We start from the raw sequence: 72,089 nt of genomic DNA, 5'->3' as shown, positions 1-72,089 counted from the left end.
CCAGTCAGCTTCTGACTAACTTCCTCCCCAACCCCTAGTTTTACCAGTGTGAGGAGTGGCCCAATAAATAAAGCCTTTTGCTCCCCCTAGTGGCCAGAGTGTGAAGTGCAATGTGTTCTGGTGATACCTGGTCAGGAGAACTCCTTTAGTGCCATCAGACGTACCATCACTCCCCTTAGTGGCAGAGTGTCATACTGCAACGACCAGATCTCTGGGGTGCTGCACACACACCAGGATGGGGAGAGCACACACCAGGATGGGGAGAGCATACACCAGGATGGGGAGAGCATACACCAGGATGGGGAGAGCATGTACCAGGAATGGGAGAATATACACCAGGATGGGGAGAGAACATACCAGGATGGGGAGAGCATATACCAGGATGGGGAGAGCACATACCAGGATGGGGAGAGCATACACCTGTATTGGGAGAGCATATACCAGGCTGAGGGTGCACATACCAGAATAGGAAGAGCATATACCAGGATGGGGAGAACATAAACCAGGATGGGGAGAGCATACACCAGGATGGGGAGAGCATATATCAGGATGGGTAGAGCATATACCAGGATGGGGAGAGCATACACCAGGATGGGGAGAGCATATAGCAGGATGGGGAGAGTATACACCAGGAAGGGGAGAGTACAGTATACACCAGGATGGGGAGAGCATATACCAGGATGGGGAGAGCATATATCAGGATGGGGAGAGCATACACCAGGATGGGGAGAGCATATACCAGGATGGGGAGAGCATATATCAGGATGGGGAGAGCATACACCAGGATGGGGAGAGCATATACCCGGATAGGGAGAGCATATACCAGGATGGGGAGAGTATACACCAGGATGGGGAGAGCATACACCAGGATGGGGAGAGCATATACCAGGATGGGGAGAGCATACACCAGGATGGGGAGAGCATATACCAGGATGGGGAGAGCATATATCAGGATGGGGAGAGCATATACCAGGATGGGGAGAGCATATACCAGGATGGGGAGAGTATATACCAGGATGGGGAGAGCATATACCAGTATGGGGAGAGCATATACCAGGATGGGGAGAGCATATACCAGGATGGGGAGAGCATATACCAGGAAGGGGAAAGTACAGTATACACCAGGATGGGGAGAGCATATACCAGGATGGGGAGAGCATATATCAGGATGGGGAGAGCATACACCAGGATGGGGAGAACATATACCAGGATGGGGAGAGCATATACCAGGATGGGGAGAGTATATACCAGGATGGGGAGAGCATATACCAGTATGGGGAGAGCATATATCAGGATGGGGAGAGCACATACCAGGATGGGGAGAGCACATACCAGGATGGGAGGAGCATATACCAGGATGGGGGGAGCATATACCAGGATGGGGAGAGCATATACCAGGATAGGGAGAGCATATAACAGGATGGGGAGAGTATATACCAGGATGGGGAGAGCATACACCAGGATGGGGAGAGCATATACCAGGATGGGGAGAGCATACACCAGGATGGGGAGAGCATATATCAGGATGGGGAGAGCATATATCAGGATGGGGAGAGCATATACCAGGATGGGGAGAGCATATACCAGGCTGGGGAGAGCATATATCAGGATGGGGAGAGCATATATCAGGATGGGGAGAGCATATACCAGGATGGGGAGAGTATATACCAGGATGGGGAGAGCATATACCAGGATGGGGAGAGCATATACCAGGATGGGGAGAGTACAGTAACCACCAGGATGGGGAGAGCATATACCAGGATGGGGAGAGCATATACCAGGATGGGGAGAGTACAGTATACACCAGGATGGGGAGAGCGTATACCAGGATTGGGAGAGCATATACCAGGATAGGGAGAGCATATACCAGGATGGGGAGAGTATATACCAGGATGGGGAGAGCATACACCAGGATGGGGAGAGCATATACCAGGATGGGGGGAGCATACACCAGGATGGGGAGAGCATATACCAGGATGGGGAGAGTATATACCAGGATGGGGAGAGCATATACCAGGATGGGGAGAGCATATACCAGGATGGGGAGAGCATATACCAGGATGGGGAGAGCATATATCAGGATGGGGAGAGCATATACCAGGATGGGGAGAGCATATACCAGGATGGGGAGAGTATATACCAGGATGGGGAGAGCATATACCAGGATGGGGAGAGCATATACCAGGATGGGGAGAGCATATACCAGGATGGGGAGAGCACATACCAGGATGGGGAGAGCATATACCAGGATGGGGAGAGCACATACCAGGATGGGGAGAGCATATACCAGGATGGGAAGATCATATACCAGGATGGGGAGAGCATATACCAGGATGGGGAGAGCATACACCAGGATGGGGAGAGCATATACCAGGATGGGGAGAGCATACACCAGGATGGGGAGAGCATATACCAGGATGGGGAGAGCATATATCAGGATGGGGAGAGCATATACCAGGATGGGGAGAGCATATACCAGGATGGGGAGAGTATATACCAGGATGGGGAGAGGATATAGCAGTATGGGGAGAGCATATACCAGGATGGGGAGAGCATATACCAGGGTGGGGAGAGCATATACCAGGAAGGGGAGAGTACAGTATACACCAGGATGGGGAGAGCATATACCAGGATGGGGAGAGCATATATCAGGATGGGGAGGGCATACACCAGGATGGGGAGAGCATATACCAGGATGGGGAGAGCATATACCAGGATGGGGAGAGTATATACCAGGATGGGGAGAGCATATACCAGTATGGGTAGAGCATATATCAGGATGGGGAGAGCACATACCAGGATGGGGAGAGCACATACCATAATGGGGGGAGCATATACCAGGATGGGGGGAGCATATACCAGGATGGGGAGAGCATATACCAGGATAGGGAGAGCATATACCAGGATGGGGAGAGTATATACCAGGATGGGGAGAGCATACACCAGGATGGGGAGAGCATATACCAGGATGGGGAGAGCATACACCAGGATGGGGAGAGCATAAACCACGATGGGGAGAGCATATACCAGGATGGGGAGAGCACATACCAGGATGGGGAGAGCATATATCAGGATGGGGAGAGCATATACCAGGATGGGGAGAGCATATACCAGGATGGGAAGAGCATATACCAGGTTGATGAGAGCATATACCAGGATGAGGAGAGCATATACCAGGATGAGGAGAGCATATACCAGGATGGGGAGAGCATATACCAGGATGGGGAGAGCACATACCAGGATGGGGAGAGCACATACCAGGATGGGGAGAGCCCATACCAGGATGGGGAGAGCACATACCAGGATGGGGAGAGCACATACCAGGATGGGGAGAGCACACACCAGGATGGGGAGAGCACACACTAGGATGGAGAGAGCACATGGATCGCCCCCAGACACAGGGCCACGAGTTCTGGGTACCGGGCCTCTCTGGTTCGGTTCTGAGGCTGTCACGGTGGATAGACCTGGTCCGCGACCCTGCTAAGGGGCATCCAATAAAGGTGGTGCAGTCTGTCAGGGGTTCGTGACGCCACCTGTGGTGTTCGGGCAGGGTGACCGACGCTGCTGTGGGGTCCGCTGGTGTGATGGAATGGCAGCTGGATGGTATACCTTCCCACAGGTGAAGTATGTCCCCAGGGCTTCCCAGTACGGTGGATGGTGATGGTGTGAGGTGCAGTCAATAACGAGGACACAGGTGTTGTGAATTCTGCTTTTGGGTTCCCTACAGTGGTTGAAGGTGGGAATGCAGTTATCTCTGAGTCACAGTCCTGGCCAGGTGTATCTGCTGATTGCAGTTCTGACTGGGATATTTAGGTGTGCAGAATTAATTAGTCCTTGCCAGTTGACAATGTTTCTTGTGAAGTGTTGGATCACTTTCTGGCTTCTCCTGCTTAGCTGCCAATTCAACAAAGATAAGTGTCTGTTTCATTTTCTGTGGCACACAAGCTGTGTGCTTATATTCTGTGCTATTCATTTGTTTTTTCTTATCCAGCTTAGACTGTGTCAGTGTTTTTTCAGTCTTGTTGGATTCTCTGGAGTTGCAGATATACGCTCCACATCTTTAGTTAGATGGTGGAATTTTAGTATTTTCTGCTGTGGATATTTTTGGAAGGATTTTAATACTGACCGCTTAGTATCCTGTCCTATACTTTCCTATTTTAGCTAGACTGGCCTCTTTTGCTAAATCCTGTTTCCTGCCTACGTGTCTTTTCCTCTACTGCTCACAGTCAATATTTGTGGGGGGGCTGCCTATCCTTTGGGGTTCTGCTCTGAGGCAAGGTAGATTTCCTATTTCCATCTATAGGGGTATTTAGTCCTCCGGCTGTGACGATGTGTCTAGGTTTTGTTAGGCACACCCCACGGCTACTTCTAGTTGCAGTGTTAAGATCAGGATTTGCGGTCAGTATAGTTACCACCTACTCCAGTAAAAATTTTCATGCTGCTCCAAGGTCACCTGATCATAACACACAGGGTTGCAGTCTCTTTACCTCTTTACTGCAGACTTCAGGATCCTCAATCCAGAGCACGTTTAACAGGGCTATCTGAGACCGGCCGGTCCGATGGGCACTTCCAGAGTTTCCGTCGCAGATGGAAATCGTTGCCTACCACTAGCGCTTGTGTGTTGTAGTCCTACCCTGCTGAGCATTCGGAATAGTCCTCACAACTGCTGCTCTCGTTCGTCGTTCTCTACAGCTCTCTTTCTTTAGTTCCAGATGTTGCTAGTTTCTCGTCCCCCAGTATGTTTTGGCCTGGACGCACCCGTATTACGGGAAGGCCTGGAGGTCTTCCGGGACCCTAGAGACGCCCCTCTCCCACTGTTGCCCCCTATGTCTTCTTAGGAAATTTAAGGTAGACAGCCAACCTATAATTAACTGTCCTGCGGAGTTCGAAGTAAGGCCTAGAGTCAGTTACTCCCGCGGTGTTCCGGCCACCGGCTACGCGCCACAGTAAGATGTTGCCTCGGTCTCACGGCACGACTCCTACTGGCTCTCCTTTGTGGCATTTTTGGTACCAGAGACTTGGTTGGTAGGTCCTTTTGGTGGCCTTCTTTGTCGCGTGATGTGCGTTCCTTTTTGCAATCCTGTGGGACTTGTGCGCGGGCCAAGCCTTGTTGTTTCCATGCTAGTGGGTTGCTTTTGCCATTGCCAGTCCCTGAGAGGCCCTGGACGCATATTTCGATGGATTTTATTTCTGATCTTCCGATCTCCCAGAATATGTCTGTTATCTGGGTTGTTTGTTACCGGTTTTCTAAGATGGTTCATTTGGTGCCTTTGCCTAAATTGCCTTCCTCTTCAGATTTGGTTCCGTTGTTTTTTCAGCATGTGGTTCGGTTGCATGGTATTCCGGAGAATATTGTGTCCGACAGAGGTTCCCAGTTTGTTTCTGGGTTTTGGCCGGGCATTTTGTGCTAGGCTGGGCATTGATTTGTCTTTTTCTTCTGCATTTCATCCTCAGACAAATGGCCAGACCGAGCGAACTAATCAGACTTTGGAGACTTATTTGAGATGCTTTGTGTCTGCTGATCAGGATGATTGGGTGGCTTTCGTGCCATTGGCCGAGTTTGCCCTTAATAATCGGGCTAGTTCGGCTACTTTGGTTTCGCCTTTCTTTCGTAATTTTGGTTTTCATCCTCCTTTTTTTTCTGGGCAGGTGGAGCCTTCTGACTGTCCTGGTGTGGATTCTGTGGTTGACAGGTTGCAGCAGATCTGGGCTCAAGTGGTGGACAATTTGGTGTTGTCTCAGGAGGAGGCTCAACGTTTTGCTAACCGTTGTCGGTGTGTTGGTTCCCGGCTTCGGGTTGGGGATCTGGTCTGGTTGTCTTCCCGTCATATTCCTATGAAGGTTTCTTCCCCTAAGTTTAAGCCTCGGTTTATTGGTCCTTATAAGATTTCGGAGATTATTAATCTGGTGTCTTTTCGTTTGGCGCTTCTGGCCTCTTTTGCTATTCATAATGTCTTCCATAGACCTTTATTGCGGAAATATGTGGTGCCCGTTGTTCCCTCAGTTGATCCTCCGGCCCCTGTGTTGGTTGATGGAGAGTTGGAGTATGTGGTTGAGAAGATTTTGGATTCTCGTTTTTCGAGGCGGAGGCTTCAGTACCTTGTCAAATGGAAGGGTTATGGCCAGGAGGATAAATCTTGGGTTTTTGCCTCTGATCTCCATGCTGCTGATTTGGTCCGTGCCTTTCATCTGGCTCATCCTGATCGTCCTGGGGGCCCTGGTGAGGGTTCGGTGACCCCTCCTCAAGGAAGGGGGGGGGGGGTACTGTTGTGAATTCTGCTTTTGGGTTCCCTCCTGCCACGGGATGTTGCCTGAATCCAACCCAGTCAGCTTCTGACTAACTTCCTCCCCAACCCCTAGTTTTACCAGTGTGAGGAGTGGCCAATAAATAAAGCCTTTTGCTCCCCCTAGTGGCCGGAGTGTGAAGTGTAATGTGTTCTGGTGATACCTGGTCAGGAGAACTCCTTTAGTGTCATCAGACGTACCATCACTTCGCTTAGTGGCAGAGTGTCATACTGCAACGACCAGATCTCTGGGGCGCTGCACACACACCAGGATGGGGAGAGCACACACCAGGATGGGGAGAGCATACACCAGGAAGGGGAGAGCATACACCAGGATGGGGAGAGCATGTACCAGGAATGGGAGAATATACACCAGGATGGGGAGAGAACATACCAGGATGGGGAGAGCATATACCAGGAAGGGGAGAGCACATACCAGGATGGGGAGAGCATACACCTGGATTGGGAGAGCATATACCAGGCTGAGGGTGCATATACCAGAATAGGAAGAGCATATACCAGGATGGGGAGAGCATAAACCAGGATGGGGAGAGCATACACCAGGATGGGGAGAGCATAAATCAGGATGGGGAGAGCATATACCAGGATGGGGAGAGCATACACCAGGATGGGGAGAGCATATAGCAGGATGGGGAGAGTATACACCAGGAAGGGGAGAGTACAGTATACACCAGGATGGGGAGAGCATATACCAGGATGGGGAGAGCATATATCAGGATGGGGAGAGCATACACCAGGATGGGGAGAGCATATACCAGGATGGGGAGAGCATATACCAGGATGGGGAGAGCATACACCAGGATGGGGAGAGCATATACCCGGATAGGGAGAGCATATACCAGGATGGGGAGAGTATACACCAGGATGGGGGGAGCATACACCAGGATGGGGAGAGCATATACCAGGATGGGGAGAGCATATACCAGGATGGGGAGAGCATATACCAGGATGGGGAGAGCATATATCAGGATGGGGAGAGCATATACCAGGATGGGGAGAGCATATACCAGGATGGGGAGAGTATATACCAGGATGGGGAGAGCATATACCAGTATGGGGAGAGCATATACCAGGATGGGGAGAGCATATACCAGGATGGGGAGAGCATATACCAGGAAGGGGAGAGTACAGTATACACCAGGATGGGGAGAGCATATACCAGGATGGGGAGAGCATATACCAGGATGGGGAGAGTATATACCAGGATGGGGAGAGCATATACCAGTATGGGGAGAGCATATATCAGGATGGGGAGAGCACATACCAGGATGGGGAGAGCACATACCAAGATGGGGGGAGCATATACCAGGATGGGGGGAGCATACACCAGGATGGGGAGAGCATATACCAGGATGGGGAGAGCATATATCAGGATGGGGAGAGCATATACCAGGATGGGGAGAGCATATACCAGGATGGGGAAAGCATATATCAGGATGGGGAGAGCATATGCCAGGATGGGGAGAGCATATACCAGGATGGGGAGAGTATATACCAGGATGGGGAGAGCATATACCAGGATGGGGAGAGCATATACCAGGATGGGGAGAGTACAGTATACACCAGGATGGGGAGAGCATATACCAGGATGCGGAGAGCATATACCAGGATGGGGAGAGTACAGTATACACCAGGATGGGGAGAGCATATACCAGGATTGGGAGAGCATATACCAGGATTGGGAGAGCATATACCAGGTTAGGGAGAGCATATACCAGGATGGGGAGAGTATATACCAGGATGGGGAGAGCATACACCAGGATGGGGAGAGCATATACCAGGATGGGGAGAGCATACACCAGGATGGGGAGAGCATATACCAGGATGGGGAGAGCATATATCAGGATGGGGAGAGCATATACCAGGAAGGGGAGAGCATATACCAGGATGGGGAGAGCACATACCAGGATGGGGAGAGCATATACCAGGATGGGGAGAGCACATACCAGGATGGGGAGAGCATATACCAGGATGGGAAGATCATATACCAGGATGGGGAGAGCATATACCAGGATGGGGAGAGCATACACCAGGATGGGGAGAGCATACACCAGGATGGGGAGAGCATATACCAGGATGGCGAGAGCATATATCAGGATGGGGAGAGCATATACCAGGATGGGGAGAGCATATACCAGGATGGGGAGAGTATATACCAGGATGGGGAGAGCATATACCAGTATGGGGAGAGCATATACCAGGATGGGGAGAGCATATACCAGGATGGGGAGAGCATATACCAGGAAGGGGAGAGTACAGCATACACCAGGATGGGGAGAGCATATACCAAGATGGGGAGAGCATATATCAGGATGGGGAGAGAATATACCAGGATGGGGAGAGCATATATCAGGATGGGGAGAGCATATACCAGGATGGGGAGAGCATATACCAGGATGGGGAGAGCATATACCAGGAAGGGGAGAGTACAGTATACACCAGGATGGGGAGAGCATATACCAGGATGGGGAGAGCATATATCAGGATGGGGAGAGCATATACCAGGATGGGGAGAGCATATACCAGGATGGGGAGAGCACATACCAGGATGGGGAGAGCATATACCAGGATGGGGAGAGCACATACCAGGATGGGGAGAGCATATACCAGGATGGGAAGATCATATACCAGGATGGGGAGAGCATATACCAGGATGGGGAGAGCATACACTAGGATGGGGAGAGCATATACCAGGATGGGGAGAGCATACACCAGGATGGGGAGAGCATATACCAGGATGGCGAGAGCATATATCAGGATGGGGAGAGCATATACCAGGATGGGGAGAGCATATACCAGGATGGGGAGAGTATATACCAGGATGGGGAGAGCATATACCAGTATGGGGAGAGCATATACCAGGATGGGGAGAGCATATACCAGGATGGGGAGAGCATATACCAGGAAGGGGAGAGTACAGTATACACCAGGATGGGGAGAGCATATACCAAGATGGGGAGAGCATATATCAGGATGGGGAGAGAATATACCAGGATGGGGAGAGCATATATCAGGATGGGGAGAGCATATACCAGGATGGGGAGAGCATATACCAGGATGGGGAGAGCATATACCAGGAAGGGGAGAGTACAGTATACACCAGGATGGGGAGAGCATATACCAGGATGCTGAGAGCATACACCAGGATGGGGAGAGCATATACCAGGATGGGGAGAGCATATACCAGGATGGGGAGAGTATATACCAGGATGGGGAGAGCATATACCAGTATGGGGAGAGCATATATCAGGATGGGGAGAGCACATACCAGGATGGGGGGAGCATATACCAGGATGGGGGGAGCATATACCAGGATGGGGAGAGCATATACCAGGATAGGGAGAGCATATACCAGGATGGGGAGAGTATATACCAGGATGGGGAGAGCACACACCAGGATGGGGAGAGCATACACCAGGATGGGGAGAGCATACACCAGGATGGGGAGAGCATATACCAGGATGGGGAGAGCATATATCAGGATGGGTAGAGCATATACCAGGATGGGGAGAGCATATACCAGGATGGGGAGAGCATATATCAGGATGGGGAGAGCAGAGCATATACCAGGATGGGGAGAGCATATACCAGGATGGGGAGAGTATATACCAGGATGGGGAGAGCATATACCAGGATGGGGAGAGTACAGTATACACCAGGATGGGGAGAGCATATACCAGGATGGGGAGAGCATATACCAGGATGGGGAGAGTACAGTATACACCAGGATGGGGAGAGCATATACCAGGATTGGGAGAGCATATACCAGGATAGGGAGACCATATACCAGGATGGGGAGAGTATATACCAGGATGGGGAGAGCATACACCAGGATGGGGAGAGCATATACCTGGATGGGGAGAGCATACACCAGGATGGGGAGAGCATATACCAGGATGGGGAGAGCATATATCAGGATGGGGAGAGCAGAGCATATACCAGGATGGGGAGAGCATATACCAGTATGGGGAGAGTATATACCAGGATGGGGAGAGCATATACCAGGATGGGGAGAGTACAGTATACACCAGGATGGGGAGAGCATATACCAGGATGGGGAGAGCATATACCAGGATGGGGAGAGTACAGTATACACCAGGATGGGGAGAGCATATACCAGGATTGGGAGAGCATATACCAGGATAGGGAGACCATATACCAGGATGGGGAGAGTATATACCAGGATGGGGAGAGCATACACCAGGATGGGGAGAGCATATACCTGGATGGGGAGAGCATACACCAGGATGGGGAGAGCATATACCAGGATGGGGAGAGCATATATCAGGATGGGGAGAGCATATACCAGGAAGGGGAGAGCATATACCAGGATGGGGAGAGCATATACCAGGATGGGGAGAGCATATATCAGGATGGGGAGAGCATATACCAGGATGGGGAGAGCATATACCAGGATGGGGAGAGCATATACCAGAATGGGGAGAGCATATACCAGGATGGGGAGAGCATATACCAGGAAGGGGAGAGCATATACCAGGATGGGGAGAGCATATACCAGGATGGGGAGAGCATATATCAGGATGGGGAGAGCATATACCAGGATGGGGAGAGCATATACCAGGATGGGGAGAGCATACACCAGGATGGGGAGAGCATATACCAGGATGGGGAGAGCATATACCAGGATGGGGAGAGCATATACCAGGATAGGGAGAGCATATACCAGGATGGGGAGAGCATATACCAGGATGGGGAGAGCATATACCAGGATGGGGAGAGCATATATCAGGATGGGGAGAGCATACACCAGGATGGGGAGAGCATATACCTGGATGGGGAGAGCATACACCAGGATGGGGAGAGCATATACCAGGATGGGGAGAGCATATATCAGGATGGGGAGAGCAGAGCATATACCAGGATGGGGAGAGCATATACCAGGATGGGGAGAGTATATACCAGGATGGGGAGAGCATATACCAGGATGGGGAGAGTACAGTATACACCAGGATGGGGAGAGCATATAACAGGATGGGGAGAGCATATACCAGGATGGGGAGAGTACAGTATACACCAGGATGGGGAGAGCATATACCAGGATTGGGAGAGCATATACCAGGATAGGGAGACCATATACCAGGATGGGGAGAGTATATACCAGGATGGGGAGAGCATACACCAGGATGGGGAGAGCATATACCTGGATGGGGAGAGCATACACCAGGATGGGGAGAGCATATACCAGGATGGGGAGAGCATATATCAGGATGGGGAGAGCATATACCAGGAAGGGGAGAGCATATACCAGGATGGGGAGAGCATATACCAGGATGGGGAGAGCACATACCAGGATGGGGAGAGCATATACCAGGATGGGGAGAGCATATACCAGGATGGGGAGAGCATATACCAGGATGGGGAGAGCATATACCAGGATGGGGAGAGCATATACCAGGATGGGGAGAGCATATATCAGGATGGAGAGAGCATATACCAGGGAGGGGAGAGCATATACCAGGATGGGGAGAGCATATACCAGGATGGGGAGAGCATATATCAGGATGGGGAGAGCATACACCAGGATGGGGAGAGCATATACCAGGATGGGGAGAGCATATACCAGGATGGGGAGAGCATACACCAGGATGGGGAGAGCACATACCAGGATGGGGAGAGCATATACCAGGATGGGGAGAGCACATACCAGGATGGGGAGAGCATATACCAGGATGGGGAGAGCATATACCAGGATGGGGAGAGCATACACCAGGATGGGGAGAGCATACACCAGGATGGGGAGAGCACATACCAGGATGGGGAGAGCATATATCAGGAAGGGGAGAGCATATACCAGGATGGGGAGAGCATACACCAGGATGGGGAGAGCACATACCAGGATGGGGAGAGCATATATCAGGATGGGGAGAGCATATACCAGGGTGGGGAGAGCATATATCAGGATGGGGAGAGCATATACCAGGATGGGGAGAGCATATACCAGGATGGGGAGAGCATATATCAGGATGGGGAGAGCATACACCAGGATGGGGAGAGCATATACCAGGATGGGGAGAGCATATACCAGGATGGGGAGAGCATATATCAGGATGGGGAGAGCATATACCAGGATGGGGAGAGCATATAATAGGATGGGGAGAGCATATACCAGGATGGGGAGAGCATATACCAGGATGGGGAGAGCACATACCAGGATGGGGAGAGCATATACCAGGATGGGGAGAGCATATACCAGTATGGGGAGAGCATATACCAGGATGGGGAGAGCATACACCAGGATGGGGAGAGCATATACCAGGATGGGGAGAGCATACACCAGGATGGGGAGAGCATATACCAGGATGGCGAGAGCATATATCAGGATGGGGAGAGCATATACCAGGATGGGGAGAGCATATACCAGGATGGGGAGAGTATATACCAGGATGGGGAGAGCATATACCAGTATGGGGAGAGCATATACCAGGATGGGGAGAGCATATACCAGGATGGGGAGAGCATATACCAGGAAGGGGAGAGTACAGTATACACCAGGATGGGGAGAGCATATACCAAGATGGGGAGAGCATATATCAGGATGGGGAGAGAATATACCAGGATGGGGAGAGCATATATCAGGATGGGGAGAGCATATACCAGGATGGGGAGAGCATATACCAGGATGGGGAGAGCATATACCAGGAAGGGGAGAGTACAGTATACACCAGGATGGGGAGAGCATATACCAGGATGGGGAGAGCATACACCAGGATGGGGAGAGCATATACCAGGATGGGGAGAGCATATACCAGGATGGGGAGAGTATATACCAGGATGGGGAGAGCATATACCAGTATGGGGAGAGCATATATCAGGATGGGGAGAGCACATACCAGGATGGGGAGAGCACATACCAGGATGGGGGGAGCATATACCAGGATGGGGGGAGCATATACCAGGATGGGGAGAGCATATACCAGGATAGGGAGAGCATATACCAGGATGGGGAGAGTATATACCAGGATGGGGAGAGCATACACCAGGATGGGGAGAGCATACACCAGGATGGGGAGAGCATACACCAGGATGGGGAGAGCATATACCAGGATGGAGAGAGCATATATCAGGATGGGGAGAGCATATACCAGGATGGGGAGAGCATATACCAGGATGGGGAGAGCATATATCAGGATGGGGAGAGCAGAGCATATACCAGGATGGGGAGAGCATATACCAGGATGGGGAGAGTATATACCAGGATGGGGAGAGCATATACCAGGATGGGGGGAGTACAGTATACACCAGGATGGGGAGAGCATATACCAGGATGGGGAGAGCATATACCAGGATGGGGAGAGTACAGTATACACCAGGATGGGGAGAGCATATACCAGGATTGGGAGAGCATATACCAGGATAGGGAGACCATATACCAGGATGGGGAGAGTATATACCAGGATGGGGAGAGCATACACCAGGATGGGGAGAGCATACACCTGGATGGGGAGAGCATACACCAGGATGGGGAGAGCATATACCAGGATGGGGAGAGCATATATCAGGATGGGGAGAGCAGAGCATATACCAGGATGGGGAGAGCATATACCAGGATGGGGAGAGTATATACCAGGATGGGGAGAGCATATACCAGGATGGGGAGAGTACAGTATACACCAGGATGGGGAGAGCATATACCAGGATGGGGAGAGCATATACCAGGATGGGGAGAGTACAGTATACACCAGGATGGGGAGAGCATATACCAGGATTGGGAGAGCATATACCAGGATAGGGAGACCATATACCAGGATGGGGAGAGTATATACCAGGATGGGGAGAGCATACACCAGGATGGGGAGAGCATATACCTGGATGGGGAGAGCATACACCAGGATGGGGAGAGCATATACCAGGATGGGGAGAGCATATATCAGGATGGGGAGAGCATATACCAGGAAGGGGAGAGCATATACCAGGATGGGGAGAGCATATACCAGGATGGGGAGAGCATATATCAGGATGGGGAGAGCATATACCAGGATGGGGAGAGCATATACCAGGATGGGGAGAGCATATACCAGAATGGGGAGAGCATATACCAGGATGGGGAGAGCATATACCAGGAAGGGGAGAGCATATACCAGGATGGGGAGAGCATATACCAGGATGGGGAGAGCATATATCAGGATGGGGAGAGCATATACCAGGATGGGGAGAGCATATACCAGGATGGGGAGAGCATACACCAGGATGGGGAGAGCATACACCAGGATGGGGAGAGCATATACCAGGATGGGGAGAGCATATACCAGGATGGGGAGAGCATACACCAGGATGGAGAGAGCACATACCAGGATGGGAAGAGCATATATCAGGATGGGGAGAGCATATACCAGGGTGGGGAGAGCATATACCAGGATGGGGAGAGCATATACCAGGATGGGGAGAGCATATACCAGGATGGGGAGAGCATATACCAGGATGGGGAGAGCATATATCAGGATGGGGAGAGCATACACCAGGATGGGGAGAGCATATACCAGGATGGGGAGAGCATATACCAGGATGGGGAGAGCATATATCAGGATGGGGAGAGCATATACCAGGATGGAGAGAGCATATACCAGGATGGGCAGAGCATATACCAGGATGGGGAGAGCATATATCAGGATGGGGAGAGCATATACCAGGGTGGGGAGAGCATATACCAGGATGGGGAGAGCATATACCAGGATGGGGAGAGCATATACCAGGATGGGGAGAGCATATACCAGGATGGGGAGAGCATATACCAGGATGGGGAGAGCATATATCAGGATGGGGAGCGCATATACCAGGGTGGGGAGAGCATATACCAGGGTGGGGAGAGCATACACCAGGATGATGAGAGCATATACCAGGGTGGGGAGAGCATACACCAGGATGATGAGAGCATATACCAGGATGGGGAGAGCATATACCAGGATGGGGAGAGCATATATCAGGATGGGGAGCGCATATACCAGGGTGGGGAGAGCATATACCAGGGTGGGGAGAGCATATACCAGGATGGGGAGAGCATATACCAGGATGGGGAGAGCATATACCAGGATGGGGAGAGCATATACCAGGATGGGGAGAGCATATACCAGGATGGGGAGAGCATATATCAGGATGGGGAGAGCATATATCAGGGTGGGGAGAGCATATACCAGGGTGGGGAGAGCATACACCAGGATGATGAGAGCATATACCAGGATGGGGAGAGCATATACCAGGATGGGGAGAGCATATACCAGAATGGGGAGAGCATATACCAGGATGGGGAGAGCATATACCAGGAAGGGGAGAGCATATACCAGGATGGGGAGAGCATATACCAGGATGGGGAGAGCATATATCAGGATGGGGAGAGCATATACCAGGATGGGGAGAGCATATACCAGGATGGGGAGAGCATACACCAGGATGGGGAGAGCATATACCAGGATGGGGAGAGCATATACCAGGATGGGGAGAGCATACACCAGGATGGAGAGAGCACATACCAGGATGGGAAGAGCATATATCAGGATGGGGAGAGCATATACCAGGGTGGGGAGAGCATATACCAGGATGGGGAGAGCATATACCAGGATGGGGAGAGCATATACCAGGATGGGGAGAGCATATACCAGGATGGGGAGAGCATATATCAGGATGGGGAGAGCATACACCAGGATTGGGAGAGCATATACCAGGATGGGGAGAGCATATACCAGGATGGGGAGAGCATATATCAGGATGGGGAGAGCATATACCAGGATGGAGAGAGCATATACCAGGATGGGCAGAGCATATACCAGGATGGGGAGAGCATATATCAGGATGGGGAGAGCATATACCAGGGTGGGGAGAGCATATACCAGGGTGGGGAGAGCATATACCAGGATGGGGAGAGCATATACCAGGATGGGGAGAGCATATACCAGGATGGGGAGAGCATATACCAGGATGGGGAGAGCATATACCAGGATGGGGAGAGCATATATCAGGATGGGGAGCGCATATACCAGGGTGGGGAGAGCATACACCAGGATGATGAGAGCATATACCAGGGTGGGGAGAGCATACACCAGGATGATGAGAGCATATACCAGGATGGGGAGAGCATATACCAGGATGGGGAGAGCATATATCAGGATGGGGAGCGCATATACCAGGGTGGGGAGAGCATATACCAGGGTGGGGAGAGCATATACCAGGATGGGGAGAGCATATACCAGGATGGGGAGAGCATATACCAGGATGGGGAGAGCATATACCAGGATGGGGAGAGCATATACCAGGATGGGGAGAGCATATACCAGGATGGGGAGAGCATATATCAGGATGGGGAGAGCATATACCAGGGTGGGGAGAGCATATACCAGGGTGGGGAGAGCATACACCAGGATGATGAGAGCATATACCAGGATGGGGAGAGCATATACCAGGATGGGGAGAGCATATACCAGAATGGGGAGAGCATATACCAGGATGGGGAGAGCATATACCAGGAAGGGGAGAGCATATACCAGGATGGGGAGAGCATATACCAGGATGGGGAGAGCATATATCAGGATGGGGAGAGCATATACCAGGATGGGGAGAGCATATACCAGGATGGGGAGAGCATACACCAGGATGGGGAGAGCATATACCAGGATGGGGAGAGCATATACCAGGATGGGGAGAGCATACACCAGGATGGAGAGAGCACATACCAGGATGGGAAGAGCATATATCAGGATGGGGAGAGCATATACCAGGGTGGGGAGAGCATATACCAGGATGGGGAGAGCATATACCAGGATGGGGAGAGCATATACCAGGATGGGGAGAGCATATACCAGGATGGGGAGAGCATATATCAGGATGGGGAGAGCATACACCAGGATGGGGAGAGCATATACCAGGATGGGGAGAGCATATACCAGGATGGGGAGAGCATATATCAGGATGGGGAGAGCATATACCAGGATGGAGAGAGCATATACCAGGATGGGCAGAGCATATACCAGGATGGGGAGAGCATATATCAGGATGGGGAGAGCATATACCAGGGTGGGGAGAGCATATACCAGGGTGGGGAGAGCATATACCAGGATGGGGAGAGCATATACCAGGATGGGGAGAGCATATACCAGGATGGGGAGAGCATATACCAGGATGGGGAGAGCATATACCAGGATGGGGAGAGCATATATCAGGATGGGGAGCGCATATACCAGGGTGGGGAGAGCATACACCAGGATGATGAGAGCATATACCAGGGTGGGGAGAGCATACACCAGGATGATGAGAGCATATACCAGGATGGGGAGAGCATATACCAGGATGGGGAGAGCATATATCAGGATGGGGAGCGCATATACCAGGGTGGGGAGAGCATATACCAGGGTGGGGAGAGCATATACCAGGATGGGGAGAGCATATACCAGGATGGGGAGAGCATATACCAGGATGGGGAGAGCATATACCAGGATGGGGAGAGCATATACCAGGATGGGGAGAGCATATACCAGGATGGGGAGAGCATATATCAGGATGGGGAGAGCATATACCAGGGTGGGGAGAGCATATACCAGGGTGGGGAGAGCATACACCAGGATGATGAGAGCATATACCAGGATGGGGAGAGCATATACCAGGATGGGGAGAGCATATACCAGAATGGGGAGAGCATATACCAGGATGGGGAGAGCATATACCAGGAAGGGGAGAGCATATACCAGGATGGGGAGAGCATATACCAGGATGGGGAGAGCATATATCAGGATGGGGAGAGCATATACCAGGATGGGGAGAGCATATACCAGGATGGGGAGAGCATACACCAGGATGGGGAGAGCATATACCAGGATGGGGAGAGCATATACCAGGATGGGGAGAGCATACACCAGGATGGAGAGAGCACATACCAGGATGGGAAGAGCATATATCAGGATGGGGAGAGCATATACCAGGGTGGGGAGAGCATATACCAGGATGGGGAGAGCATATACCAGGATGGGGAGAGCATATACCAGGATGGGGAGAGCATATACCAGGATGGGGAGAGCATATATCAGGATGGGGAGAGCATACACCAGGATGGGGAGAGCATATACCAGGATGGGGAGAGCATATACCAGGATGGGGAGAGCATATATCAGGATGGGGAGAGCATATACCAGGATGGAGAGAGCATATACCAGGATGGGCAGAGCATATACCAGGATGGGGAGAGCATATATCAGGATGGGGAGAGCATATACCAGGGTGGGGAGAGCATATACCAGGGTGGGGAGAGCATATACCAGGATGGGGAGAGCATATACCAGGATGGGGAGAGCATATACCAGGATGGGGAGAGCATATACCAGGATGGGGAGAGCATATACCAGGATGGGGAGAGCATATATCAGGATGGGGAGCGCATATACCAGGGTGGGGAGAGCATACACCAGGATGATGAGAGCATATACCAGGGTGGGGAGAGCATACACCAGGATGATGAGAGCATATACCAGGATGGGGAGAGCATATACCAGGATGGGGAGAGCATATATCAGGATGGGGAGCGCATATACCAGGGTGGGGAGAGCATATACCAGGGTGGGGAGAGCATATACCAGGATGGGGAGAGCATATACCAGGATGGGGAGAGCATATACCAGGATGGGGAGAGCATATACCAGGATGTGGAGAGCATATACCAGGATGGGGAGAGCATATATCAGGATGGGGAGCGCATATACCAGGGTGGGGAGAGCATATACCAGGGTGGGGAGAGCATACACCAGGATGATGAGAGCATATACCAGGATGGGGAGAGCATATACCAGGATGGGGAGAGCATATACCAGGATGGGGAGAGCATATACCAGGGTGGGGAGAGCATATACCAGGATGGGGAGAGCATATATCAGGATGGGGAGAGCATACACCAGGATGGGGAGAGCATATATCAGGATGGGGAGAGCATATACCAGGATGGGGAGAGCATATACCAGGGTGGTGAGAGCATATACCAGGATGGGGAGAGCATATATCAGGATGGGGAGAGCATACACCAGGATGGGGAGAGCATATACCAGGCTGAGGGTGCATATACCAGAATAGGAAGAGCATATAGTTTCTTAATTAGCTGTTTTGATGGATAGATTTGTGATTTCTGGTGCAAGATAAAACTGTAGTGAGTGATAGTAAAACATAAAAGAGCCTAAGAATGAGTAATTTGAATAAAGGTTTTCTGTCATTTAGATTGTAATAACAAAAATGTAAACCTCCCCGTCGGGGAATCGAACCCCGGTCTCCCGCGTGACAGGCGGGGATACTTACCACTATACTAACGAGGATTGGCTTCTCCTCTGAGAGGTGATCACGCATTAGAAGATCAGAGAGCCAGGCACATGTGACCTATAGAGCGTCCCATCTCTACTCATCATTCCGTCTCCTCGCACAACCATCCACATGTGCCATCTAGTAACTCCCAGTACCAGCAAGCAACGCGACGTAAGGGCCCGCCTCCTCAACGCAATAAACCAATAAGAAGGCAGGAGGACTTTACCAAGTGGAAGTCGGAGACGTTCTTGAGCGGAGTGGTCGCTGCACAGGTGAGGTGGGTGATATCCCCGGGCACGGAGTGTTCGGTGTCTGGCATCACGTACAGCTATGTAGTACAGCATGGTGCACTTTACATAACGTCCACAGGAGGGCGCGAGTCGTGCTGTAAACCCCGTGTATGTGGGGCTGTGTCCTGCCCTATGGTCGTGCTGGGTGGCACTGATCCCACCATGGGAGGGCGCTGCAGGTCGGGGAAGCCGCTGTTCACACTGGCATCATGTTGCCAGCAGCCTGGTGATTACAGCTCTCCTGTTACTTGCTATGAATCAGATTCTCCTTGGAGGAAATGCAAGTTCTGACTTGTAAGGTGATAATCGCCATCCTGGAAATAATCCTGCCCTTCCCTCCGGCTCCATATTCCAGCCATCATGCTCTTACACTGGCATGTGGCCAGCTATGGCAGTGATTGGTCACAATCGCAGGAGACCACCACAGTACGGGATCGGTCATTTCTCAGTTTATTTTATGCTATACTAAACTTTTTGTTAAAAAAAGAATGATAGAACGGGACAATTCCTTTAATTCTATGGGTGGTGGATGGTACTTTGGTGATAAATCCCATGGGTGGCCTGCGGGTAGGTGGGTTTATGTGGTCCGGAGAGCGGGCACTGTTTGTTTTCCTCACCTGGCTTCCTTTTCCTTTCAGACATGCCGGAAGGTCCAGAGCTTCACCTTGCCAGTCTCTATGTTAACAAGGCGTGCCACGGATTGCATTTTGGGGGAGACGTGGAGAAATCTGCAGTTAGCAAAAATCCAGAAGTGCCCTTCAGCTGCCCAAAGTATGCCATCAGTGCGGTGTCCCGGGGAAAGGAGGTGAAGCTGATCCTCACGCCCGTGGCAGGTGCCGTGGCATGGATTGTCTTCAGATTTGGCATGTCTGGAAGCTTCAAGCTCACCAGCGAGGAGGAACTCCCAAAGCATGCTCACCTGCGCTTCTACACGCTGGACGTTCCCCGGCAGGTGCTGAGCTTCGTAGACCAACGTCGCTTTGGAAGCTGGGTATATAACGGCACGTGGCAGCCGGAGCGTGGGCCTTGTGTGATGACGGAGTATGAAAAGTTCAGGTGCGAAAGCGCAAGACCTGGGTGCGGCTGCGCCACTTCATATGTAGGCGCCACCTGCACATCATTTCTTCTGTGCTGCCCACTTTGTAGCCCTCACGCTCCCTTTATCAGGGTGTAAAGGTGACTGCAGCTTGGCAGGCGTGTCCAAAGGGATTGTGAGCCGGTGCTCATGCACACATCAGTGGTTTTCTTATACATGAAAATCAGTCTGCGTTTGGGGGACAAAAGTTTCTCCTATATATATCAGTCTGTGGATAAGGCACTGCACTCAGATGGCCTCCAAGTGCTGTCCAATGTTTTAATTCTTTCACTTTGCTGATTTCGGTCCAAATCTCCGATGAACATAGATCTTGTCTCCACAATCCTAGATGGAGCAAGCAATTCGCACAACATCGCATGACATGTGAACAGTCTCATAGGCACATGTGCTTTCTGCGAGAAACGTGGATAGCACTAATACACGAAAAAAGGATTAGTGAATGAGGCCTGTGTGTGAAAACCAACCTTGTCTTCTCACTGGCTCAACACCGCTCAGAGATGCTTTACAATGCAGCTTTGCTTTTTTTCTTATTAGCTGTATATAGGAAATATGCTGCCACAAATGTGCTTCAGAAATGGGGTATGTATCTATCCGTGTACTCTCTTCCTGAGGAGCGCAGAGCTGGGATACAAATCACAAAGCAACTCCTAGTGGAGTCGGTGAGCAGTAGCCCTGAGACTGGGCATACATGTTAGAGGGCTGGCGGACGGGCAGTGCTTCAGCTGACAACTATCTCTGCCAACGTCCCCATACACAGGAGCTCGGCCTGGCGTTCCTATGTTCTCCTATGAGAAGGCCGCTAGGTGACACGGCTGGCACTTAGCTCCAGGACAACAAGGTGATCGTCAGTTGCTGAAATCGGACACGCGCTATTGACATCTCTCCCGACAGTCGGCTACCGTCCACGTACACATAAGACCGGCAGCTGAACACATCGATATTGGCGGGTTCACATGACTTTAGTATAATGTGTATTGGGGACCTAAGAGTATCTTTAGAGTGTTCTATGTACTGAACATCCATTGTTCTCCTGTATATGGTTTGAGCATTTTGCACTAGTGATAAGCGAGTATACTGGTTGCTTGGGTGGTCTCCAAGTATTTATGACTGCTCGGAGATTCTTTTCATCGCGGCAGCTGAATGATTTACAGCTAGTAGCCAGGCTGAGTACATGTGGGGGTTATCTGGTTGCTAGAGAATCCCCACATGTAATCAAGCAGGCTAGTAGCTGTAAATCTTTCAGCTGCCGCGATGAAAACTAAATCTCTGAACACTAACATACTCGGAGGTCACCCGAGCGTGCTCCGGAAAACCCGAGCAACGAGTACTCGCTCATCACTATTCTGCACCCTCTCATCACTGCCTGTATATAGAAGTGTTTCCTACACATTCCGGGCCCTCTCATCACCGCCCGTATATAATAATAATAATAGTAGTATTTATATAGCGCCAACATATTTGTATATAGAAGGGCTTCCTATACATTCTGGACCCTTATCACCGCCTGTACAGTGCCTTGCGAAAATATTTGCCCCCCCTGGAACTTTTCAACATTTTCCCAAATATCATGCTTCAAACACAAAGAAACCAAATGAATATTTTTGGTGAAGAATCAGCAAGTGGAACACAATTGTGAAATTGAACAAAATTTATTGGTTATTTTAAATTTTTTGTGGAAAATCAAGATCTGAAAAGTGGGGCGTGCAATATTATTTGGCCCCTTTAACTTGATACTTTGTTGCGCCACCTTTTGCTGCGATTACAGCTGCAAGTCGAATGGGGTATGTCTCTGTCAGTTTTGTACATCGAGAGACTGAAATTCTTGCCCATTCTTCCTTGGCAAACAGCTCGAGCTCAGGGAGGTTTGATGGAGATCGTGTGTGAACAGCAGTTTTCAGCTCTTTCCACAGATTCTCGATTGGATTGAGGTCAGGACTTTGACTTGGCCATTCTAACACCTGGATACATTTATTTGTGAACCATTCCATTGCAGATTTTGCTTTATGTTTGGGATCATTTTCTTGTTGGAAGACAAATCTCCATCCCAGTCTCAGGTCTTTTGCAGATTTCAACCAGTTTTCTTCAAGAATGGTCCTGTATTTGGCTCCATCCATCTTTCCATCAATTTTAACCATCTTCCCTGTCCCTGCTAAAGAAAAGCAGGCCCAAATTATGATGCTGCCACCAGCATGTTTGACAGGGAGAATGGTGTGTTCAGGGTGATGAGCTGTGTTGCCTTTACGCCAAACATAACTTTCCAGGATGTCATCCTGACAGCACTCTGGAGGACGTCCTTCCTCCCTTGCTGGGACAGGAAACACACGAGAGTTCAAAAGGTCCGGTCCCACCCCCAAACCTCAGCGTTTTTCCTGTCCCTGCAAGGGACGCATGAGAGCAACTTAGAGCTCAGGGGGATCGTGCGGCTCGTCCAATACCCTTCCCCCTGTCAAGAGGCTCAGGGCAGATACCCTCCAGTGGGGGGTCCCTCTGCTCCAAAGACCAGGAGTGGACAAGGCTCCTGGAGGCAGCCGCTCCTCCCGGAGGGAGGCTCTCGGCTGCGGACGCGGTTCCTGGAGGCCGGCGGTGCCCGGCGTCTTTGAGCAGAAGTTCCCAGGGGCCGCGTCACTTCCGGTTTCGCGGCACCCGTTACCGTCACTTCCGGTAACGCTGATGTACGGGGGAGGTGTGCGTTCCAGCGCGGTACAGTCGGCGGCTGTAGCGCTTCTGTTGGGAGCTCTGAGGACCTCTGCAAGCATGGAAGGGAAGCATGCCACCTGAGGAGGGGGTAAGTGCGCATAGCGCAAACTTCCCCACCGGCTCGCACAGACAGGTGCTTCTTACCTATTCCCTATCTTATATCGTTTAAGGATAAGGGTACCCCCGCTGTCCCGCCTGGTCCAGTTAAGAAATCCGGCAAGGCCTCTGGGAAGTCCAGTAGATGCCCCATATGTAGCGTAAAGCTGCCAGACTCGCACGGGAAAACCTTATGTACAGATTGCACATCCAAAGTTATGAGAGATGAGCAGCCCTCACTGCTATCGGAAATGAGGTCCCTTATACGAGAGGAAGTCCAATCCTCTGTCTAGTATGATGGAAAGATCTAGCCCTATTCCTGTCCGCAAGAGGGCCAGAAAGGAACGGGACTTTAAAGAACCAGAATTTTCCTCTGAAGATAGGTCTGATTCTGAAGACTTTGTCTCTGAAGAGGAAGGGGAGCTTCCTTCGGGAAGCCAGGACCACCAGAGGAAGTACCTCTTCCAGGCTGAGGATACGAATGATCTGGTGCAAGCGGTGCGGAGCACAATGCAAATAGAAGAAACTTCTAAACCGCAATCCAGGCAGGACCTGATGTTTGGGGGACTTATGTTGCGTCGGCAGACAGTCTTCCCAGTTAGCGAGCATATCAAAGCCATGGTACTCGAAGAGTGGAAGGAGGCAGAACGTCGGCTGGTATTGTCCAAGGACTTTAAGGCTCGTCTGCCGTTTGACTCAGAGGAAGTAAAACTTTGGGACGAGATCCCCAAAGTGGACGTTCCTGTGGCAAAGGTTGCCAAAAGGACTGCTATTCCTTTCGAGGACTCATCAAACTTACGCGATCCCATGGATCGGAAAGCCGACGTACTGTTAAAAAGGACCTGGGAATCCTCTGCGGCGCTAATTAAGACCAACATTGCAGCTACCTCAGTAGCCCGGTCTATGTACCTTTGGTTGGGTCAATTAGAAGAGCATCTCTCTAATAAGACCCCGAGATCCGAGATCCTAAAATCTCTCCCTATTATGAGATCTGCCACGGCTTTTCTGTCTGACATGACGGCTGAATCCGTCAGATTTTCGGCCAGAAATAGTTCATTATCTAATGCGGCTAGGAGGGCGGTCTGGTTAAGATCATGGTCTGGAGATAATGCCTCTAAGACCAAGCTATGCTCAATCCCCTTTTCAGGTACAAGGGTATTCGGTCCATCTCTAGATACTATTCTAGAGTCTGCCTCTGACAAGAAAAAAGGGTTTCCGGAGGACAAGCCTAAGAGGTCGCAGTCCTTTCGGAGAGGGTTCCCCTTCAGGAGACAGTCAGACTTCAGAGGCGGTAGATCTAACAGGGGATTCAACAGGGGTTCACGTACCCAGGGTAATAGAAACAGAAATGTTTTCTTCAGCCCCTCCTCGAAATCTAAGTCTCAATGACGCCACCCTTATAGGGGGGAGGCTTCGTCACTTTTCAGACAGCTGGGCCCAAATCACCAAGAATCAGTGGGTTCTTCGGACTGTGGCAGAGGGCTACAGGATCGAGCTTTATTCCCCTCCACCAGACAGATACATTGTTCCTACGATGGTTCCTCGGGACTCGCCCATGATGATAGGCTTAATGGGGATGCTTTCCTCTCAAGTCATAATTCCAGTACCACCATTAGAAGTAGGCCAGGGTCACTACTCTTCCCTATTTTCAATAACGAAACCCTCCGGCAACTCTCGCACAATAGTAAACCTGAAACCCCTGAACCATTGGGTCAGGTACAAGAGGTTCCGTATGGAGTCAGTTCGGTCGGCAATCTTCCTCATAGATCAGAACGATGTAATGTGCACTTTCGATCTGAAAAGTGCCTATTATCAGGTTCCCATTCACCCTCTTTCTCAGAGGCTTCTGAGGTTTGCGGTAGTGCTGCCATCTGGGACCTGTCACTTCCAGTTTCAGAGCCTTCCATTCGGCCTTGCATCGGCTCCGCGGATTTTTACAAAGTTGGTGTCGGAGATTGTTGCTTTTCTAAGGAACCAAGGAATCAGAATAATTCCTTATCTCGACGACTTCCTCCTGGTGGCAAGTACTCCGGAGATTCTAGTAGATCACAGGAACCGAACCTTATCTGTGATGGAACAGTTAGGTTGGGTCATAAATTGGCAGAAATCCGACTTGACTCCGGAACACAAGAAGATCTTCCTGGGAGTGTGTTTGGATTCGGTAAACAGAATATCGTTTCTACCAGCGTCCAAGCTGGAGGCAATACGGATCCAGGTCAGACTCTTACTAGAACACAGAGTCTCAGTAAGGATGGCCATGAGAATGCTATGCCTAATGTCGGCATGCATACCATGTGTAAGATGGGCACAGTTCCATTCAAGACCTCTGCAGAGATTAATCCTCTCCAAATGGGACCGGCGTCAGTCTTCTCTGGACAATATTTTAAAGCTGACGTATCGGGTACGAAGGTCTCTCCTTTGGTGGACAAACCCAGAGAAGTTAAGGAACGGGGTACTATGGTCCACCGATCCCTATGTGGTAATCACAACAGACGCCAGCGCCTGGGGCTGGGGTGCTCATTTAAAAGGCAGGATTCTACAGGGCAGATGGCCTTCAGACGTCGTTCACAGCTCCTCCAACTTCAAAGAACTGTATGCTGTTTGGGAGGCCTTGAAAAGAAACCATCAGATTCTGGAGAATCAACATGTCAGGATTCTATCCGACAATGTGACTACAGTTTCCTTTCTGAAGCATCAAGGAGGTCCAAGGCACTATCGACTTCAGGAACTGGCAGGGAGAATATTTCGCTGGGCAGAAAGATCGGTCCTTTCCATCTCTGCGGTTCACCTAGAAGGCTCCCAGAACATCATTGCAGACTTCCTGAGCAGGAGAAGAGTGTTTCCAACAGAGTGGGAACTCAACCAGTATATCTTCCGGGATTTGTGTCTTCGCTGGGGAACTCCCAGTATAGACCTTTTTGCAAACAGGAGAAATTCGAAGGTCTCAAAATTCTTCTCTCTGAACCCGCGGGATCTTCCGGAAGGGATAGACGGTCTGAGCCAGGATTGGACAGAACCTCTCTCTTATGCCTTCCCTCCCCTGGCATTAATCCCTGCCGTTCTCAAGAAGATCAAGGAAGACCGGGCTCGAGTTATTCTGGTTGTGCCATTCTGGCCGAAAAGAAGTTGGTTCTCCCGTCTGGTAGATCTAGCAGTCGAGAACCCAGTAGAGCTGCCTCTCAGGACAGATGTAATCCACCAGGGTCCTGTGTATCACCCAAATCCAGAGAAGCTCCATCTCTCGGCCTGGATCCTGAAGGGATGATCTTGAAGGCCAGAGGGCTATCAAGTCAAGTAATTGCCACAATCAAGGCCAGTAGGAAGCCTGTCACGTCGGCAATTTATTTGAAGATCTGGAGACGATTCTGTCTGGAGGGTGGCAGGTCTGAGATTGCGGCAGGCACTCCCGACTTACCTAGAATTCTAGATTTCCTGCAGGCTGGGTTTGACAAAGGTCTCAAACCAAGCACCCTGAAAGTGCAGATCTCCGCACTTAGCTCCTTTTTTGACTATCCCCTAGCATCTCACCCTTGGATAGTCAAGTTTATCAGAGCGACCCAGAGGTTACGCCCCACCATTAGGCAACTGTCGCCTTCCTGGGACCTTAATTTGGTCCTCAGGTTTCTCTGTAAAGATATTTACGCCTCAGCTGATAATATGCCCATTTCGGTTCTAACACGAAAGCCAGCGTTCTTAGTAGCTATTACCAGAGCTAAGAGAGTGGGGGAGATTTAGGCTCTGAGTACTAGGGATCCGTACCTTCAGATTAGAGATGAAAGCTTAATCCTCAAACTTGATCCCTCGTTTATTCCAAAAGTAGCAACTCTTAAAAATAGGAACCAGGAAATCGTGTTACCATCCTTCTGCAATAATCCGGCTAATGCTAAGGAGAGAACTTTGCATTCTCTAGATGTCAGACAGGCTGTCCTTGACTATCTGGCAGCCACCAACTCTTGGCGTATTGATCCAAATTTGTTTATTTTGTTTGGTGGGAGGAATAAGGGCAAAAAGGCTTCTAAGGCGTCTATCGCTCGTTGGATCACTTCGGTGATCTCTGAGGCCTACCGTTCAGAGGGGATTCCTCCTCCGGGGGGTCTACGTGCACACTCTACTCGAGGGATAGCTACATCTTGGGCAGAGAGGGCTGGTGCCTCTCTAGAACAGATCTGTAGGGCGGCAACATAGGCCAGTGCTAATACCTTTTGTAAACATTATAAACTCGATGTTTTGACTGGTTATCATACTGCTTTCGGGAGAAAGGTTCTCCAAGCGGTAATCCCACCCTGAGGAGGTGCTTTGGTACTCTCCAGAGTGCTGTCAGGATGACGTCCTGGAAAATAGGTATTAAGCTTACCGTTAATTATGTTTCCAGGAGTCCATCCTGACAGCACGGGTAGTTCTCCCCCCCGGTAAAATGGATTGGCATAATATAATATAACTCTGGCAGAGTTGTAGTGTGTTCCTAGCATATGATGTAATATGTGTCTGATATTTAATGTAATATGTTCAATTGACCATTAAAATGTCTTTTCTGCATTTCCTTGAGGCGGTTCTTGTTACAACACTGAGGTTTGGGGGTGGGACCGGACCTTTTGAACTCTCGTGTGTTTCCTGTCCCAGCAAGGGAGGAAGGACGTACCCCAGAGTGCTGTCAGGATGGACTCCTGGAAACATAATTAACGGTAAGCTTAATACCTATTTTTTGGCAAAAATGCCAAACAATTCATTTTGGTTTCATCTGACCAGAGCACCTTCTTCCACATGTTTGTGTCTCCCAAGTGGCTTGTTGCAAACTGTAAACAACACTTTTTATGGATACCTTTGAGAAATGGCTTTCTTCTTGCCACTCTTCCATAAAGGCCAGATTTGTGCAGTGTACAACTGATTGTTGTCCTATGGACAGACTGTCCCACCTCAGCTGTAGATCTCTGCAGTTCATCCATAGTGATCATGGGCCTCTTGGCTGCATCTCTGATCAGTCTTCTCCTTGTTTGAGATGAAGGTTTAGAGGGATGGCCAGGTCTTGGTAGATTTGCAGTGGTATGATGCTCCTTCCATTTCAATATGATCGCTTGCACAGTGCTCCTTGGGATGTTTAATGTTTTGGAAATAATTTTGTATCCAAATCCAGCTTTAAACTTCTCCACAACAGTATCATGAACCTGCCTGTTGTGTTCCTTGGTCTTCATGATGCTCTCTGTGCTTTAAACAGAACCCTGAGACCATCACAGAGCAGGTGCATTTATACGGAGACTTGATTACACACCAGTGGATTATATTTATCATCATTAGGCATTTAGGACAACATTGGATCATTCAGAAATCCACAATGAACTTCTGGAGTGAGTTTGCTGCACTGAAAGTAAAGGGGCCGAATAATATTGCACGCCCCACTTTTCAGCTTTTGAATTTCCACAAAATTTTAAAATAACCAATAAATTTCGTTCAACTTCACAATTGTTCTCCACTTGTTGTTGTTTCTTCACCAATAATTTACATTTGATATCTTTGTTTGAAGCGTGATATGTGGGAAAAGGCTGAAAAGTTCCAGAGGGCCGGATACTCTCGCAAGGCACTGTATATACAACCCCTGGCAAAAATTATGGAATCACCGGCCTTGGAGGATGTTCATTCAGTTGTTTAGTTTTGTAGAAAAAAAAGCAGATCAGACATGGCACAAAACAAGTCCTTTCAAATGGCAACTTTCTGGCTTTAAGAAACACTAAGGCTAAGTGCACACGTTGCAGAATTGCCGCGGGTATATCGCATGCGGAACTGGCATGCGTATTCCTGCTAAACACAAGTGTTTTGCGAGCCTAATTAGCTTGCAGAATGCTAGCATTTTCCAAGCAATCTGTAGCATTGCTTGGAAAACTGATTGACAGGTTGGTCACACTTGTCAAACATAGTGTTTGACAAGTGTGACCAACTTTTTACTATTGATGCTGCCTGTGCAGCATCAATAGTAAAAAGATAGAACAGTAAAAAAAAAAATAAAATAAATCGTGATTTTCTCACCTTCCGGCGTCCCCAGCAGTGTTCCCTCTCCTCGCGATGCTCCGGTCCCAATAATGCATTGCGGCAAAACCCCCAGATGACCTCTACTTCATTACAGGTCATTTTTGCAATGCATTATTGAAAGAATAGAGGTGCAGAGAGATACATAAAATGTATGTAAACTAATGCCAGACGCCTCGCCAACAAAATGGATGAATTAGAACTAATGTAGTTGGAGCATAATTATGACATGGTGGGGATATCTGAAACTTGGCTGGATGAGAGCCATGACTGGGCTGTTAACTTGCTGGGTTATAGTCTGTTCAGAAATGACCGTACAGATAAGCGAGGGGGATGTGTCTGTATGTAAAATCATCTTTAAAACCCATCCTGCGTGATAATATAGGTGAATTTAATGAAAATGTAGAATCCCTGTGGGTGGAGATAAGGGGAGGGGGGAAAAATAATAAATTACTGATAGGGGTTTGTTATAAGTCTCCAAAAATAATGGAAGCAATGGAGAATATCCTTGTAAAGCAAATAGATGAAGCCGAGACTCAAGGAGAAGTCATTATTATGGGGGACTTCAACTACCCTGAAATAGATTGCTGGAACTTCAGATTTCCGTTCCCCAAAGGCAATCGGTTTTTGACAACCATGAGAGACAATTACCTTTCACAACTGGTTCAGGAGCCAACAAGAAGGGGGGCACTGCTAGACCTAATATTAACCAACAGGCCAGACCGCATATCAAATATAAGGGTTGGGGGTCACTTGGGTAATACTGATCACAAAATAATAAGTTTTCATGTATCCTTCAATAAGATGTGTAGTAGAGGGGTTACAAGGACACTAAACTTCAGGAGGGCAAATTTCCAACGGATGAGAGATGATCTTGGTGCAATTAACTGGGACGATATCCTGAGACACAAAAATACACAAAGAAAATGGGAGACGTTTATTAGCATCCTGGATAGGACCTGTGCACAGTATATACCGTATGGGAATAAACATACTAGAAATAGGAGGAAACCAATATGGCTAAATAGAGCTGTAAGGGGTGCAATAAGTGACAAAAAGAAAGCATTTAGAGAATTAAAGGAAGGTAGTGATGAGGCATTAAATAAATACAAAAAATTAAATTCTGTAAAAAGCAAATCAAGGCAGCAAAGATTGAGACAGAGAGAGTAAAAATAATCCCCAAATATTCTTTAACTACGAAAATAGTAAGAAACTAAAAAATAATAGTGTTGGCCCCCTTAACCTTCGTCCGGCTGACTAGGTACAATTGTAACTATTCCGTTTTAAAATTGCAATAACTTTTTCGAAAAGCCGCAGAGGGCTGAAATTTCGTGACATCTCTGCAGTTTTGGTCCAGAATATATTGGCCAAATATCACAGTGGAGGTATAGATGAAGGTACAATTGTACCTCTGCAGCCTGTTAACGTTGTAAAATTATGCAGCCTGACAAAGGTTAAAAATAGTCTGGGTGAAATGGTGGATGAGGAAAAAGCCAATATGCTGAAGGACTTTTTTTCATCAGTATTTACACAAGAAAATCCCATGGCAGACAAAATGACTAGTGATAAAAATTCCCAATTAAATGTCACCTGCTTAACCCAGCAGGAAGTACGGCGGCGTCTAAAAATCACTAAAATTGACAAATCTTCGGGCCCGGATGGGATACACCCCCGAGTACTGCAGGAATTAAGTACAGTCATTGATAGACCATTATTTTTAATCTTTAAAGACTCCATAATAACAGGGTCTGTACCACAGGACTGGCGTATAGCAAATGTGGTGCCAATATTCAAAAAGGGGACAAAAACTGAACTCGGAAATTATAGGCCAGTAAGCTTAACCTCTACTGTGGGTAAAATCCTGGAGGGTATTCTAAGGGATGCCATACTGGAGTATCTGAAGAGGAATAACCTCATGACCCAGTATCAGCACGGGTTTATTAGGGATCGTTCCTGTCAGACAAATCTGATCAATTTCTATGAAGAGGTAAGTTCCGGACTGGACCAAGGGAACGCAGTGCACGTAGTGTATATGGACTTTTCAAAAGCTATTGATACGGTGCCACACAAGGTTGATACATACAGTTAGGTCCATATATAATTGGACAGAGACAACATTTTTCTAATTTTGGTTATAGACATTACAACAATGAATTTTAAACAAAACAATTCAGATGCAGTTGAAGTTCAGACTTTCAGCTTTCATTTGAGGGTATCCACATTAAAATTGGATGAAGGGTTTAGGAGTTTCAGCTCCTTAATATGTGCCACCCTATTTTAAAGGGACCAAAAATAATTGGACAGTTGACTCCAAGGCTATTTCATGGACAGGTGTGGGCAATCCCTTCATTATGTCATTCTCAATTAAGCAGATAAAAGGCCTGGAGTTGATTTGATGTGTGGTGCTTGCATTTGGAAGGTTTTACTGTGAAGTATACATGCGGTCAAAGGAGCTCTCCATGCAGGTGAAACAAGCCATCCTTAAGCTGTGAAAACAGAAAAAACCCATCCAAGAAATTGCTGCAATATTAGGAGTTGCAAAATCTACAGTTTGGTACATCCTGAGAAAGAAAGAAAGCACTGGTGAACTCATCAATGCAAAAAGACCTGGGCCCCATGGAAGACTACAGTGGTGGATGATCGCAGAATAATCTCCATGGTGAAGAGAAACCCCTTCACAACAGCCAACCAAGTGAACAACACTCTCCAGGAGGTAGGCGTATCAATATCCAAATCTACCATATAGAGAAGACTGCATGAAAGTAAATACAGAGGGTTCACTGCACGGTTGAAGCCACTCATAAGCATCAAGAATAAAAAGGCTAGACTGGACTTTGCTAAAAAAAAAACATCTAAAAAGCCAGCACAGTTCTGGAAGAACATTCTTTTGGACAGATGAAACCAAGATCAACCTCTACCAGAATGATGGAAAGAGAAAAGTATGGCAAAGGCGTGGTACAGCTCATGATCCAAAGCATACCACATCATCTGTAAAACACGGCAGAGGCAGTGTGATGGCTTGGGCATGCATGGCTGCCAGTGGCACTTGGTCACAAGTGTTTATTGATGATGTACCATGATCATGAGTAAGACTTCATAGTTGAAACGTGTTGATCCTCCTCACTGGTGTGCCAGGTGTTTGCTATGTAAAGATTTTTCTTGTTAAAGAACTATTTATCGCTTTAGTTGTCTAATAAAGTCTCACAAAGTCTGAACTGCCTCCACCTCAAGCTGGATCATTTCTCTTTTGTCTACAGATGGACAATGACCCAAAACACAAAGCCAAAGCAACCCGGGAGTTTATTAAAGCAAAGACGTGGAATATTCTTGAATGGCCAAGCCAGTCACCTGATCTCAACCCAATTGAGCATGCATTTCACTTGTTGAAAACTAAACTTCAGACAGACAGGCCCTCAACAAACAGCAACTGAAAACCACGGCAGTGAAGGCCTGGCAGAGCATCAAAAAGGAGGAAACACAGCGTCTGGTGATGTCCACGAGTTCAAGACTTCAGGCAGTTATTGCCAACAAAGGGTTTTCAACCAAGTACTAAAAATGAACATTTTATGTAAAATTATTGAGTCTGTCCAATTACTTTTGGTCCCTTTAAAAACAGGGTGGCGCGTGTTTAAGGAGCTGAAACTCCTAAACCATTCATCCAATCTAATGTGGATACCCTCAAATGAAAGCTGTAAGTCTGAACTTCAACTGCATCTGAATTGTTTTGTTTAAAATTCATTGTGGTAATGTCTATAACCAAAATTAGAAAAATGTTGTCTCTGTCCAAATATACATGGACCTAACTGTAAAATGGGGATAGGGGAAAATATGTGTAAGAGGGTTAAGAGCTGGCTCAGGGATAGGAAACAAAGGGTGGTTATTAATGGAGCACACTCGGACTGGGTCGCGGTTAGCAGTGGGGTACCACAGGGGTCAGTATTGGGCTCTCTTCTTTTTAACATTTATTAATGACCTTGCAGGGGGCATTCAGAGCAGAATTTCAATATTTGCAGATGACCCTAAACTCTGCAGGGTAATCAATACAGAGGAGGACAATTACCGTATATACTCGAGTATAAGCCGACCCGAGTATAAGCCGACCCCCCCCCCCTAATTTTGCCACAAAAAACTGGGAAAACCTATTGACTCGAGTATAAGCCTAGGGTGGAAATGCAGCATTTACCGGTGAATTTCAAAAATAAAAATAGATCATTATTGCCCCATAGCTGTGCCATATAGTGCTCTGCACCGTTCATATTGCCCCATATCTGTGCCCTGTATGCTCTGCACCGTTCATATTGCCCCCATATCTGTGCCCCATATAGTGCTCTGCACCGTTCATACTGCCCCCGTATCTGTGCCCCATATAGTGCTGTGCACCGTTCATACTGCCCCCATATCTGTGCCCCATATAGTGATCTGCCCCCATATCTGTGCCCCATATAGTGATCTGCACCGTTCATACTGCCCCCGTATCTGTGCCCCATATAGTGATCTGCACCGTTCATACTGCCCCCATATCTGTGCCCCATATAGTGATCTGCACCGTTCATACTGCCCCCATATCTGTGCCCCATATAGTGCTCTGCACCGTTCATACTGCCCCCGTATCTGTGCCCCATATAGTGCTGTGCACCGTTCATACTGCTCCCATATCTGTGCCCCATATAGTGCTCTGCACCGTTCATACTGCCCCATAGATGCTCCACATAAATCTGTGCCGCTGCTGCAATAAAAAAAAAAAAAGCCATACTCGTCTCTCTTGATTGCAGCTCCCGACGTCTCGTTCCGGCGTCCGGTCCCGGCGTCTCTGCACTGACTGATCAGGCAGAGGGCGCCGCGCACACTATATGCGTCATCGCGCCCTCTGACCTGAACAGTCAGAGCGCAGAGACGCCGGGAAGACGGAGCGGCGCCGGGAAGATGGAGCGACGCCCGGCGGCTGGAACGGGGACAGGTAAATATGACATACTTACCTGGTCCCGACGTCCGGCTCCCTCTGCCTGTCCCACGGTCTTCGGTGCCGCAGCTTCTTTCTCTATCAGCGGTCACCGTTGCCGCTGATTAGAGAAATGAATAGGCGGCTCCACCCCTATGGGAGGTGGAGCCGCCTATTCATTTCTCTAATGAGCGGTCCCACGTGACCGCTGAAGAGGGGAAGAAGCTGCAGCACAGAAGACCGTGGGACGGCAGGGACAGCGCCAGGATCGCTGGGACTAGGTAAGTATACCTCAGCTCCCTCACCCGCCGACCCTGCCACCCACCTTGACTCGAGTATAAGCCGAGGGGCACTTTCAGCCCAAAAATTTGGGCTGAAAATCTCGGCTTATACTCGAGTATATACGGTATATATTACAGGATTTATGTAAACTAGAAGCTTGGGCTGATAAATGGCAAATGAGCTTTAAGCCCTTAGTGACGGAGCCAAATTTTTTTAAATCTGACCAGTGTCACTTTATATGGTAATAACTCTGCAACGCTTCAACAAATCCCAGTGATTTTGAGATATTTTTTTTTGTGACACATTATACTTTATGATGATGGTAAATTTAGGTCAATATGTTGTGTTTATAAAAAAAAAAATATCAAATTTGAAATTTGCTAATTTTTTTACATTTTTCTCAAACTTTGATTATTCCTTTAATCCAGATAGTCATACCACAGCAAACCATTAATAAATAACATTTCCCAGATGTCTGCTTTACATCAGCACCATTTGTAAAATGTTTTATTTTGTTAGCATTTTAGGAGGATTAATAATGTAGCAGCAATTTTTCATTTTTTTCAGGAAAATTTACAAAATTTTATTTTTTTAGGGACTTATCCATGTTTGAAGTGACTTTAGGGGGTCTCGTATATTGGGAAACCCCCCAAACATGATACCATTTTAAAAACAGCACCCCTAGACATATTGAAAACTGCAGTCAGGTCGTTTATTAACCCTTCAGGTGCTTTACAGGAATTAATGCAAAGTGGCATGATAGGAATGGAATGTGCATTTTTACCACATAAATATCACTAACTTTTGAACAGATTACTACAGCAATCAGACTCTAAGGCCGCTATTTGGTCATGAATTGCCATGACAAACATCAGGACCACAAAATCAAGATCTGAGGGCACCAATTTGGTTAAATAGGAAGCCCCCACACTCTGTTAACCATTTATAATGACGTCCCTATTGACAGCAGCATCTAAGGAGTTAAACAGATATGGACGGTGCAAACACTGATCGTGGCTGATACAGCAAGTTGTCAGCTATAATGTGCAGCCGATAGCTGCTGGTGCTGGATTGTCACCTGTATGGGGATGCTACTCTTATATCTCAGGTCAGTTAAAAGACATATTGGCTATCATTAAAGGGTTAATTGTTATGAACTGGTGATTTAGAACCACAATGGACATGGTGGTTAAGAGCACTGAAAATGACCTGATAGTCACTAATAACATAGGACGAGCTCTGAGACGTGGGAACTCTGCTGACCGCAATCCCTAATCCTATCACACCACACTAGAGGTAGCCGTGGAGCGCTCCTGACCAGACCTAGGCGCCTCGGGCACAGCCTGAGAAACTAGCTAGCCTGAAGATAGAAAAATAAGCCTACCTTGCCTCAGAGAAATTCCCCAAAGGAAAAGGCAGCCCCCCACATATAATGACTGTGAGTAAAGATGAAAATACAAACAGAGATGAAATAGATTTTAGCAAAGTGAGGCCCGACTTACTGAATAGATCGAGGATAGGAAAGATAGCTTTGCGGTCAGCACAAAAACCTACAAACAACCACGCAGAGGGCGCAAAAAGACCCTCCGCACCGACTAACGGTACGGAGGTGCTCCCTCTGCGTCCCAGAGCTTCCAGCAAGCAAAACAAACCAATATAGCAAGCTGGACAGAAAAAATAGCAAACAAAAGTAACACAAGCAGAACTTAGCTTATGCAGGGCAGACAGGCCACAAGAACGATCCAGGAGAGAGCAAGACCAATACTGGAACATTGACTGGAGGCCAGGAACAAAGAACTAGGTGGAGTTAAATAGAACAGCACCTAACGACTTAACCTCATCACCTGAGGAAGGAAACTCAGAAGCCGCAGCCCCACTCACATCCACCAAAGGAAGCTCATGGACAGAACCAGCCGAAGTACCACTCATGACCACAGGAGGGAGCCTGACCACAGAATTCACAACAGTTAATGTGGATAAATGTAAGGTCATGCACTTGGGTAGAAGTAATAGGATGTATAATTATGTGCTTGGTTCTAAAACTCTGGGCAAAACAGTCAATGAAAAAGACCTGGGTGTATGGGTGGATGACAAACTCATATTCAGTGGCCAGTGTCAGGCAGCTGCTATAAAGGCAAATAAAATAATGGGATGCATTAAAAGAGGCATAGATGCTCATGAGGAGAACATAATTTTACCTCTATACAAGTCACTAGTTCGACCACCATCATCTTCGGTGTATAAGAAAGACATAGCTGAACTGGAGCGGGTGCAGAGAAGAGCGACCAAGGTTATTAGAGGACTGGGGGGTCTGCAATACCAAGATAGGTTATTACACTTGGGGCTATTTAGTTTGGAAAAACGAAGACTAAGGGGTGATCTTATTTTAATGTATAAATATGAGGGGACAGTACAAAGACCTTTCTGATCTTTTTTTATCATAGACCTGAGACAGGGACAAGGGGGCATCCTCTACGTCTGGAGGAAAGAAGGTTTAAGCATAATAACAGACACAGATTCTTTACTGTAAGAGCAGTGAGACTATGGAACTCTCTGCCGTATGATGTTGTAATGAGTGATTCATTACTTACTTACTCTTTGCCACATGGTTTTTTTTGCCTTCCTCTGGATCAACATGTTAGGGCATGTTAGGTTAGGCTATGGGTTGAACTAGATGGATTTAAAGTCTTCCTTCAACCTTAATAACTATGTTACTATGTATTGGGAACTGAAGCATCGCAAAGAGCTGGAAGGCTGCTGTAAGGTTAGAATATCGTGATTTCTTAAAAAAATTATTTATTTATTTTTATTTTTTTATATATATAAACCATTATATACTTCCCAGGGTCTGGAGGAGAGTCTCCTCTCTTCCATCCTGGGTACCAACCGCACATGATCCGCTTACTTCCCGCATGGTGGGCATAGCGACATGCGGAAAGTAAGCAGATCAATGCATTCCTATGTGTGCGGAATCCCCGCGATTCCGCAAGGAATAAACATGCTGCTTATTTTTCCAGAATGCGATTCCGCCACGGAAAAAAAAAACGCAACATGTGCACAAAAAGTGCAGATTGCATTGTAATAATAGGATGCTTAATGTATGCTTTTTTTTTTTGCGGTTTTTATAGCGAAAAATCCTGATCGTGTGCACACAGCCTAAAAGAAATCAAGAACAAAAAATGTTGTAGTCAGTAATGGTTACATTTTTTTAACCAAGCATAGGGGAAAAATTATGAAGTGACTCAATTATGAGGGAAAAAATTATGGACTCACCCTGTAAGTTTTCATTCCCAAAACTAACACCATCATCAAATTAGTTCTGCTTGTTCTGCATCTAAAAGGGAGTGATCACACCTTGGAGAGCTGTTGCACCAAGTGGACTGACATGAATCATGGCTCCAACACGAGAGATGTCAATTGAAACAAAGGAGAGAATTATCAAACTGTAAAGAGGGTAAATGATCACGCAATGTTGCAAAAGATGTTGGTTGTTCACAGTCAGCTGTGTCTAAAATCTGGACCAAATACAAACATGGGAAAGGTTGTTAAAGGCAAACATACTGGTAGACCAAGGAAGACAAAGCGTCAAGAACAGAAGCTTAAAGCAGTATGTCTCCAAAACAGGAAATGCAAAACAAATGAGGAACGGATGGGTGGAAACTGGAGTCAATGTCTGTGACCGAACAGTAAGAAACTGCCTAAAGGAAATGGCATTTACATACAGAAAAGTTAAACTAAAGCCATCATTAACACCTAAACAGAAAAAGCAAGGTTACAATGGACTAAGGAAAAGCAATCGTGGACTGTGGATGACTGGATGAAAGTCATATTCAGTGATGAATCACAAATCTGCATTGGGCAAGATGATGATACTGGAACTTTTGTTTGGTGCCGTTCCAATGAGATTTATAAAGATGACTGTGGAAATTTGCATGTTCTCTTCAGGCAGTCATTGATGATATGGGGCTGCATGTCAGGTAAAGGCACTGGGGAGATGGCTGTCATTACATCTTCAATAAATGCACAAGTTTATCTTGATATTTTGGACACTTTTCTTACCTATCAATTGAAAGAATGTTTGGAGATAATGAAATCATTTTTTCAAGATGATAATGCATAGAACAAAAACTGTGAAAACATTCCTTGAAAAAAGACACATATAGTCAATGTCCTGGTCTGCAAATAGTCCGGATCTCAATCCAATTGAAAATGTTTGGTGGAAGTTGAAGAAAATGGTCCATGACAAGGCTCCTACCTGCAAAGCTGATCTGTCAACCGCAATCAGAGAAAGTTGGAGCCAGATTGAGGAAGAGACTGTTTGACACATATTAAGTCCATGCCTCAGAGACTGAATGCGGTTATAAAAGCCAGAGGTGGTGCAACAAAATACTAGTGATGTTTTGGAGTGGTTTTTTTGTTTTGTTTATTTTTTGTTTTTCATGATTACATAATTTTTTTTTTTCCCTCTTAATTGAGTGACTCCATAATTTTTCCCTATGCTTGGTAAGAAAAGTAACCATTACTGACCACCACATTTTTTTGTTCTTGATTTCTTTTAGTGTTTCTTAAAGCCAGAGAGTTGCCATTTGAAATTACATTAGTTTTGTGCCATGTCTGTGATCTGCTCTTTTTTTTTTTTTTTTCTTCTTCTACAAAATTAAACAACTGAATGAACATCCTTCAAGGCTGGTGATTACATAATTTTTGCCAGGGGTTGTAGAAGGGCTTCCTATACATTCCGGACCCTCTCATCACTGCCTGTATATAGAAGGGTTTCCTATACTATCATTAAATGTATAGGGCTAGGTTCACATTGCGTTAAGTGTCTCCGTTTAACGGACTACGTTACACCGCAGCATAACACTGTGTAACTTAGTCCGTTAACGGCGCCATTGAATGCAATATCGGACGCATCGCTAGCGCATGCCCACAATGGGCGTGCGCTAGCGATGCCTCCGACATTGAGTGACGGACCCGAGATGCGGGCTGCAGCGTTTCCGGGTCTGTCACCGCTAGCGCAGATGGAGCTAGCAGATGCTCCATCTGCGCTAGCGCTGTGCAAAGTCGGCACTTGCGTCAGCGCAGTCCGTTTAACGTATGCGTTGAACGGACTGCACTAACGCAATGTGAACCTAGCCTAAAGGAGAATAAGCTAAAAACCAGCTGCTACGATTCCTCATCAAAGGAAACAACAAATTGGCCCAAACGTTTACATGATTACAATGGGGTCCTGTCCTGGAGGTCAGTGCTCCTTCCCTTCTACTCTGTAAAGACCCCACTCCCTCGTCTTACACATAAGGTAGGTTGCCAGTGCCATGTAAATTGGCACATTTCAGACAAGTTTTCACTTTTGTTTAGGGCATAAGGACAGAAGTTGTAGTCATGAAAAAGACAATTTAGAGGGGTTGTCCAGTCCAAATCAATTAGTCTGCAGTCACTCACTCTGTAACTGCAGATTTATTAATCTCGCACCAAGCACATGCACTGGGCGCTGCAGGGATTTGCCGAGAGGGTATGTATGGAGCGAGCTAGTTCTATCTAGTCAGCCATGTCCACTGGCCAGCCACATCACTAGTTGAGGCGCGGCTTAGGCTCAAAACAAGTGTATGGAGCGAGGCCACTAACTGGCTGGGAGTATGGACGACTCGTGTATACCCTCCAGTACCAGATCAGAAACCGGTGAATCCCAACAGCGCACAGTGCATGACTTGGGGGTGTTCAGAAATCTGCAGTCACACAGAGTGACTGCAGACTTATCGATTTCGGACCAGACAACACCTTTTAAGTCTTCATTTATTTAAAAATCTTCTGTCTTATCTACCCTTTCCTTTTCCATATAGGGAGAATGTGTTAAACCACTTGGCTGATAAACCATTTGACAAGCCTATCTGTGAAGTTCTGCTGAACCAGAAATACTTCAATGGTATTGGCAACTACTTACGAGCGGAGATCCTGTTTCGGTCAGTATATGGACATTTTTAGCAGTAGTTTTGACACTTCCATGTTACTATGCTTTCCTAAAATTAATAACTACATGTGTTTTATGGCAAGGTTGAAGATTCCTCCATTTATGTCAGCTCGTACTGTCTTGGAAAGCATTAAGGATCAGAGCCAGGTGAGAGACACGGCCCATAGTCGTGATAATGAATTGCTGCTCCTGGTCTCACTCACCAGATAAGTTGTGTGAATTGAAGAGTGATCACTTCCATTGCCAGGAATGGCTCAAATTACCTGCAAACCGGTCATTTTTGGCGGCTCCCATGAGGACATTAGTTAGCTTTCACTATATAGCTCATACTTTTTAGTAAGATGGCCAGAAAGCATTGTAACTTGAAGATTAATCCCTTGATCACATTGGACGTACTATCCCATCGAGGTGAAGTGGGACTTAATTCCCAGTGACGGGATAGTACGTCCAGCGCGGTCACCTGCGCTCACGGGGGGAGCGCGGCCGATCGCGGCTGGGTGTGAGCTGACTATCGCAGCTGACATCCAGCACTATGTGCCAGGAGCGGTCACTGACCGCTCCTGGCACGTTAGCCCCCAGAACACTGCGATCAAACATGATCGCAGTGTTCCAACGGCACAGGGAAGCATCGTGCAGGGAGTCGGGCTCCCTGTATGCTTCCCTGAGACCCTCGGAGCAACGCGATGTGATCGCGTTGCTCCGAGGGTCTCCTACCTGCAGGCCCCGGATCCAAAATGGCCACGGGCTGCTTGCAGGTCCTGCTGGGAGGTGGCTCACCAGCGTCTGCTCAGAGCAGGCGCTGGTAAGCCAGGAGCACTGCCTGTCAGATCGCTAATCTGACACAGTGCTGTGCAAAGTGTCAGATCAGCGATCTGAGGTTATAGTATGATGTCTCCCCCTGGGACAATGTAAAAAGGTAAAAAAAAAAAAAAAAAAAAATATATATATATATATATTTTAGTTCCAATAAATACATTTCTTTATCTAAATAAAAAAACAATAGTGCACATATTTAGTAACGACCCGACCTATAAAACTGTCCCAATAGTTAACCCCTTCAGTGAACACCATCACAAAAAAAGAGGCAAAAAACAACGCTTTATTATCGTACCGCCGAAAAAAAAGTGGAATAACGCGATCAAAAAAAGGATAAAAATTTCCATGGTACCGCTGAAAACGTCATCTTTTCTCGCAAAAAACGAGCCGCCATACAGCGTCGTCAGTAAAAAATAGAAAAGTTATATTCTTCAGAATAAAGCGATATAAAGTGTATGTATGTATGTGTGTATATGTGTATATATATATATATATATATATATATATATATATATATATATATATATATATATATATATATATATATATATTACAGGTCCTTCTCAAAAAATTAGCATATAGTGTTAAATTTCATTATTTACCATAATGTAATGATTACAATTAAACTTTCATATATTATAGATTCATTATCCACCAACTGAAATTTGTCAGGTCTTTTATTGTTTTAATACTGATGATTTTGGCATACAACTCCTGATAACCCAAAAAACCTGTCTCAATAAATTAGCATATTTCACCCATCCAATCAAATAAAAGTGTTTTTTAATAACAAACAAAAAAAACAACAAATAATAATGTTCAGTTATGCACTCAATACTTGGTCGGGAATCCTTTGGCAGAAATGACTGCTTCAATGCGGCGTGGCATGGAGGCAATCAGCCTGTGACACTGCTGAGATGTTATGGAGGCCCAGGATGCTTCAATAGCGGCCTTAAGCTCATCCAGAGTGTTGGGTCTTGCGTCTCTCAACTTTCTCTTCACAATATCCCACAGATTCTCTATGGGGTTCAGGTCAGGAGAGTTGGCAGGCCAGTTGAGCACAGTAATACCATGGTCAGTAAACCATTTACCAGTGGTTTTGGCACTGTGAGCAGGTGCCAGGTCGTGCTGAAAAATGAAATCTTCATCTCCATAAAGCATTTCAGGCGATGGAAGCATGAAGTGCTCCAAAATCTCCTGATAGCTAGCTGCATTAACCCTGCCCTTGATGAAACACAGTGGACCAACACCAGCAGCTGACATGGCACCCCACACCATCACTGACTGTGGGTACTTGACACTGGACTTCAGGCATTTTGGCATTTCCTTCTCCCCAGTCTTCCTCCAGACTCTGGCACCTTGATTTCCGAATGACATGCAAAATTTGCTTTCATCAGAAAAAAGTACTTGGGACCACTTAGCAACAGTCCAGTGCTGCTTCTCTGTAGCCCAGGTCAGGCGCCTCTGCCGCTGTTTATGGTTCAAAAGTGGCTTTACCTGGGGAATGCGGCACCTGTAGCCCATTTCCTGCACACGCCTGTGCACGGTGGCTCTGGATGTTTCCACACCAGACTCAGTCCACTGCTTCCTCAAGTTCCCCAAGGTCTGGAATCGGTCCTTCTCCACAATCTTCCTCAGGGTCCGGTCTCCTCTTCTCGTTGTACAGCGTTTTCTGCCACATTGTTTCCTTCCAACAGACTTACCATTGAGGTGCCTTGATACAGCACTCTGGGAACAGCCTATTTGTTGAGAAATTTCTTTCTGGGTCTTACCCTCTTGCTTGAGGGTGTCAATGATGGCCTTCTTGACATCTGTCAGGTCGCTAGTCTTACCCATGATGGGGGGTTTTGAGTAATGAACCAGGCAGGGAGTTTATAAAAGCCTCAGGTATCTTTTGCATGTGTTTAGAGTTAATTAGTTGATTCAGAAGATTAGGGTAATAGGTCGTTTAGAGAACCTTTTCTTGATATGCTAATTTATTGAGACAGGTTTTTTGGGTTATCAGGAGTTGTATGCCAAAATCCTCAGTATTAAAACAATAAAAGACCTGACAAATTTCCGTTGGTGGATAATGAATCTATAATATATGAAAGTTTAATTGTAATCATTACATTATGGTAAATAATGAAATTTAACACTATATGCTAATTTTTTGAGAAGGATATATATATATATATATATATATATATATATATATATATATATATATATATTCAAAAAAGAGGCAGCACTCCATAGTTTCAGTGAAAAAATGTGGAAGGTTTAATCGACCCACATAGCCCGGCTATGTGGGTCGATTAAGCCTTCCACATTTTTTTCACTGAAACTATGGAGTGCTGCCTCTTTTTTGAGTATCTGTAAACTTGGTGCAATCGCTGGACTGGTTGCTTGAGGCCCTGCACCTGAAGATAAGTACTAATGTTGTGCTGTTCCTATTTTTCTAAAAAAAAAAAAAAAATAATATATATATATATATATATATATATATATATATATATATATATATATATATATATATATATATATGTATATGTATATATATATACATACATACATACATACATACATACATACATACATACATACATACATACATACATACACACATATATACATACATACATACATATATATATATATATATATATATATATATATATATATATATATATATATATATATATATATATATATATATATATATATATATATATATATATATATATATATATATATACGCCTCCCCCAAAAGAAATTCATGAATAGCTGGTTTTTGGTCGTTCTGCCTCACAAAAATCTGAATAAAAGCGATCAAAAAATCACGTGCCCGAAAAAGGTTCCAATAAAAATGTCAACTCATCCCGCAAAAAACAAGACCTAACATGACTCTGTGGACCAAAATATGGAAAAATTATAGCTCTCAAAATGTGGAGACGCAAAAACTATTTTTTGCAATAAAAAGCATCTTTTAGTGTGTGACAGCTGGCAAACATAAAAATCCACTAAAATACCCGCTATAAATAGTAAATCAAAACCCGTTTCATCACCCCCTTAGTTAGGGAAAAATAATAAAATTAAAAAACTATTTATTTCCATTTTCCCGTTAGGGTTGGGGCTAGGGTTAGGGTTTTGGCTAAAGTTAGGGTTGGATTACACTTACGGTAGGGATTAGGGTTAGGGGTGTGTCAGGGTTAGGGGTGTGGTTAGGGGTGTGTTTGGATTAGGGTTTCAGTTAGAATTGGGGGGGTTTCCACTGTTTAGGCACATCAAGGGCTCTCCAAACGCGACATGGTGTCCGATCTCAATTCCAGCCAATTATGCGTTGAAAAAGTAAAACAGTGCTCCTTCCCTTCTGAACTCTCTCCTGTGCGCCTAAACAGGGGTTTACCCAACATATGGGGTATCGGCGTACTCAGGACACATTGGACAACAACTTTTCTCCTGTTACCCTTGGGAAAATACAAAACTGGGGGCTAAAAAATTTTTTTTAAAATTTTCACGGCTCTGCGTTATTAACTGTAGTGAAACACTTGGGGGTTAAAAGTTCTCGCAACACATCTAGATAAGTTCCTTGGGGGTCTAGTTTCCAATATGGGGCCACTTGTGGGGGGTTTCTACTAATTGGGTACATCAGGGGCTCTGTAAATGCAACGTGACGCCTACAGACCAATCCATGTAAGTCTGCATTCCAAACGGCGCTCGTTCCCTTCCGAGCTCTGCTATGTGCTCAAACGGGGGTTCCCCCCCTCCCTTCCCCACATATGGGGTATCAACGTACTCCGGACAAGTTGGACAGCAACTTTCGGGGTCCAATTTCTTCTGTTACCCTTAGGAAAATAAAAAATTGGGGTCGAAAAGATCATTTTTGTGAAAAAATGATTTATTTTTACGGCTCTGCATTATAAACTTCTGTGAAGCGCTTGGTGGGTCAAAGTGCTCACCACACATCTAAGTTTCTTAGGGGGGTCTACTTTCCAAAATGGTGTAACATGTAGGGTGTTTCAATGTTTAAGTACATCAGGGGCTCTCCAAACACGACATGGCGTCTTATCTCAATTCCAGTAAATTTTGCATTGAAAAGTCAAATGGCTCTCCTTCCCTTCCGAGCTCTGCCATGCGCCCAAACAGTGGTTTACCCCCACATATGGGGTATCAGCGTACTCAGGACAAATTGCACAACAACTTTTAGGGTCCAATTTCTCCTGTTACCCTTGGTAAAATAAAACAAATTGGAGCTGAAGTAAATTTTTTGAGAAAAAAAGTTAAAACATTCCAAAAATTCCTGTGAAACACCTGAAGGGTTAATAAACTTCTTGAATGTGGTTTTGAGCACCTTGAGGGGTCCAGTTTTTTAGAATGGTGAAGTAGACATGTAGGAAATGTTACTTAAGTATTTTTTGACATACCTCTGTGATTCAAGGGCATAAAAGTTGGAAAATTGCAAAATTTTTAACATTTTTTGCCAAATTTCCATGGTTTTCACAAATAAACGCAAGTCTTATTGAAGAAATATTACCGCTATCATGAAGTACAATATGTCACGAGAAAACATTGTTAGAATCATCAGGATCCGTTGAAGCGTTCCAGAGTTATAACTTCATCAAGGGACAGTGGTCAGAATTGTAAAAATTGGCCCGGTCATTAACGTGCAAACCACCCTTGGGACTTAAGGGGGTTAAACCTGTGCATGAATGAAAGTGCAGAAGGTGCATGTGAGCCGTCTTCTACGCTTCTGGTAATGCGCAATGCACCTCTGACGTGGGGAAGTGTACACCGGGCTACAGATGCCCAGAGCGCATGCGCGAGGATTGCAGAGAGCTGACTATGACGTTGGCTCGTGCAAATCAGGCAATCAGGTTATTGCTCCCACTAGGGACTCATTTGCATAAGAAAAACAGAGTACATACATACATACATACATACATACATACATACATCTCAAAAAAATAAAGGGAACACTTAAGCAACAGAATATAACTCCAAGTAAATCAAACTTTTGTGAAATCAAACTGTCCACTTAGGAAGCAACACTGTTTCACAATCAATTTCACATGCTGTTGTGTAAATGGAATAGAAAACAGATGGAAATTATTGGCAATTATTAAGACACCCTCAAAGGAGTAGTTCTGCAGGTGGGGACTACAGACCACATCTCCGTACCAATGCTTTCTGACTGTTTTGGTCACTTTTGAATGTTGGTTGTGCTTTCACACTCGTGGTAGCATGAGACGAACTCTACAACCCACACAAGTGGCTCAGGTAGTGCAGCTAATCCAGGATGGCACATCAATGAGGGCTGTGGCAAGAAGGTTTGCTGTGTCTGTCAGCATAGTGTCCAGAGGCTGGAGGTGCTACCCGGAGATGGGCCAGGAGACGTGTAGGGGGCTGTAGGAGGACAACAACCCAGCAACAGGACCGCTAACTCGGCCTTTGTGCAAGAAGGAACAGGAGGAGCACTGCTAGAGCCCTGCAAAATTACCTCCAGCAGACCACAAATGTGCATGTGTCTGCACAAACTGTTAGAAACAGACTCTATGAGGATGGTCTGAGTGCCCGACGTCCACAGATGGGGGTTGCTCTCACAGCCCAACACCATGCAGGACGATTGCATTTGCCACAGAACCTCAGGATTGGCAAATTCGCCACTGGCACCCTGTACTCTTCACAGATGAAAGCAGGTTCACACTGAGCACATGTGACAGTCTGGAGACGCCATGGAGAGCGATCTGCTGCCTGCAGTATCCTTCAGCATGACCGGTTTGGCATTGGGTCAGTAATGGTGTGGGGTGGCATTTCTTTGGAGGGCCGCACAGCCCTCCATGTGCTCGCCAGAGGTAGCCTGACTGACATTAGGTACCGAGATGAGATCCTCAGACCCCTTGTGAGACCATATGCTGGTGCTGTTGGCCCTGGGTTCCTCCTAATGCAGGACTATCCCAGACCTCATGTGGCTGGAGTGTGTCAGAAGCTCCTGCAAGATGATGGCTTTGAAGCTATGGACTGGCCCGCCCGTTTCCCAGACCTGAATCCGATTGAACACATCTGGGACATCATGTCTCGCACCATCCACCAATGTCACGTTGCACCACAGACTGTCCAGGAGTTGGCGGTTGCTTTAGTCCAGGTCTGGGAAGAGATCTGGTCTCAAAGGTGGTGATAGTTCTATTTGGGGTGTGTTGTGTGTGTGTGTGTGTGTGTTTGTTGTGTTTTTTTTTTTTCCCCCAACCAGTAGAACTATATAATTGTCTAAGGGTCACTTCCGTCTGTCTGTCTGTCCTTCTGTCACGGTTATTCATTCGCTGATTGGTCTCGGCAGCTGCCTGTCATGGCTGCCGCGACCAATCAATGACGGGCACAGTCCGATTAGTCCCTTCCCTACTCCCCTGCACTCACTGCCCGGCGCCCGCTCCATAATCCCCCTCCACTCACCACTCACCCAAGGTTAATGGCAGCGGTAACGGCCCGCGGTGTAACGCACTCCGTTACCGCTGCTATTAACCCTGTGTGTCCCCAACTATTTACTATTGATGCTGCCTATGCAGCATCAATAGTAAAAATGTCATGTTAAAAATAATAAAAAAAAAAAAAAAGACCTGCTATACTCACCAGTCGCCGCCTTTCCCGCTCCTCGCGACTCTCCCGGGACCGCTCCATTGCAAGCGGCAGCTTCCGGTCCCAGAGCTGGTGTGCGACAAGGACCTGCCGTGACGTCACTGTCATGTGACTGCGACATCATCACAGGTCCTGCTCACACCAGCCCTGGGACCGGAAGCTGCCGCTTGCAATGGAGTGGTCCTGAGAGCATCGCGACGAGCGGGAAAGGCGGCGGATGGTGAGTACAGCAGGACTTCAACGGGCCTTCGGAAGGTGAGTATATGTTATTTTATTTTTTTTAAGTCTCTATACTCTGTCGCTGTGCAATATACTATGTGGCTGGGCAATATACTATGTGGCTGGGCAATGTACTACGTGGGCATATTCTACGTGACTGGGCAATATACTACGTGGCTCTGCTATATACTATGTGGCTGGGCAATATACTACGTGGCTGGGCAATATACTACGTGACTGGGCAATATACTGCGTGGTTGGGCAATATACTGCGTGGCTTTGCAATATACTACATGGCTGGACAATGTACTCCATCGCTGGGCAATATACTACGTGGGCATATTCTACGTGACTGGGCAATATACTACGTGGCTCTGCTATATACTATGTGGCTGGGCAATATACTACATGGCTCTGCTATATACTGCGTGGTTGGGCAATGTACTGCGTGGCTGGGCAATATACTACGTGGCTGGGCAATATACTACGTGGCTGGGCAATATACTACGTGACTGGGCAATATACTACGTGACTGGGCAATATACTACGTGACTGGGCAATATACTACGTGACTGGGCAATATACTACATGGCTGGGCAATATACTGCGTGGCTGTGCAATATACTACATGGCTGGACAATGTACTCCGTCGCTGTGCAATATACTACCTGGGCATATTCTACGTGACTGGGCAATATACTACGTGGGCTGGGCAATATACTACGTGGGCCTATTCTACGTGGGCTGGGCAATATACTACGTGGGCTGGGCAATATACTACGTGGGCTGGGCAATATACTACGTGGGCTGGGCAATATACTACGTGGGCTGGGCAATATACTACGTGGACATGCATATTCTAGAATACCCGATGCGTTAGAATCGGGCCACCATCTAGTTATTAATAATAATAATAATAATAATAATAAAAAAGCCATTATACACTTGGAGGTATTGCATTAACCCCTTCATGACCTTGGGATTTTTCGTTTTTCCGTGTTCGTTTTTCACTCCCCTCCTTCCCAGAGCCATAACTTTTTTATTTTTCCGTCAATTTGGCCATGTGAGGGCTTATTTTTTTGCGGGACAAGTTGTACTTTTGAACGACATCATTGGTTTTACCATGTCGTGTACTAGAAAACGGGAAAAAAATTCCAAGTGCGGTGAAATTGCAAAAAAAGTGCAGTCCCACACTTGTTTTTTGTTTGGCTTTTTTGCTAGGTTCACTAAATGCTAAAACTGACCTGACATTATGAACTCGTACTGACCTGGAGAATCATAGACCCCTAACAGGACTAGGTTATTTGTTACCTAAGTAGTGAAAAAAAAATCCAAACTTTGCTAAAAAAAAAAAAAAAAATTGCGCCATTTTCCGATACTCGTAGCGTCTCCATTTTTCATGATCTGGGGTCAGTTGAGGGCTTATTTTTTGCGTGCCGAGATGACGTTTTTAATGATAGCATTTTGGTGCAGATACGTTCTTTTGATCGCCCGTTATTGCATTTTAATGCAATGTCGCGGCGACCAAAAAAAGTAATTCTGGCGTTTCGAATTTTTTTCTCGCTATGCTGTTTAGCTATCAGGTTAATGCTTTTTTTTTTAATTGATTGGGCGATTCTGAGCGCGGCGATACCAAATATGTGTAGATTTGATTTTTTTTTTTTTTTTTTTTATTGATTTATTTTGATTGGGGCGAAAGGGGGGTGATTTAAACTTTTTTTTATTTTTTTTCACATTTATATTAACTTTTTTTTTTTTTTTTTTTTTACTTTTGCCATGCTTCAATAGCTTCCATGGGAGGCTAGAAGCAGGCACAGCACGATCGGCTCTGCTACATAGCAGCGATCTGCTGTTCGCTGCTATGTAGCAGAAAATCAGGTGTGCTGTGAGCGCTGACCACAGGGTGGCGCTCACAGCTGCCAGCGATCAGTAACCATAGAGGTCTCAAGGACCTCTATGGTTACAATTCTGAAGCATCGCCGACCCCCGATCATGTGACGCGGGTCGGCAATGACGTCATTTCCGGCCGCCCGGCCGGAAGCGGTAGTTAAATGCCGCTGTCTGCGTTTGACAGCGGCATTTAACTAGTTAATAGGCGCGGGCAGATCGCGAACCGCTGCTCGCGCCTATTACGGGCACATGTCAGCTGTTCAAAACAGCTGACATGTCCCGGCTTTGGTGCGGGCTCACCGCGGAGCCCACATCAAAGCGGGGCTTCTGACCTCGGACGTACTATCCTGTCCGAGGTCAGAAAGGGGTTAATCATACTGTTCTGATGAATCATATTGCGAGGCAATTTTTGTGACATAATAAGCCTAAAAGCAAAAAATAGTGATGGATTTTTTTTTTTTTTTTTTTACCCAGGAGTTTTTTGAGCTCTTTAGCTCTAAAAAAAAAAACAGTCAGTGCTTTCTTCATTCTTCAGCGGGTAAGGAAAGGGTGAATCAAAAAACACAAAAACCCCGCCTCCATGGCTGAAGATTGTTCCCTCCAAATTCAGGTGACAGTGTCCCTGTAAAGGCATGGGTCTTAAGGGTGCATGTCCGCATTCCCTGGTCTTAAAGACGCATGCCCTGTAGTCGCTGGGCTTATACGTACATGTCCAGCTTTCCCTGGCTTTGTAAAAACACATGACCAGCATCCCCTGGTCTTAAAGGTTCCTTAGTTTAAAAGGGGCACATTACCAGCATTCTCTGCTCTTAAGTCATGACCAGCCAGAAGCCGGTCACCTTTCCCAGAGTCCTTAGTTCAAATGAGCTCAGGAGCCCTCCGCCGCCGCCGATCCCGGCTCTTCCCAGAGTACCTAGTTCCCCTCAAGGGGCTTCACCTCTGGCGTAATCCTTGAAAAATGCCCCGATCTTAAAGGCATATGACCAGCTGCCCTGGTCTTAAAGGCTCGTGACCAGTATGCCCTGGTCTTAAAGGCACATGGCCAGTATGCCCTGGTCTTAAAGGCACATGGCCAGCATGCCCTGGTCTTAAAGGCACATGATCAGTATGCCCTGGTCTTAAAGGCACATGACCAGTATGCCCTGGTCTTAGAGGCACATGACCATTTAAAGGCACATAAACATTATGCCCCCCTGAAGGCACAAGACCAGTTTTCCCTAGTCTTAAAGGCGCATGACCAGTATTCACTGGTCTTAAGGGCACATGTTCAATCCCAAGCTGGTCACCCTATCTGAGCTCTGGAGCCCTCCGCCGCTGATCCCAGTTATCTCAGAATACCTAGTCCCCCTCAGTGGACTTTGTCACTAACCGCAATCCATGGTTTCTCTGACCAAGAGATTGAATCCCTCTGTGAACCCTCTGTGGCTCGGAGTCCTCGCAGGACTGATATACATGGTCCGTCTCCTACAATGGGAGCTGTCGACTAGCAGGGGCCGCAAGTATTCTAGAAAAATGTACAGGCGTCTAGAAAACGGAGGTTTTCATTTCCTGATCTCTCCCCTATGATTTGTTGAAAACAACGCTCTGAATATGGATCAGATATTGCCTTGGATTGCCAGAGCTTCAAAAAAAAAAAAAAAAAAAAAAAAGGTACTTGCCTACTTATATCATCTACAAATTGTCGAGCGGTTCCCTGGACAGAAGCCTCTACATGGGATGCCATACCGTGCCGCACAAGAGGTTGGTACACAAAATGAGAATGCTTGGTCTGGGGGAAAATGTGTGTAAATGGGTTAGTAACTGGCTTAGTGATAGAAAGCAGAGGGTGGTTATAAATGGTATAGTCTCTAACTGGGTCGCTGTGACCAGTGGGGTACCGCAGGGGTCAGTATTGGGACCTGTTCTCTTCAACATATTCATTAATGATCTGGTAGAAGGTTTACACAGTAAAATATCGATATTTGCAGATGATACAAAACTATGTAAAGCAGTTAATACAAGAGAAGATAGTATTCTGCTACAGATGGATCTGGATAAGTTGGAAACTTGGGCTGAAAGGTGGCAGATGAGGTTTAACAATGATAAATGTAAGGTTATACACATGGGAAGAGGGAATCAATATCACCATTACACACTGAACGGGAAACCACTGGGTAAATCTGACAGGGAGAAGGACTTGGGGATCCTAGTTAATGATAAACTTACCTGGAGCAGCCAGTGCCAGGCAGCAGCTGCCAAGGCAAACAGGATCATGGGGTGCATTAAAAGAGGTCTGGATACACATGATGAGAGCATTATACTGCCTCTGTACAAATCCCTAGTTAGACCGCACATGGAGTACTGTGTCCAGTTTTGGGCACCGGTGCTCAGGAAGGATATAATGGAACTAGAGAGAGTACAAAGGAGGGCAACAAAATTAATAAAGGGGATGGGAGAACTACAATACCCAGATAGATTAGCGAAATTAGGATTATTTAGTCTAGAAAAAAGACGACTGAGGGGCGATCTAATAACCATGTATAAGTATATAAGGGGACAATACAAATATCTCGCTGAGGATCTGTTTATACCAAGGAAGGTGACGGGCACAAGGGGGCATTCTTTGCGTCTGGAGGAGAGAAGGTTTTTCCACCAACATAGAAGAGGATTCTTTACTGTTAGGGCAGTGAGAATCTGGAATTGCTTGCCTGAGGAGGTGGTGATGGCGAACTCAGTCGAGGGGTTCAAGAGAGGCCTGGATGTCTTCCTGGAGCAGAACAATATTGTATCATACAATTATTAGGTTCTGTAGAAGGATGTAGATCTGGGTATTTATTATGATGGAATATAGGCTGAACTGGATGGACAAATGTCTTTTTTTCGGCCTTACTAACTATGTTACTATGTTACTATGTTACCTGGTCTGATTTTTAAGGGCGACGGGTCCTTTAAAGCAAGGGTGTCAAACTGCATTCCTCGTGGGCCTCAAACCATGTGTGTTTTCAGGATTTCCTTGTATTGCACAAGGTGCTGGAATCATTCTCTGCAGGTGATTAAATTATCACCTGTGCAATGCAAGGAAATCCTGAAAACATGACCTGTTTGCAGCCCTCGAGGAATGCAGTTTGACACCCCTGCTTTAAAGGGCACCGATTTACACACACCCTCTACAATAATCCCTTCGCCTTCCATTCGCGAACAGCATTTTCAAGTCACGACCTTGCCCTTCAGCCTGGCTACCGCACCAGAGTGGTCGCAAGGGTCATGGAGATTGTCATGTGCCTCTTGCACCCTAGAAGCATGGTCGTCCTGCCCTATTTGGTCGACTTTCTAGCCGCTCTTCCAGGACTACGCTGAGTCGTCTATATCACTTACAATACCCTCTCACTTGGGCTAGCAGCTAAACTTAGACAAGTTTTTCCTCATTCCCAGCCCAGCAGTTCCTTTTTGAGGATGATCCTGCACAAGAAGGATGGTAATCCTCTCTCGAGTCAAGGTCGTGGCCCTTCAACAGGGAGCTCGTGCACTTGATCACTCATTCCCTCGGTTCATTAAATTCGCTAGGGGGGTTCTGGGGAAAAAAGACGACAATGGAAGCAGTTTTCTTTCACTCCGCTCGTTTTGAGCAAGTCAATCAGGCTTTCAAAGGGCAGTCTCTGAGCTCCTTCCTCATCCAGAGCCTTCTCCTGGTCCAATGGTTATTAGGGAATACCAATGCCAGTCTTCTTCTCCCGATCATTGCTCTGGGGATCTGAACGGTACGGCTAATCCTACAGCAGGTCCACTGCCTTCAGGCGGGTCAACCATCCGTCTTCAATTGAATAATACCACGGCTGCGCCATACGTCAACCATCTAGCAGGTACCCACAGTCAAGCACCATGGCCGAGGTACCTCGCACTCTGATGGGCCGAGATCTATCACTCGGTGATCTCAGCAGTACATATTCCTGGAGTAGAACTCTGGGCGGCAGACATATTCAGCCGTCAGGGTTTTCTCCTCTAGTGAGTGAGAACTTCTCTCGGAAGTCTTCCATCAGATCTGCCTTCACTGGAGTACTCCAGATGTAGGTCGGATGGCGTCCAAAATTGAACACCAATGTACTCCAGTTCATGGTTTGACCTCGAGATCCAAGACCATCGCAGTGATGCTCTGTTCTTCCATGGTACCAATTTCCATAACCCCTCTTCCACTACTTCTGAGATCTTTTTGGAAGCAGGAAGGGCCCCAGTGATCCCGGGACACCCGCACTGACAATGTCAGGTTCTCTCGCTTGCCGTACTAGTATTTTTCCGTCTTATTGTGTCAAAACTGCAAATATGGAATTTCTAGCAGGGAGTCTTCACCTGTAGTTCTTCCCTACCGCGTACCGTTAGATCTGTAGGACCTTAATGGTCCTGGGGATCTTACAGTAGACTCCTTTTTTTTTTTTTTTTTTTTTTTTTTGATCCGGACGGATTTTACTATCAGGGAAGGTCGCTCCCCTTTTTTTTTTCTTTTCTCTGCGCTCCTGTCATTCTGACGAGTCTTCAGAGCTCGCCGCTCTGTTCTTTCAGACCTTTTTCCTTATTACCATCAAAGCAAGGTCGCCCTCAGGCCATCTCCTTCCCTCGTTACCAAGGTGGTATTGTATTCCCACTGTCGCAGGGGCATTGTCCTTCTCTCATCTCTTTCGGCTCCAGTCCACAAAACGGTATGGGTTCTCCATAATCTGGAAGAAGTGAGTGCTCCGAGTGGGTATGTATCGAGGACGGCGTCCTTCCGAAGGTTGGACACTTTACTTGGGCTTCTCGATGGTAAGATGGCTTCTTGACGGTCACAGGAAGGGTTTAGCAGTTTCATCAGCCATGTTAGCCTGGTGGATTCTTTTCACCATCCAGGAGTCTTTCCGTGCTAGATGTCAGCCTATCTCCCTGTCTGAGGGCTCTAGACACCAGACGTCGGCAAGCATGGCCGCAAGCTTGTGAATTCCTCCAGTCCGCATGCATTCTTGAAGCACTATAATTCCCAGACTTCCACAGATGTGAGTCTGGGCAGGCGGACTCTGCAGGCCGCGGTGACGCACTTGTAAGTAGCGGTTACACCGGCCTGATCTGATGTTGTCCCCACCCAGGGACTGCTTTGGGACGTCCCACGGTCTGTGTCCCCCAATGAGGCGAAGGAGAAATAGGGATTTTTGTGTACTCACCGTAAAAACCTTTTCTCCGAGCCATTCATTGGGGGACACAGCTCCCTCCCTATTATTAATTTGTGCTTGTTTTTATAATTTGACATGCTATAATCTCATATGTTGTTATTGATCTCCTACTGCTTTTGCACCGAACTGGTTAGCTGAGAGCCAGCAGGAGGGTGTATACTGCAGGGGAGGAGCTAACTTTCTTTGTTTCACTTAGTGTCAGCCTCCTAGTGGCAGCAGCATACACCCCACGGTCTGTGTCCCCCAATGAATGGCTCGGAGAAAAGGATTTTACGGTGAGTACACAAAAATCCCTTTTTTTTTTTTTTTTCCCTTTTTAAAAACAAATTGATACTTGGTGAATGCATCATTTTTAATGATTCGTCATTAGTGACTGGATCTGATCCACAAAAACAGACAAGAATAGGACAATCACTGGCTTGATTCATCAAAATGTTTTTATGTAAGAAAACTGTAGTAAAACACTTTGTAAAAGTCGCACAATGTTTGCTCAACACCGTTTAAAGTAGCTCTGCCAAAATGGATTCTTCAAAGGTGTTGGCATTCCTTGATCCTGAAATACTGCCCCAGTTTCTTGACTAGAGTATGGTTTCTGGCTAGTCGTATGGTGGCTTGCGCCAAATCCATTAATTGGTGTACGTGTGCCTTTTAATGAATTGGGTGCATGCTATTTCTGTGCACCCCTCATTAAGACTGGCCATCGTGACCCCAATCTTAAAAACCATAGGCCCTGATTCATTAAGATGCACAGCACACTGACCAGACAGCACACGGATGAGAAATGTGACTGTAGCTTTAAACATTAATATTGCATTGACTGAAATTAAAAATGCTCAAATGAAGAAAACTCTCCTTATTTGCTGGAAGTGACATGAATGGACTGTACTATGGGATAGATGCTGACTGGTATATGCTGTTCCTACAGAATGCAGACCTCTCTCTAAGTAAGAAAGTCAAAATCAAGAAAGAAAATCCAGACCTCCTGCAGCTTTGTAATTTGGTGCCTATGGAGGTTATTGACCTGGGTAGGAGTGAATTGCTTATTTCATAGCCATATGGATGGTAAGAATTCATTGCCCTCTGACTACCTGCATTTTTTTTCTTTCCTTTAGGGGGTAAAGGGTATGCACCTGGTTATAAAAAAGAGGACTATAATACCCTGATGCAGTGGATGCAGTGTTACTATGTTCCAGGAATGAAGTCTTTGAAAGACCATAATGGGAGGATGATCTGGTTCCAGGTGGGAAATATGATTTGAGATGTGGTCACTATGGTACATTTGTGTTGCGAACAAGTGTCTGTATTATGGGAATTTCCAGTTTGATGCTGCTAACTTTGTCTGTATGATGATTTTGCAGGGAGAACCAGGTCCTCTTGCTCCAAAAGGTACCGTTGTCCTATCCACTACCAGTGTAATTTGCGCAAGCTTTTTAACTCTCAGTGAAAACTCGCATAGATCTGTAGTTCCTGTATTCTTCTCATTCTCACTGTGCTTACAATTCCTGCGCAGGCCTGTCCTATGCGTATCCATGGTTACAGACTACAAACAAACACTTTGTCATCCGATCTTATAGTCCTGCTAATGTTTTCCATCTGCCTTCATATACAGGGCAGATAAGTAACCCATAAGATTGAAAGGAAAGATCAGACAATGCAAAGGGTGGAAGTGTTAAAACGGCCTTTTCAAAATCATTTGTTTTGTCTAATTAAAGGAAGTATTTAAATCCAAAACTACCTACTGTTTCAATCAGGCCCTAACGTAAAATGTATTAATTTTTCTTATCACTCTGTGTGTGTGTGTATATATCTATCTATCCCAAGTCACTGATTGGTCGCGGCCAGAGAAAACCAGAGAAAACCATCTATCTTCAAGTCTGACCACAGATTTTCAATTGGATTAAGGTCACTTCAAAACATTTACATGTATCCCCTTAAACCACTCAAGTGTTGCTTTGGGTCATTTTCTTGTTGGAAGGTCAACCTCCATCTCAAATCACTAACAGACTGAATCAGGTTTTGCTCAAGTATATCCCTGTATTGTGCACCATCCATCTTCCCCCTCAACTTGGACCATTTTTTTCCTGTCCCTGCTGCTGAAAAGCATAGTTTCTTAGGGCGATGAGCTCTATTGGTTTGGCATAAGAAATAACGTTTATTGTGGTGGCCAAAAAGTTCATTTTTGGGCTCATCTGACCACAGCACCTTCCTCTATACATTTGGGGAGTCTTCTGCATGCCTTGTGGCAAACTCAAAATGAGCCTTATTATTGTAAATAGAGTGGGCAGAAAAATAGCCTTTATCATAAAGGCCACCTCTATGGAGTGTACGGCTTATTGTGGTCGTATGAACAGATACTGAAGTCTCTAGTCAGCAACTCTGCAGCTCCTTGAGGGCAACCTTTTGGTCTCTGTACTGCCTCTGATTACTGCCTTCCTTGATGGGATGAGCGTTTTGGTGGGCGGCCATCTCTTGGCAGGTTTGTTGTGGTACCATGTTCTTTCCATTTCATGATAATGGATTTGATGGTGCGCTGAAGGCTCATCAGCGATTTGGGAATTTTTTTTTTTTTTTTTAACAACCCAACCCTGACTTGTACGTCTCAACAATTTTGTCCCTGACTTGTTTGGAGATCTTCTTGGTCTTCATGGTGTTTGGTTAGTGATGCCTCCTGCTTAATGGTGTTGCAGCTTCTGTGGCCTGTCAGAATAGGTAAAGTGTATATACTGACAGACCATGTGGCACTTGGTGAAAGATTGCACCCTGGTGGACTTTATACATTTTTAGTGGCTTCAAACCAAAAGGGATAAATGCACGTCAATTTTTAGTTATTTTATCCCATAAATTTAATTTATGCCTATATTTTAATCACTTCACCAACTTTAGACTGTTTAGTAGTGATGTATTACACACATCTGATTACAAAAAATTATTAAACACAGGTTACAATGTAACAAAATAGGTAAAAAGCAAAATGGGGTGAATACTTTCACTAGCCACTAATGAATATATATATATTTATAGATTTTCAGGATTTTTTTTGCAATTTTTTTTTCTTACCTGTTTGCCAGTAAATTGATTAGTGAATCAAAACCAGCCCTTGTATGGGTATGTGGAAGAAGAAGATAAAAAAAAAAAAGTAGCAAAAAACCATCCAGGTGGAAAGGTGTTAAGGCTCTATTAATACTTATATTGTTGGAAGCCATGATACACAAACTGATCAATCATATCATGGTTACCATAGCTATCCGACCGATCCGATTGACTTGATATGAGGTCTACTGCGTTTTTCCAATGTGTCTGTCATTAAGGGGAAAAATAGTGCCACAGCAAATATAAACAAGACTTTAAACTTTTTTTTTTTTCTATTTTTTTTTTTTTTTCTTTGTGAATTCTCTTTTAATAATTAAAATGCCTATCTCTAAATTCTAGGGAAGAAAGTGGGAAAGCAAAGCAAGTCTGTGGCTGCGAAAGGCAAACCAATTAAGGTACAATTTCATAAAAAGTGACTATTACCTGAAAATATTTTAACATATATGTTTATAGTATATCACTTTTGCACCTATACAAGAAAACCCGAGTGCTGACTCGTGACTACCTAAATTAATGATAGGATTTTTTTTCTCTTTTAGGGTATGTGCACACAATATCATCTTTTGTGCCTGAAAAGCGTCACAAAAAGTGAACATAATGCACAGAAATGTGAAAAAAAAAACATATTGCTGTGCACATGTTCTGTCTTTTTTGCTTCTGCTTTTAACTGTGTGAAGGTCCAGAAACCATGAAATTGTTAAAGGAAGTAGCATGTTTATTCTTTGGGCTGCTCCTGCTAGGATACCTCCTGCAAATTACTGTATTTTTTTCAGACGCACCTAAGTTTTAGAGGAGGAAATTAGAGAAAAAATTTAAGCAAAAAATGGTCAATTCTGTACTTAATATCTCCTATTCTGGTATATATATAGTCCCCTCATCCCTATCCTGGTATGCAGGACCACGATCTCAGTCCTGGTATGCATGGCCCCATCCTTATCCTGGTATGATTGGCCCCCATCCCTGTGCTAGTATGCATGGCCCCATCAGAAAAACATTTAAAAAAAATAAAATAAAAATTATGCTGGTCTTCCTCTGCTCCCTCAGTGTCTTGTTCTGATGCCAGCAGTTTCTTTATGCTTGTAAGTAGTGCATGGCAGGGACATCATACGCTGCTTACAAGCTGAAGGACAACTGCCGGAATACTCACGACTCCCCACACCAGGACTATGCGCTTGGAAGGCAGTGAGTATTCATTGCTCTTTAGTAGCGCGAGCACAGGGTCAGTGTCAGCCTCCTGCAGCTTCTGGCGGTCACTTGTGCCCTCTACTTAAGAGAAATGAATATTCACCGCATTCCATCCCCATGGGAGTGGAGCGAGGTGAATTTTCATTTATCTTAAGTAGCGAGCACACATGGCAGCTGCAGGAAGCTGGCGGCTGTACTGTGCATGCTACTAAAGGGCAATGAATACTCACTGCCCTCCATGCACATAGTCCCTGTGTGGAGAGCAGTGCATACTCCAGCAGCTGTCCGCGGCTTGTAAGCAGCGCATGATGTCCCTGCCAAGCGTTGCTTACAAGCATAAAGCAGCTGCTGGCAAGCTGCGAGGGAGCGCAGAAAGATAAGTGTTCTGTTTGTGTTTCTTTTTTTTTTTTCCATGATGGGGCCATGCATACCAGGATAGCGATGGGGGGCCATGCATACCTAGATGCTATTAATGAAAAATGAATATTCATTGCCCTCCACGCTCATTTCCCTTTAGCAGCGGGCACAGGCTTTAGCCTTTTGTGATCTGCTGCTCTCCCGCCTCCCCACCATAGCCAGAGCAGGTACATCCGGACTATAAGGCTACTTTCACACTAGCCTCGGATTCGGCCCGTCGCAATGCGTCGGGCCGAGATTCCGACGCTAGCGTTTGTTGTGCTGCACAACGGGTGCAGCGGAGGCATTTCTCCGGTGCATCCGCTGCCCCATTGTGAGGTGCAGGGAGGTGGTCCGTCGGCAGCAAAAAACGTTACATTTAACGTTTTTTTGCTCCCGGCGGTCCGCCAAAACACGGCACAACCGTCGCACGACGGTTGCGACGTGAGTCAATACGTCGCAATGCGTCGGTAATGTTACTCTATGGGGCAAAAACGCATCCTGCAAAAACAACTTTGCAGGATGCGTTTTTCCCCCTAAACGACACATTGCGACGTATTGAAAACAACGCTAGTGTGAAAGTGGCCTAAGACGCACCCACCATCTTCCTCCACATTTTTGAAGGGAAAAAAGTCTTAGTCTGAAAATACGGTATACACTGATCAAAAATAAATAATGGGAACACTTAAACACAATGTAATTCCAACTCAATCACACTTCTGTGAAATCAGCCTCTCCAGTTATGAAGCAACACTGATTGTGAATCCAATTCTAATGTTGTGCAAATGGAACAGACAACTGGTAAGAATGATAGGCAATTAGCAAGACAACCCCTATAAAGGAGTGATTCTGCAGGTGGTGACCACAGACCATTTCTCTGTTCTCATCCTTTTTGGCTGTTTTGGTCACTTTTGCATTTTGTCATTGCTCTTGCCCCTAGAGGTAATTTACAGTAGCATGAGGCGGTGTCTACAACCCATCGAAGTTGCTCATGTAGTGTGGCACATCATTGTGAGCTGTAGCAAGAAGGGTAGCTGTGTCTGTCAGCACAGTATCCAGAGCAAGGCGTAAATATCAGGAGACAGGCCAGTACACCAGGAGACATAGAGGGGGCCATAGGGCATGTGTCCACGTTCAGGATTGCATCAGGATTTGACGCAGGTAAAATCTGCACCTGAGGTCACCTGCGTTTTTTGACGCGTAATTGATGCGTTTTTTGATGCTTTTTTTTCTTGCGGATTTATGTGTGTTTTTGTAAGCTCAATAAAGATATACAAATAAAATAAATTGATGTCATTTCTTGTCCAACCTCTTAATTTACATACTCCATTGAAGAATATACAAACACAGATAGATATGTTAGATAGATACGATACATATCTATCGTATCTGTCTATCTATCGTATCTATCTATGGATCTATCTATCGATATATCTATTATCTACCGATCTATCAATACATCTATATATAGATATATAATAGATAAATAGATAGATACGATAGATAGATAATAGATAAACAGATGATAGATGGATCACACAAGCGAGAAACTCGGACGAGTCTCGCATTCTAATACCCGGCACTGCCGCCGGCACTCGTGAGCGGAGCGTGCTGTTGCATATATTTCTGTGCAGCTGCACGCTCCGATCCCAAGTGATGGCAGCAGTGCCGGGTATTAAGATGCGAGACTCGTCCGAGTTTCTCGCATGTGTGACCCCGGCCTAATGCAAATTTCGTGTGTGTCTTTATTTAAGACACACACACACAAAATCTGCGTTACACTTGCGAGAAACTCACACAAGTCTCTCGCTTCAATTCCCGGCACTGCCGCAGGCACTCGGAATCGGAGTGTGCGGCTGCATGTATTTCTATGCAGCTGAACGGAGCTCCGGTTCTGAGTGCCCACGGCAGTGTCGGGTATTTTAACACGGCCTCAAATGCAATATTTAAAAAAAAAAATATCTTTATTGTACACTCAATCCTCTTGAAGACCCCCGTCCTGCAAAAAAGCAAAAAAAAAAACCAAATTCATACTCCCTGTCCGCAGATATCCCATAACGAGTGTCCCACGACGAGTCCAGCTCTGCTACATCTGGATGCCTGACATCCAGACATAGCAGAGCTTGTAGATCACCTACATTCTAGCACTCAGTCAGCTGACCATGAGAACCAGCCTAGTGTGACCGGAGATAACCCCAGGTCACGTGCACGGCAGTTCTCGCGGTAAGCTAAGTTATCGCGAGAACTTATCTTACCGCGAGAACTGCAGTGGACGCGGGGCTTCCGGCGGCGGGATAGGTAAGCCGGCATGGACATGCGCAGTAAGCTGCATTAACAGTTTCTACGCATTTCACAATCATTAGATGTGATAAAAATCGCATCTAATGATTAATCTATGGGAAACTTACGGCGCGGCGACAGAGCGTCGCCGCAATGTAAACAGACATGCTGCGTTCTGAAAAGACGCACCGCATGTCCGTTTACGCGGGTCTGCCGCCTGGCTTTTTTAATGCATAGTGGAGACGGAATTTCATGAAATCCCCCCCCTCTATGCTGTAACATCTGGACGCTGCGTGTTTGATGCTGCGGCTCTACGCAGCTTGCTTTTTTTTTTTTTTTTTTTTCCATTACACTTCTTGATCTTACTTTGGGTTCTTTTTATTTGTGCCAAATGGAGGAAGCCACATTTTTGCTAGTGACTGCTTTTCCTTTTAGGGTATGTTCACACGTTCCTGATTTCCATCCTTTTTTTTTTTTTCAGGACTGTTTTTTAAAAAACTGCAGCTCTTGGCAGAAAACGCAGGTCCTTTTTTTGGTCCTTTTTTGATGCGTTTTTTGATGCAGTTTTCTAGCCAGAGTCTGTGTGTTTTCTAGGAATTTTTTTTAGGGTTAAAATGGCTGAAAATACCCTAACCCTACCCCTAACCCTAACCCTAACCCTATTCTAACCTTAGTGAAAAAAAAAAAAAAAAATTCTTTATTTTTTTTATTGTCCCTACCTATGGGGGTGACAAAGGGGGGGGGGGGGTCATTTACTATTTTTTTTATTTTGATCACTGAGAGATTATATCTCAGTGATCAAAATGCACTTTGTAACGAATCTGCCGGCCGGCAGATTCGGCGGGCGCACTGCGCATGCGCCCGCCATTTTGCAAGATGGCGGCGCCCAGGGAGAAGACGGCCGGATGGACATCGGGAGGCCGGGTAAGTATAAGGGGGGGAGATTAGGGCACGGGGGGGGGCATCGGAGCACGGGGGGGGGCATCGGAGCACGGGGGGGTGACATCGGAGCACGGGGGAGGGGCATCGGAGCATGGGGGGTGGGATCGGGGCAGCCACACTCCACCCACGCACTTCCGCCCGCTTCCCCGCACTTCCTGCTGCAGCGGTTCTGCACCACGAACCGCAATAAAACCCGCAGATCTATTTTTGATCTGCGGGTTTTACTGCGGGTTTGACCTCACAATGGAGGTCTATGGGTGCAGAACCGCTGCTGTTTTACAAAAAGAAGTGACATGGTACTTCTTTTTTACCGCAGCTAATCAGTGCGGTTTTTTTTTTTTCAATTCAGGACCATGTGCACAGTAGGTCCTGTTTTCCATAGGGTACAGTGTACTGTACCCTGCATGGAAAACAGCCGCGGAACCGCAGCGGCAAAACCGCTGCGTTTCCGCGGTAAACGCACTGTGTGAACATGGCCTTATTCTTCTTCCACCATGTTTTTATAACAAGGAAAAATATAGAAATTGTTCATGTTGGGAAAAAATCCTAATTATAAATAATTGTGCACTCATAGGTTGAAACGAAAAGGAAAGCAAAAAGGAAAACCTTGACCTCTGTGAAGAAGGAATGCAAGGATGGAGTAAAGGTGGAAGCAGAAGAAGAAACTGCTGTTAAAAGAAAAAGGGCAAAGATGGCTGAAAATTCAAATGAAGATGCAAAAGTGAGAGATAAGGGAGGAGTACAGAGGTTGCAGAGAGGGAAGAAGACTATGGATGACCCTGAAGTGAAGGTCTCAAGGCGAGTATCCCTTCGAAGCCCAATGCCAAAGATTCCAACAAAAAGAGGAAAAACTTCAAAACTGTCAGAAGATTTCCCTACACCTAAACCCAGGCAAAGGAGGCTGAAATCTGATGAGGAGAACCTGCCATGCAACTCTCCGAAGATGAAAACTAGAACAAGAGGAAAATCTGGTGAGTTATTTTTCTTACCAGGTTGTTCCTCTCTCCACTTCTCTCAAGCATTATAGACATATGTTATGATATCATCTGTAGGCATTTAGTACATTACAGATCATCATAATACATGGATTCTGGTACATAAGATCATGATCCGTGCTCTCTCCTCATGACACTCATAGTTATTCCCAATGTATCATCCTTAGGAGAATTTTAATGTATTGACCGCCGTTTTAATTTGCCTAATGTCTAACCAATCCTTTCTTATTGCACTTTGCCCTCAATTTAGCCCTATAGCAGGCAATCAAATTATTAGTGTTCCATTAGTGATATTATTAAACACTTATATGCTAAGGCTATAATTCTCTTTAAAGGGAACCTGTCACCAGATTTGACTGATGCGATACAGCCACCATCATTCAGGGCTGATATACAACATTCTATAATGCTGTGTATATGTCCCCAACCCGACCTGAAGGATAAGAAATAGAACTTAACTCTTTCCCGGCGCCTGCGCACTGCAGTATTTTGCTCTGCCCTCAACAGGGCAGAGCAGGACATCTGCGCAAGAATGCGATGCCGGGAAGACTGTGTAGATCACGTAGACGCGTCATCTACATGAAGGCGGACGGTATCGCAAGAAGGGAGGCGCAGGGAGAAGGTATTTTGGTGCCCACCGCTATGAACATTCAGTACCTTGGGAAAGAAGTGGGTCAGAGACTAAGGTAAAAGGACCCCAAAAGTACCCCACCCCCCTTTTCACCAAAAAATACCAGCAAAAGTAAAAAAAAAGATGCACTTTAGGGGTGAGGCTCATCAGGGAGTGGGGCTGTTTGGCTTCAATTAAAGTGTCCAGATTCACTAATGGAAACTCAACTATTAAAGGGATAAGTAAGTATGACTGATTTTAACCCCTTTCTGATCTCGGACGGGATAGTACGTCCGAGGTCAGAAGCCCCGCTTTGATGCGGGCTCCGGCGGTGAGCCCGCATCAAAGCCGGGACACGTCAGCTGTTTTGAACAGCTGACATGTGCCCGTAATAGGCGCGGGCAGAATCGCGATCTGCCCGCGCCTATTAGCTAGTTAAATGCCGCTGTCAAATGCAGACAGCGGCATGTAACTACTGCTTGCGGCCGGAAATGATCGCATCGCCGACCCCCGTCACATGATCGGGGGTCGGCGATGCTTCTGAATAGTAACCATAGAGGTCCTTGAGACCTCTATGGTTACTGATCACCAGTGGCTGTGAGCGCCACCCTGTGGTCGGCGCTCACAGCACACCTCCATTTCTGCTACATAACAGCGATCAGCAGATCGCTGCTATGTAGCAGAGGCGATCGAATTGTCCCTGCTTCTAGCCTCCCATGGAGGCTATTGAAGCATGGCAAAAGTAAATAAATAAATAAAAAAAAGTAAAACAAAATTTGAAAAAAAATATAAAATCACTTTCGCCCCATTCAAATTAAATCAATGAAAAAAAAAATCTAACCTACACGTATTTGGTATCGCCGCGTTCAGAATCGCCCGATCTATCAATAAAAAAAAAAGCATTAACCTGATCGCTAAACGGCGTAGCGAGAAAAAAATTCGAAACGCCAGAATTACGTTTTTTTAGTCGCCGCGACATTGCATTAAAATGCAATAACGGGCGATCAAAAGAATGTATCTGCACCAAAATGCTATTATTAAAAACGCCAGCTCGTAACGCAAAAAATAAGCCCTCACCCGACCCCAGATCACGAAAAATGGAGACGCTACGAGTATCGTAAAATGGCACAATTTTTTTTTTTTTTTTTTTTTAGCAAAGTTTGGAATCTTTTTTCACCACTTAGATAAAAAATAACCTGGTCATGTTAGGTGTCTATGAACTCGTACTGACCTGGAGAATCATAATGGTCAGTTTTAGCATTTAGTGAACCTAGCAAAAAAGCCAAGCAAAAAACAAGTGTGGGATTGCACTTTCCTGTTTTCGAGTACATGACATGCTAAAACCAATGGTGTCGTTCAAAAGTACAACTCAACCTGCAAAAAACAAGCCCTCACATGGCCATATTGATGGAAAAATAAAAAAGCTATGGCTCTGGGAAGGAGGGAAGCGAAAAAACGAAAAAAAGCTCCTGTCATGAAGGGGTTAAAGACCGTCCAGGCTCAGAACCATTGATGAATGAGCTGCAGCAGCAATGTGTGTGTTTTTTTTTTTTTTTAAATTAAAAAAAAAAAGTGTGGGGACCCCTCTAGTCTTGATAACCAGCCGGCTTATGAGTACCCCCTTATACTTTGCTCACTTGGCCACAGGTCTAGGCTATAGTTGACTACATAAGTACTGGTCCCTGCACAGCCATTTTTATTTTTACAATGCTATTGAAGTATGATTAATTCTGATATCTGGGTTTAATAACTGTACTGTGCACTTTAGGACATTCACTTGGTTCAGAGCCCTATATGTGAATTAGTAATTACTTTTTCTCTACTATATTGGTTGGGTTCTGTCGGTGTTCACCCCTACTGGGTATTTTGTGTATTTTTTTTGTGTAATATTTCAATAAAGTGATTTTATATGGATCTTTCCACTATTCCCACACAGGCGCAGTAACAGCCGCGTCGCTACTACGCATGCGCGGGAATAGCGGTGACGTGTATGTCACTTGTGCAAACCTTGCGGCCAAGAACTGCGCCTGCGCAAGTGACATTCACGTCACCGCTATTCCCGCGCATGCGCAGTAACAGCCACAACTGCGCGCTCTACCCACGCATGCTCGATAACGACGCAGCTGTTACTGGGGAATAGTGGTGACATCTATGTTTTACTTGTGCAGCCGCAGTAACAGCCCTATAGCCACAAACTGCGCCTGTACGTCACCGCTATTCCCAGTAACAGCCATAACTGCGTGGTGTACCCGCACTCCGATGCGATAGTATTGGGCCTATTTTTTGTTGGGAATAACTACGAGTGTCATGAGGAGAGAGCACGTATCCTAATCTTATGTATCAGGATGTGCGTATTTTGATGTTCTTTAATGTACTAATTGTTCCCTGAAGGATATAATCACAATTGACACTAGGAACAGTAGTACACACAGTTTTAAAATAAAGGTTGTTTTTTACGTTGGTCCACTTGAGTCAGAGAAATGTATTTATAGAGCGAATATTTCAGTATGGAGATCCTCAGTCAGTGAATCAATGTCACTCAAGAAAACTATGACCTCGCTGGAGCTGCATAGGCACCAGTAGGTGAGTACGGCCTGTGTTTTGAGTGTTTTTTTTTTTGCAGGACTTGTTATCTTGAATGCCTGCCTCTGTTCAATCTCCCATATCCATAGGGTTTTAAATGGGCATACGGATTTAATTTTGCATTATTAACTACTGTATGTTATGTCACCATCTGTTTATTTTCTCTGGATTTATTCGTTTATCACATTTGAGGTGCGTATACCTCCTAGCTGGGTTTTTAAACCATTCCCTAGCTATGTTTTGCTTCGCTTATGAGTAAGAAGCGCTATGCTTGGACACACATCAGCCATTATGTTCTAGTAAGGGACTTTTATTTTTTTTATTTATTTTTTTTATGCTTAATCTTTGTGTTGCATTTTATGGAAAAAAAAATAGTTTACTTTTTTTTTTCGATCTTCTTTTGGATTGCTCCATTTGCTGTGGATTTGGGATCCTGTGCCTTCATTGGGATAGGTGAGCCAGTTATCCCATTTGCCTACTTAGATGACACGATTTTCAAAAGAGCATGCCACCGCGACAACATGGACCCTAACTCTGGTAGTTCACTTCGAACATGTGGGATGCGCTATTCCATAGAGTATAAAAATACAGGAAATTTTGGCCTCTGACTGGCAATATATGGCAAATTGGTGTCCATGTAACTAGTGATTTATGGAATACTCACTTTTATAGATACTAGTGATGAGCCAATGTGCTCAGATAAGGCGTTATCTGAGTGTCTTCAGCATTCTCAAAAAAATATGTTCGAGTTCCCGCACCTGTATGTGTTGCGGTTGTAGAAGAAACCGCAAGACACGCAGGTGCGGGGACTCGGCTAGCACACGAGCATGGTCAGATAAACTTATCCACGCACGTGCGCTCATCACTAACAGATACAGATGCACCAGGAGCTGTTCTAGCACATTCAACAAATATACATCACTGACCCAGATGTGGTTATTCCATAATTTGTATTTTTTTTATATCCCCCAGCTGTACAAACCAAGAACAAGTCATGAAGAACACCTAGTACAAGCCTGCTTGTGAGGGAGAAACCCGGTGATGCTTTTTAGGAACTCTTCATTCTTGAGGGGGAGAAAAAAAATTGGTGGTGGTTTTTTTTATGTGTTTGTTTTTAAATGTCTCCTCTCCCAAATACTGATTATTTTAATTAAAAACAGAAAAACAAATTGACTGAAATCTTACTCCTAAAATGTTCAATAAAATAAACTACTATTTTAATACAATTCAATAATTTGTGTGTGTATTTTGTTTTGATGTTGCATGCATATTGCTGAAAAACAAAAAGGTTTGAAAGACTTTAGAAATTTCAGTGGGGGACATTTTCTTAAAGTAAACCTTCCATGTCTGATAACGCTAGTACCCTGCAGCCATGGGATTAGCCTGAAGGATTAATAGTGTAAATGTGCGGCACCTGGGAGAAAAAGAACATAATTTCTCCCAGGAGCCTCCAGCTTTCAGCGACATGGGCGCAGGTTGAGCATCCTCGGCACTTTGCCTTGCACTGTTGAGCCCGCTGTATCAGTGCAGAGCTAGCTGTCTGTGCTGTGAACGGCGACTGAAGCTACGCCGGTATGGTGGAAAGCCGGCAGCTCCTAGGAGAATTTAAGTCTATTTTCTCCTGGGTGCCACACATTCAGTAAAGCGGCTGGGCACCTTCATACTGCTATTAACCTGCAGATTAACCCTATAATTAGCAGGTAAATGGTGTTATCTAACATGACTGGTACCTTTTTAGACATGTCTCATGGAAAACTACAGCAAATTTATGAAAAGAGTCTTTAAATAAACTTGTCACATCTTGCCTACGTGGCAGAAAACCAAATCTGTCAGCTATGGCCTGCTGTTGATGAGATCTGTACTTTATGCCAATTTCTGGTGTAGACTATAATCATTTTCTTAGGTATAACCCTCCACTAAGACCCACCCACTCCTATATTTAACTACTTCATGGAAAGCCAATTTTAACCAGAAAGGGGTATTCTCATATCAAAGATTCCTACCCCAATATGTGGTAGGTATAATATTAATATTCGCAAATACCTCCAATAAGAAATGTAGTATAGTTCTTCTGATTCGCTATGTCGCTTACCCCATGTGTAGGGTATTGCAGCAGCTTAGCTATCCATGGTTATGACCACTAGCAACTAGCTAATTAACTCACTATATGAGTGGTTGTAAGCTTGGATACCTAAGCTACTGCAATGCCCTGCACATGTGGAAAAGAGACATCGGAAATCAGAACTATTATATTTCCAACTGGAGGGATTTTCTAATAATATTATTATTAATACATCTGCAACATGTTGGGAAAGGATCTTTGAGCTGGGAATACCCCTTTAATGGCCAGGCCAAATTTTTGAAGTCTGACCAGTTTTGCGGTAACAACTCTGAAATGCTTCAATGAATCCCAGTAATTCTAAGGCCGGCGTCACACTAGCGAGTTTTACGGACGTATGAGTGCATAAAATACATCCGTAAAACACGCATTACACACGGCCCAATTATTCTCTATGCCCCTCTATATATTATTTCATATAGCGCTAGATAGCTTTAAAGCCGGTAATTCAATTGCCGGCTTTTGCTATATTCTTCCTAAACCTGACATATGAGACATGGTTTACATACAGTAAACCATCTCATATCCCCATTTTTTTTTTTTTGCATATTCCACACTACTAATGTTAGTAGTGTGTATATGCAAAATTTGTCCGTTCTAGCTATTAAATTAAAGGGTTACTCCGCCAGAGTAGTGAAGCCAGTGACTGAGGGCAGATATTAATAGCCTGGAGTGGGTCCATGGTTATTGCCCCCCTCCCCTGGCTAAAAACATCTGCCCCCAGCCACCCCAGAAAAGGCACATCTGGAAGATGCGCCTATTCTGGCACTTGGCCACTCTCTTCCCATTCCCGTGTAGCGGTGGGATATGGGGTAATGAAGGGTTAATGCCACCTTGCTATTGTAAGGTGACATTAAGCCAAATTAATAATGGAGAGGCGTCAATTATGACACCTATCCATTATTAGTCCAATAGTAGTAAAGGGTTAAAAAACAAACAAACCCATTATTAAAAAGTATTTTAATGAAATAAACACAAAGTTTGTTGTAATATTTTATTCTACGCTCAATCCATCTGAAGACCCTCGCTCTGTAACAAAGAAAAAATAATAAACCAACAATATACATACCTTCCGAAGATCTTTAACGTCCCACGATGTAAATCCATCTGAAGGTGTTAAAATATTTTACAGCCAGGAGCTCTGCTAATGCAGCGGTGCTCGTGGCTGTAAAACCCCAGGGTATGAAGGTAAAGTAGGTCAATGACCTACTGTATATTTACCTTCATTTGCGGTGAGGCGCAAGTATATATGTTTTTTTTTTTTTTACACATGGATCCCTTGTATATCCGTATGTTGGTTTTTCAAGCCTGCGAGAAAAACACAGTACGGTTGCCATACGGATTACATACGGAGGATGCCATGCGCAAAATACGCTGACACACCCTGCCTACGGAGGAGCTACGGACCACTATTTTGGGGACTTTTCTGCGTATTACGGCCGTAATATACGGACCGTATTGTCTTACGCCGAGTTTGACGCCGGCCTCAGATTGTATTTTCATAGCGGGACTAGTCCCTTCTCAACACAGCACGTGCTGTGATTGTGCACAGCATGCTGGGACAGCGAAGGGACTAGCCCCACTCCAGATGACCCAGGAAGTAGTGAAAAAGAAATACAATAGTACAACACCTCGCAAAAATTATGGAATCACCGGCCTTAGAGGATGTTCATTCAGTTGTTTAATTTTGTAGAAAAAAAGCAGATCACAGACATAGCACAAAACTACAGTCATTTCAAATGGCAACTTTCTGGCTTTAAGAAACACTAAAAGAAATCAAGAACATAAAATGTGGTAGTCAGTAATGGTTACTTTTTTAATCAAGCATAGCGGAAAATTATGGAATCACTCAATTCTGAGGAAAAAATTATGGAGTCACTTGGCATAGTGAGACATAAGCAGATACTGCTGCAGCTTCTATAGTGTTTTATTTCACTTCAGTGCTTGGTTCACAGCCAGACGACTTGGTATTGCTTCTGTCTGTGTGTTAGGCCGGTTTCACACGTCAGTGTCTCTGGTACGTGAGGTGACAGTTTCCTCACGTACCGGAGACACTGACTTGCGTAGACACATTGAAATCAATGTGTCTCTGCACATGTCAGCGTGTTTTCACGGACTGTGTGTCCGTGTGCAAAACACAGAGACCTGTCAGTGTTCGTGGGAGCGCACGGATTACACGGACCCACACGTGTGCAGTCTGTGT

General features: G+C 46.0%; 1 protein-coding gene across 2 annotated transcripts; it reads left to right on the top strand.

Moving 5' to 3' along the window:
• The first annotated feature begins 19,728 nt into the window (after positions 1-19,728).
• On the top strand, positions 19,729-69,001 carry NEIL1 (nei like DNA glycosylase 1). 2 transcript variants are annotated; one of them, XM_069765778.1, is made up of 10 exons: positions 19,729-19,861; positions 20,518-20,935; positions 40,848-40,967; positions 41,059-41,122; positions 56,612-56,711; positions 56,799-56,926; positions 57,045-57,072; positions 59,116-59,171; positions 64,154-64,550; positions 68,740-69,001. In XM_069765778.1, exons 2-10 carry the CDS (start codon positions 20,520-20,522, stop codon positions 68,763-68,765), a joined length of 1,335 nt encoding a protein of 444 aa, XP_069621879.1. In that variant the 5' UTR covers positions 19,729-19,861; positions 20,518-20,519; the 3' UTR covers positions 68,766-69,001. The 2 variants fall into 2 exon arrangements, with proteins under 2 accessions (XP_069621879.1, XP_069621880.1); XM_069765779.1 differs by having other exon boundaries at positions 19,775-19,866.
• The last annotated feature ends 3,088 nt before the right edge of the window (positions 69,002-72,089 follow it).

This window comes from Ranitomeya imitator, chromosome 4, assembly GCF_032444005.1.
Source record: "Ranitomeya imitator isolate aRanImi1 chromosome 4, aRanImi1.pri, whole genome shotgun sequence".
Lineage (NCBI taxonomy): Eukaryota > Metazoa > Chordata > Amphibia > Anura > Dendrobatidae > Ranitomeya > Ranitomeya imitator.
Note: the sequence above shows the minus strand (reverse complement) of the source record. Positions and strands in the feature narration are given on the sequence as shown.

Coding starts and splice junctions, on each gene's coding strand:
- NEIL1 (XM_069765778.1), top strand. CDS start 20,520: ATGCCGGAAGGTCCAGAGCTTCACCTTGCCAGTCTCTATGTTAACAAG. Junction 40,968..41,058: donor CGAGCGGAGATCCTGTTTCG/GTCAGTATATGG, acceptor TTTTATGGCAAG/GTTGAAGATTCCTCCATTTA. Junction 41,123..56,611: donor GCATTAAGGATCAGAGCCAG/GTGAGAGACACG, acceptor CTGTTCCTACAG/AATGCAGACCTCTCTCTAAG.